The sequence below is a fragment of the Humulus lupulus genome, chromosome 2 (assembly GCF_963169125.1).
Source record: "Humulus lupulus chromosome 2, drHumLupu1.1, whole genome shotgun sequence".
Lineage (NCBI taxonomy): Eukaryota > Viridiplantae > Streptophyta > Magnoliopsida > Rosales > Cannabaceae > Humulus > Humulus lupulus.
Window position 1 is genome coordinate 166188092 of NC_084794.1, and position 72089 is coordinate 166260180.

At 39.8% G+C, this 72089-nt stretch overlaps 3 protein-coding genes and 1 pseudogene across 3 annotated transcripts; 2 read left to right on the forward strand and 2 right to left on the reverse strand.

Annotated features, from left to right (window-relative positions):
- Positions 1-1211: 1211 nt before the first annotated feature.
- LOC133814900 (uncharacterized) lies at positions 1212-2435 on the forward strand. Its single transcript, XM_062247805.1, has 2 exons — positions 1212-2106; positions 2401-2435. The coding sequence occupies exons 1-2, from the start codon at positions 1212-1214 to the stop codon at positions 2433-2435; spliced, it is 930 nt and encodes a 309-aa protein (XP_062103789.1).
- A 6138-nt stretch (positions 2436-8573) lies between these two features.
- Positions 8574-15208, reverse strand: LOC133818683 (uncharacterized). The gene is made up of 3 exons (XM_062251707.1): positions 14767-15208; positions 12624-12861; positions 8574-8928 (listed from the first exon to the last, which is right to left on the reverse strand). Exons 1-3 carry the CDS (start codon positions 15037-15039, stop codon positions 8774-8776), a joined length of 666 nt encoding a protein of 221 aa, XP_062107691.1. The 5' UTR covers positions 15040-15208; the 3' UTR covers positions 8574-8773.
- A 23521-nt stretch (positions 15209-38729) lies between these two features.
- Positions 38730-41459, reverse strand: LOC133814901 (homogentisate phytyltransferase 1, chloroplastic-like; annotated as a pseudogene).
- Positions 41419-44700, forward strand: LOC133814902 (B3 domain-containing protein REM6-like). Its single transcript, XM_062247806.1, has 8 exons — positions 41419-42466; positions 42552-42746; positions 42843-43131; positions 43218-43375; positions 43522-43801; positions 43883-44035; positions 44121-44290; positions 44410-44700. The coding sequence occupies exons 1-8, from the start codon at positions 41936-41938 to the stop codon at positions 44662-44664; spliced, it is 2031 nt and encodes a 676-aa protein (XP_062103790.1). The 5' UTR covers positions 41419-41935; the 3' UTR covers positions 44665-44700.
- Positions 44701-72089: the final 27389 nt, after the last annotated feature.

Below are 72089 nucleotides of genomic sequence, written 5' to 3' on the forward strand. Positions count from 1 at the left end.
CTTAGAAAACTAGATAGATTGTTTTCCTTAAAAGTCAACATTTTGATATATTAGTGGCTCAATTAGTGATCTCGATCATCAAGAGTTAAATTGCATAGCTGATTTTGTTTCTAATATGTCATTTTATGCTAGAACATGATAGAATAGAAAAATCAATGTACAATTGGTGACTTTAGTCACCATTTTCACTTGTTTACCCATAACAGTCAACGTTCAAAACTTTAGTAGTGTGATTAGTGATATTGATCATCAAGAGCTTAAACATATGGTTGATTTTGTATTTAATATGTCTATTTTATGCAGGAACATTTTAGAATAGCAAATTAGTGGTTGAGTGGTGACTAAAGTTAGTAATCTGACTCAACGACCCTCAAAAGTCTGTCTTAACATATTATTTGTGTTATTAGTCATTTCGATTATCAAAAGCATCTATAATTTGTCCATTTTAAGTAGGACCAAGATAGAATAACAAATCGATGTTTGATTGTTGACTAGAGTCACAAATCTCACCCCTTTTTCCTTAAAAGTCAATGCTTTGAACTATAGTGGTAAGTGTTCAATCGTACGGTTGATATTTTCTCTAATATGTCCATTTTATGCAAGCTCATGGTATCTTAGAATTAGTTGTATATTTTGTTAGCTTAAGTTGATTAGTTAGACCAAATGGTTAATTAGTTAGATTCTTAACTAACTTTATCTATATATATATAGCTTTGTATTGTATTAAACTGTACAGTTTTTCCATTATTCAAGAATAAAGCATTCTCTCTGGTATTGATTCTACTCATATGGTATCAGAAGTTAATCGCTCCACCATTGCTTCCATGGCGAGACCTTCCACTCGTTCATAAGATGGTATTCATCCCACTGAGAACTCCCACTCTGAGCCGATCTTCGATGATCCTTCTGCTGCAAATTCTCATCCACCTCCATCGACGGCTCCACGGAGAACTCACAATACAAGATCGCCCAATCGCCCAAATATTGGATCTGAAATTCCCAATCCAATAGGCTCTCCTGGCGATCTTCCTCCTGGTGCTTCCACTCCACCGCCGATTCATCTTCGACGTTCACAATCCTCAGTTGATCGACCCGCACAGGAAGACTTATCCAGTCCCTTCTTCCTCAGCACCGGAGATCACCCTAGGTTGATTTTGGTTTCTTCAGTTCTGACCGGAACAAATTATCAATCATGGAAGCGAGCAATCACTATGGCCCTAGCTGCGAAAAACAAATCCGGGTTTATTGATGGCTCAATACCCCACCCAGATTCTGGTAATCCTCTTCTCAATTCTTGGATTCGTTGCAATAACATGGTGATGTCTTGGTTATTACACTCTGTTTCCCCTGAAATATCACAGAGCATAATGTTCTTTGATTTGGCCTCTGATATGTGGCATGATCTTGCTGAAAGATTCAATGAGGGGAATGGACCCCGAATTTTCCAATTACAAAATCAACTCACAAGTCTGCAACAAGGTGATCAATCCGTCACCTCCTACTTTACCAGACTGAAATCTTTATGGGATGAACTCAAAGAGTTCCAACCCAACACTACTTGCACCTGTGGTGCAATGAAAACTCTTCTTGATTACTACAATCAAAACCAGGTCCTCCAGTTCTTGACAGGTCTGAATGAATCATATTCCTCTGTACGAGCTCAGATACTTCTCAATAAACCAATTCCGACCCTATCCAGAGTGTTTGCCATGAATGTTCAAGAAGAGCGCCAAAGAACTCTTGGTTCTTATAATCTTTCTTCAATGGCATCTTCCATTCGTCCTCCTTCTTCGAACAATCTATCCCGAGCAAAGAAGCCTCGACCCTCTTGCTCCAACTGTGACAAACCAGGTCATTTGGTAGATAAATGCTTCTTCATTCACGGCTTTCCCCCTGGTTATGGAGACAAGAAGAAACAAGACAAAGGCAAAGCTACTACTAATCAAGCCTCCACTAGCACCTTTCCTGATGAAACTCCAGGCAAACAAGGCAGTACTGACCTTTCCACTCAATGCCAACAGCTCATTTCTCTCCTCAGCCAGCAACTAACCCAAGCAGCCCCTAGGCCTGAACTTGTTGTTCCCCCCGCTGCTTCAAACATGGCTGGTAATAAATTCTCTTCTCTTTCATGGATAATTGACAATGGTGCCACACACCATATCTGTTACAGTGAATCTTGCTTTTTTTTTTTCTAACATTTCATTTCCAAAGTATGTTATTTTACCTAATGGCACCAACATACCAGTTCATAAAATTGGTTCTGTCCAAATCAATTCATCCATCATTTTACACAATGTGTTTTATGTCCCTGATTTCAAGATCAACCTATTCTCTATCAACGAATATATCAATAATACATCTAACTTGATCTTGTTTCAATTTGCAATATGTCTCATTCAGGATCCTTCGAAGAATGTGGTGATTGGGACAGCTAAAAAACAAGGGAGACTTTATGTTTTGCATCAAGAGATTTCTCCCCTTGTTCATTCCAGTCAATCTTCTTTTCCTTTTAATCATAACAATGTAGACCATTGGCATAAACGCCTTGGTCACCCATCTATGTACATTTCTAATACATTCAATAAAAATATTGATTCTTCTTTTCAACCTAATCACCATTGTTCTGTATGTCACTTAGCAAAACAAAAGAAACTACCTTTTGTTTCTAACAACAATTTTACTGAAGTAGTTTTTTATTTGATTCACCTAGATATATGGGGACCTTTTCACATAATTAGCATAGAGGGATATAAATATTTCCTCACAATAGTTGATGACAAATCACGGTTTACTTGGACATATATGCTCAAAACAAAATTTGAAGCACAAATTGTCCTACCTTTCTTTTTTAATATGGTTTGCACTCAATTTTCAACTCCAATAAAAGTTGTCCGTTCAGACAATGCTAAGGAGTTGAACATGCAATCTTTTTTTGCCTCAAAAGGCATCATTCATTACCACTCTTGTGTGGAAAGACCACAACAGAATTCAGTGGTAGAAAGGAAACATCAGCACATTCTAAATGTTGTCAGGGCTCTCTGTTTCCAATCTCATCTACCTCTAGTTTATTGGTCATATATCATTCAGACCAGTACATACTTAATCAACCGAATTCCATCTGCCCTGTTGAAAGGATTCAATTCATATGAAATTATTTACAAAAAACCTCCTGTCTATGATCATTTAAGATGTTTTGGGTGCTTAGCTTATGGCTCCACTCTAGATTCTCATAGACATAAATTTTCACCAAGAAGTCGTGCCTCTATCTTTATTGGATACCCTCCTGGCATGAAGGCATACACTCTACTCGATCTTCAAACTAACCAGATTTATCATTCAAGAGATGTAATTTTTCATGAGACCATTTTTCCTTTTTTGTCTCAATCATCTCAGGTTGAAATTGATCATTGTTTCAATCCTTCCATCCTACCAGTTAACATTAACATACCAGCTGCCACACCAACTATTATACCAGCTGCTATACCTATTAACAACTCCAAACTAGCTGCAACATCAGTTAACAAACTAGCTGCAACATCAGTTTCCAAACCAGCTGCAACATCAGTTAACAAACCAGCTGCCAACTCCTCAAACTTATACACTAAAATAGGGCGCATCTCAAAGAAACCATCCCACTTAAATGACTACTTATGTCACACTTCTTCCACCCAACACCCCATATCAAATTACCTCTCATATAACAAATTAACACCCTCCTTCAGAGCTGCCATACTAGTTGTATACTCGGAAGTTGAACCACAAACCTATACTGAAGCTTCCAAAATCCTCCATTGGCAAAAAGCCATGGACACCGAAATTGATACATTAGAACAGAACAAAACTTGGATTGTCACCATTCTCCCTCCTGGTCATAAGGTCATCAGGTGCAAATGGGTATACAGAATAAAGTACAAAAACAATGGTGAAGTAGAACGCTACAAAGCACGCTTAGTAGCCAAAGGCTACAATCAAAAGCAAGGTGTTGATTACATCCAAACTTTTGCACCAGTAGCAAAGTTCAATACTTTAAAAATTCTACTTGCCCTTGCTGCGATGAACAATTGGAACATCCACCAATTAGACATAAATAATGCTTTCCTACATGGAGACTTACATGAGGAAGTATACATGAAATTACCCCCGGGTTACAATGCTCCACCCAACTCAGTTTGCAAACTAACCAAGAGCATCTATGGCCTCAAACAGGCCTCTAGACAATGGTATGAAAAATTACGTTCCACACTAATTAATGATGGTTTTTATCAATCCGCTTCAGACCATTCTCTTTTCATCAAGAGAACAAACTGTTTGTTTTTGGCTGTACTCGTATATGTAGACGACATCATTGTTGCTAGCAACAATAACTCTGCCATTACTCTCTTCAAACAAGCCTTAAACTCCAAATTCAAACTTAAAGACATTGGTTCTCTTTGTTTTTTTCTTGGCCTTGAAATCGGCAGAACCAAACAAGGAATTTTAGTTTCCCAACGACCCTTTACTCTTCAGCTACTAAAAGAAATAGGGTACCTAGGAGCAAAACCAGCTTCAACTCCCATGGAACCCAATCTAAAACTTAGCAAAGATAAAGGAGCTCCAATCCCAGACCCTACAATTTACAGAAGCTTGATTGGGAAACTCATTTACCTTACAATAACAAGACCAGACATATCATATGCTGTTAATCATCTCAGCCAATTTTTGACTTGTCCTCGAGTACCTCACCTACAAGCTACACAGCGCATTCTGCAATATCTTAAAAGTACTCCTGGTCAGGGCCTTTTTTTCCCATCAGATACATCTCCCAAACTTTCAGCATATGTTGAAACAAGTTTGTCTACAACCAATGTTCAAGTCTCTTTCTTTGCAGATGCTGATTGGGGAAGTTGTCAAGACACTAGACGCTCCATTTTCGGGTATTGTGTCTTCCTAGGCTCTTCTCTTGTCTCATGGAAATAAAAAAAACAACAAACAGTTTCCCGTTCTTTAGCAGAGGCTGAGTACCGAGCCATGGCAAATGCAACATCTGAAGTCACTTGGGTCCTTGCTCTCTTAAAGGATTTTGGCATCTCTCACGATCATCCAGCTTACCTTTATTGTGATAACACAGCAGCAATCCACATCAGTGAGAACCCTGTCTATCATGAACGCACCAAACATGTTGAAATAGACTGCCACTTCATCCGAGAGAAGGTTCAACAAGGATCCTTAAAACTCATCCATGTTTCGTCTCAAAACAATTTAGCTGATATATTTACTAAAGCAACATCTGAAGTCACTTGGGTCCTTGCTCTCTTAAAGGATTTTGGCATCTCTCACGATCATCCAGCTTACCTTTATTGTGATAACACAGCAGCAATCCACATCAGTGAGAACCCTGTCTATCATGAACGCACCAAACATGTTGAAATAGACTGCCACTTCATCCGAGAGAAGGTTCAACAAGGATCCTTAAAACTCATCCATGTTTCGTCTCAAAACAATTTAGCTGATATATTTACTAAAGCAACATCTGAAGTCACTTGGGTCCTTGCTCTCTTAAAGGATTTTGGCATCTCTCACGATCATCCAGCTTACCTTTATTGTGATAACACAACAGCAATCCACATCAGTGAGAACCCTGTCTATCATGAACGCACCAAACATGTTGAAATAGACTGCCACTTCATCCGAGAGAAGGTTCAACAAGGATCCTTAAAACTCATCCATGTTTCGTCTCAAAACAATTTAGCTGATATATTTACTAAAGCAACATCTGAAGTCACTTGGGTCCTTGCTCTCTTAAAGGATTTTGGCATCTCTCACGATCATCCAGCTTACCTTTATTGTGATAACACAGCAGCAATCCACATCAGTGAGAACCCTGTCTATCATGAACGCACCAAACATGTTGAAATAGACTGCCACTTCATCCGAGAGAAGGTTCAACAAGGATCCTTAAAACTCATCCATGTTTCGTCTCAAAACAATTTAGCTGATATATTTACTAAAGCAACATCTGAAGTCACTTGGGTCCTTGCTCTCTTAAAAGATTTTGGCATCTCTCACGATCATCCAGCTTACCTTTATTGTGATAACACAGCAGCAATCCACATCAGTGAGAACCCTGTCTATCATGAACGCACCAAACATGTTGAAATAGACTGCCACTTCATCCGAGAGAAGGTTCAACAAGGATCCTTAAAACTCATCCATGTTTCGTCTCAAAACAATTTAGCTGATATATTTACTAAAGCTTTGTTTCTTACCCTTTTTTCTACAATTGTATCCAAGATAGGCGCTACTAACTTGAACACTCCATCATGAGGGGGCTCTTAGAATTAGTTGTATACAAGAATAAAGCATTCTCTCTCGTATTGATTCTACTCATATGGTAGAATAGAAAATCATTGTTCCATTGGTGATTAAAGTCACGGATCTCACTTATAAATGGTCAAAAGTCAAATTTTGACCATTTAGTGGTGCGATTAATGATCTCAATCATCAAGAACTTGATTGTATGGTTATTTTTATCAATAATATATCTATTTAAAGGCAGAGTGCTGATAAAATAATATCAAATCAATGTTTGATTTATTACTAAAGTCAATAATCTCATCTATTGACCTTTAAAAGGCAACTATCAACACTTTATTGGTGCGCTTAGTGATCTTGATCATCAAGTGCTTAACGATATAGTTGACTTCAAGTACTAATCATCAAGTGCTTAACGATATGTCCATTTTATACAACATCATGTTAAAATATCAAATCGGGGTTTGATTGGTGATTAAAGTCACTAATCTCACAATTTAACCCTTAAAAGTTAATGTTTCGACACTTCAAGATTTTGATTAGTAATCTCAATCATCAAGAGCTTAATTATATAATTGATTTTTTCTTTAATATGTCAATTTTATGCAGGATCTTGACAAAATAAAAAATTGGTGTTTGATTAGTGACAAAAGTCACTAATCTCACCTGTAGACATTTAATAGTCTACGATCTGTTTTGTTTTCTGGGATTTTTTTTTTCAGATCTGTTTAAGTAACCAGATACCATGTCGTCTAATTATTTTTATTCATATGTGATGTTTTTTTAGATCTAGCTGTAACTAATAACAATAGCGATTAATTTAGATTTGTTTGTTTAATCCTGATTTTTGTTTTCACACATGACTAAGTAACCATATACCATGGTGATTGGTTCATCTTTTTTTTTTTTAGATCTGAATCTATAACCAGTTACGATTATGACTAGTTTAGCTTTTTTGTTTGTGATCCTATTTGTTTCCAGGTCTGGCTAAGTAACCGGTTACCATCACAATTTGTTATTTTTTTCATATATATTTTGTTTTTCAAACTTAGTTGTAACTAGTTACCTTCACGATCAATTTAATTTATTTTTTTCATATCAATTTTTTCCCTCAAATCTTACTAAGTAACTAGTTACAATTCAGTTGATATTTTGATAATGGTACATTACTAAAAAAAAATCAAAATTATTTTTATAGTTGTACTACAAAACCACTTAAAAATAAAACTGATTTTTATTGTTATAACCAATTACCATACATTACTTAAAAAAATTAACAATACCACAAGATTACTATCACAAAAAAAAAATCAAAATTGTTTTGATAGTGGTAACTATTTACTGCGGATAAAATGTTAATTGAAGAAGATAAAAACTTGAAGAAAAGAAGAAGAAATGAGAATAATATGTATGGTGATGAATGTCTCAGATTTTATTTTATCAAAGAATTATGTTAAAAAATATATATTTATAAAATATGAATGATAAAAAATAATACAAATAGATTAAAATTATAAAAATAATCTCAAAACATATCAAAACTAACTACTAAAAATGTATAAAAGATAAAATGTGTTATACAAATAATTTTTTTTATAAATATATGGAAAAAAAAACTCCCATAAAAATGTAAACAAAAAATATGCCATAACAAACTTAGGAAAAAAAAATTGCCATATTTTTCAAATTTAAAAAAAAAAAATTCCCATATATGGTGTAGTTTCCTCTATAATTGAAATGATAAATGTTTCCTTTCTTTGACCTCTTTATTTTACATGGGCTCTACCAAATTTTCTCATTATTTAGTAAACATATGATATAAATGAGAATCATTATTACACAAATTATTTTATCGTCAAGATGTCAAGTTTCCTCATTGTCCGCTTATATGCTCAAATACAAATTTAGTGGGCTCCACTAAATTTTCTCATTATGATTTTAGTAAAAATATGATATAAATGAGAATTATTATTACACAAATGATTTTTGTTTCTTCATCGTACGCTTATATGCTCAAATACAAATTCCTATTTTATTAGAACTAGTAAAAGTTAGCTGACCACTCCCACAATCTCATTGAAAAAAAACTTAACATAGTATATCATATGTGCAATGGCATAAGGAGCCACATATGTAGAATATACACATATTTAAAGTTTATGATTATTTAAAAATATATATTTTTTTAATGGATTTAAAAATAGATTTATGTATTTATATACAAATAATAAATTATGAAAGGTATTATCCACATTGTACATTGCTTCATATGAACAGGCAAGCTAGCAAAACTGTACAAGGTACGCGAGTAAATATGATGCCAGAATATAGGTGATATTGGCAACTATTACTACACGTATTCATAGGTTTCCAACCCACATACAAGCATATATCTAACAGCTTCCATGAAATCCAACAAAAATCAAGCGGCAGATATTGTCAAATCAAGCAACAAACATGGAATTTCGATGGTGCTAACCCTTTAATCTGAAGCCTTGTCTTCCACAGGGAGGTTGCGAGCATGCCTGGCAGATGAGTAAGCCGAAAGTGCAGAACTAGTCACGCTCAGTGAGTGCTTGGCCACTCCAAGGCTCTTCTTTGTTGCCAACCACACAGTACAAAAAAATCCAATCCAACCTAAAATATCAAATAAGAAATGCATTAAGAACCCATGGTAGATACTGAGCACATATGTTTGGAAGAAAACAGCAGTTACAGCCTACTCAAAATGCCATATCTTTAACCAGATGCAGGGCTAGGAGCTTCCGGTCACAATGTTTAGAAAGGCTAGTTTAAGCCTCAAGGCGTTTTGTCTTCGTAAGGCGAGAAAGCAATGTGGAGCCAGAGACAAAACTCTTGGGGGACCAGTATATAGAATACATTTTTTTTAAAAAAATCTTATATAAATTTTATAGGGAAAAAGAAGCGCTAGGGGGCCATGGCCATCCCTAGCTCCGTCAATGCGAGACGGAAGCCTCATGGCGTAACCTCAAATCTTATATTAAAAATCCATTTTCAATTGCAAACTTCTAAACACTAATAAATCATAAAAATAAAGGCAAAATTGTAAAGAGGAAAAAAAAAACTTCAACAGCCCGAGTGTAGTGGTATTTTCTAATTACTGCTAGAATTTATCTACTAATCTAAGCACTAGTTAGGCCCAATACTTAAGAAAGCCACTTTTGTCATTGTTATTGGGCTAGTTTTGTTGGGCACAAGACTTCAAACAGGCCCAAAATAAGTCATTAGCCTCGTGATAAAAATAATGTTGAGGCACCCCTCAGGTCTAGAACCTTCCCGTACTGGTCAAAGAAAGAATCTTAAGGGACAAAGGTAGACCTGGTAACCATACGCATGTGTGCAAAAATAATGTGTATATTGCATCGAGTTGCCAACTAAACCTCAGTTGCTTGGTCCCCTATGTGCGTTAACACAGACAGGTATGAAAGTATCAAATAATATAAAAGTAATTGTTGTAAAACCTGTAGGCCAAAAATTTCAGGAAAGACCACCCTCAAAACACTAGGTTATGGGCAAACTCCATACTCGCAATAATTTCAGCCAGGTTTTATTTAACAGATAGAACTACTAGACACTGGATCTCAAGCAAGGTTCACATAATCCTAAGTTTAATATAGTTAATTTTTTATTTTCTTATTAAATAAGAGTGCTTACTAGTGTTCTCTGAGTTGAGGCTCATATAAGCCATCAATACAGGCACCTTGCTAATCTTGAGGAAGTATAGTGATAGACCTCCAGCTTGCTAGGGGATCTTTTAAGCTGAACGAGAATACATGTCAATAGGAGTTGGAGGATAGGAATAGGTAGAGTAACATTTTAGTTGACTTTGAGATAAGAGGCCTCTCGAATTAACTCACTCAGGGACTCTGGTCTAAGACAAGTTCATTCTTTAGCAATACAGAGGTATTTCATCACTTCTTTGTGTGATGAGATACCTAGTATCCAATCAATTGGTGTCAGAGCATTCTTGGTGTTGTGGTTGCCAAAAAGATGGAGGACAGCATTAATGGAGTTGAACCATAATTGGAGACCATTTACACATGGTTGCAGAAGTTTCAAAAATTGTTGAAGAATAACAAAAGGTTGCAGACTTTAACAGAGATAATAGCAAAGCAGACAGGCTCGGTAGCGAAGCAGATAGAGTGGTTGACATTACTGATGCCACTAATGGATGTGTGACAAACCACAGCTGCAACATAAGCCTGTGAGCTTATCAAGAGTGCACCTGGGTTGGTCGAATGCAATAGAAGGATATGGCCTGGGTATTCATTGCAAGCTGGAGAATCAAGGTAAGGGTTGACTTCTAAGGTTGGAAATGTTGTTCTTTAATTAAGTTGACTCAGATGAGTAGATCTTTAGTGCTTAAGAGTGTTCTTGCTGAGATGGAGAAAACAAAGTCTGTAGGAGTCAGCTTTTGAGGGCAGGGCATTAGCTTGTTTTCAATGGATAAATACAAGAAGAGAAGTAGTGAGTTGGATGGAGCTGATCTTACAAAGGTTTAAGTCATCTCGTGAAGGCTCTCTTTATGGGAAGTTCTTGGCCATCAAATAGAGGGATGGAGGCAGATTTTCACCAAGAATTTGAACTCTAGCTGCTACTTCACAATGTCACAAAAGTTCTTGAAGGGATCTTAATTACACAAGACATTTACTTGAATGTGAGAATGACGGAACCAGTGGGCTTAGTGAGGTTGATGGAGGTGGCACATAAGGTTGAAAACCAAAATATTTTGTGGGGTTTATCTCAGCCTCAGATGAGCTTCAATGGTGGGACAAGAAGCTGGTATTCAGCAACTGTTATTGATCAAAGAATGTGGATGAGAGTGCAATCTAAGGCATCAAAAATGGTGGCCAAAGCTGAAATTTTAGAACCAAAGAAAGAGGTTCCTTTTCAACATCTTACTGCAGCTGAATGGCAAGTTATGAAAGTTAAGGGCATTCAAGTGTTATTAGGAGTACAATGTCAGCCAAAGATGCAAGCATAAACAATCACATGCTTTGGTGGTCAATGATTTGAAAGAGGAAGAAGTTGACTTGATATTGCCAGAACAAGAACAAAGCATGTTAAAATTATTCGACACTTCATAAGTGAGAAGATTGAGAGTAATATGATCGCCTTGAATCATGTTCCTTCTCAGCAGCAAGCAGAGCAGTGTTGTGTGAATGTCCAACTAAGACAACTATTTGAACTAATGTGAAAGTATTAGTCAAATGGCAAGGATATCTGGACTCTGAGACTACATAGGAATCCTTTGATGATATTCTCATTTTCACCTAGAGAAAAAAGTATTAAAGATAGTCTCATGTTAAAACAATATGAGAAACAGAAGAGTCCTAAATATTTACATTACTCTACTTAGCACTGACTACTTTTAAGTTAAAATCTCAATCCTACTCTAAAAGGTCTATCCCTTCCAAATTGCAATATGGTATTAGAGCGGAGTTTTAGAATCCACATTTTTCCATAATTGACCTTTATTTGAAACCTTTAAGCCAATGTGAGTTGATTTGTCGTGTTAGAGACCAATTAGAACAGCATGTATACCCCACATATATTCCATTCTAACATTGTGGAATTTAAATATATACCACAAATTTCTCAATTTGGCTTTGTAAGATTCTTTAAAATATCATGTTCTGTTCGGTTGTTCTAAGATCATTCATTATACCCACACTTTCGCGCCCAAATGTAACAAAGTGTATTACATATACTCTCACATTAGAACAATATTGAGAAACACATGTCTTTCATAGAATTGGGTTACTCTACTTAGCATCAATCGATTGTAAGTTAGAATCCAATCCTTCGTTGAAAGGTTTATCCCATCTACTTTGCAATAAAAGATGGCTCCTTGGGCCATGAGTAGTAATAAACCTCCAATAAGAATTACTTAACTGAGAAGAAGGTTTAAAGATAAGAACATTAGTTAGTTAGCTGGAATGGGTTGCTTAAATCTGTTGGGAGTTTGTTAGGGCTGTTGTAAATTGTTGTAAATAGAAGTTGAAGGGATTGGTTAGAGAACATTTAGTAGTCTTTGGCAGAGGGAAGCCTGTTTGAGTACTCAATGCGCATTTCTGGATTCTGGTCTAAGACCAGTCCATTCTGTTTTATTCTTTATTTATTTACTTACTTACTTAGAGAAGAAACAAAAGATGTTAAAAGATGATGGAAAATCATCTAAGTTACAACCTATTACAGAGATTTTATTACTTTCTTTGTGTGTATCCTATCATATAGATCAGAATTTGTAAGCATACTTAAATAAAGAAACACACAAAATGTGTTGTAAGAGAAAGGGCACATAACTCTACCTGTAGCTATCAGAATTGCTATAATTGTAGAAATTGCTGTTGCAGAAATCACAAAAGCAGCAATGGACAATGCCCCAATGTATATAGCAGTCACACCAGCAAGGAAAAGAGCCAGAAATCCTCCTGCAGCTGCCAACGATATGAGAAGAGAGATAACAATGGCATTGAAAGTTGCAACCAGAAAGAAAACCATAAAGAGGAGCAATCCAGTCAAGGCAAGTAGAGTGATTGTCCCCACCTGCAGCAAAATGAATTAGAGTTAAAAATATAAATAAGAGAATGATCTACACTGAGGATTTTTTAACTCAACCAAGTCTCTCACATGCAGAGCATACAACAATGAAGTCACATAGTTTAAAAACCTATTCATATATTAAAAATTTGTTATGGGAAAAAGCAAGCTTTAGTGCGAAAAAAATCGTATACAAGAATGACTGTGTTTTTTTTTTCCTTCCTCATTTTGAGTCCTTTACTTCCAGATGTCAAATGGATTTTGGAATTTCTTTGTTAAGGTTGTAAATCTTAATTTGCAATAAAGATTTATTGTTTGCGCTCATAAACATCAAACATTACAAAGGAACAATACCAGAAGCATTATGCTCTCCAAAAAATCACCAAATAGCTTCAACATTAAAAGGCTCCACGTAGCCAAGTGCTATAAAGAGCTAAATATAACATATTATGAAGCCCCTGTAAGAATACCTTCCATGAGCAGTCTAATAGAAACACAATCCCCTTATTAGAGGATAGGGGCAAATTAAGCCAGTTAATAACGACCATGAGATGATTCAAAGTAGGATCATTTCATCACAAATTACAATCAAGGAATCAGAAGTGTTACAACAAGTCAACGGGTTTATCACATGTCATCTCATATCTGCCATAATGGATTGAAACTAAACTATATGATACCTGATTCACATGCATTTATCATTCAAAAGTTTTATGCTTGTAACAGGTTCAAACTACTTTGTTACTTACTGTGGCTATAGACATAGCCTAATAGTACTACACTTCCCCAAAAAAAAAATACGTTGTTACAACTCACTAAGCTGGGGAGCGTATGCAATGAAAATTAAATGAGTTCTGAAGCTTTATTATTTTGAAGCTAAGGAACCATAACGCTATTAATGGTTTTTTCCTAGGACTGGAATTGTGCATTTTACTCCCACACCACATGTCCTGGTTTTCAATCCCTCAAAACGCCCTAATAAGGGAATATTTATGAGTTCAGTTTTTAGATTTTACCAAAAAAATGATATCTACCAGTTCAAATTTTAACCTTCATACTTCCTAAAAAATAGTACGATTTTTAAAATAAAAAGGGCTCAATTTCGGAACTTTTTGCTAAATGCATACGAGGAAATAAACTAAAAACATAATTCAAAAGAAGAGAGACCTTGAAATGTTTAATATCTCTCAAGGAAATTGAAAAAAAAAAACGGAGGTTTGGCAAGAAAATTAACAAGGAAAAAGAAAATAATGCAAATTAGGATTACCTAGAATTTTCACAAACAGAGTAAAAATTGGAAAAATGTTTTTAACCTTATTTTCTTATAATTCCCCACAATGTCTTAGTTATCTAAAATATCCATAATTCAAACAAACCTAGGAGTTTAATTGGATTACGCTGGGGAAGTAACGGACAAAACAATTCCTTCAAACAGAAAATAAAACTCAGTTCTGCAACAAATTTCTCAATTAATATTAATAAATTTTTCACATCTGAATCTTCAGCCCTAACTTGCTAATTTTCAATCGTTTGCCCGAAAATCAAAAGCCAATGGTAAACAAAAATAAAAGGAATTTCCGTTTAATTGGGTTGCGGAAATCTTTAGTGGCTAATTTTGAGCGAGGCTGAATTTCCAGCTTCAATTTAGGTCTTAATTCCAAACACTCTTAAATAAATCTTCTCTGTTTTATTTTTAAGCCTCTGGTCCTTCTGAGCTATTGCTATTGATCAACATTTTTAACCGTAGATGAACAAATGGATTCCCAATTAAGCACAACAAACAAATGAAACCATGAAATTGAAAAGAAAAAAAATTACCAATTCATCTAACATAATTTATGTGAGTAACGATAATGAAGTGATTAAACATAATTGATGAATAAAAGTATTAGAAGAAAAGAAAATACTGACTGATATAACGAGAAGAGCACGGAGAGGGCTACCCCTCCGAGTCCAGAGAAGAACATGTCTGGCGGTGTTGCTCGAAGCTTCGGGAAGCAGTGGAGCGTTCTCAGCCAGGGAAGCTTTGATCCGTTGCAGCAGCGGAGTAGCAGAATCGGCGTCAGGAAGGAAGATCAAAGAGATCAGACGGCGGAGAACGGTGCAGAGGGTGTCATCACCACATTCACGTTTGTTGCTGTTGATCTCTACATAGACGCCGCCGCCATTAGACTTCTCTGCCATATTTCTCTAGTTGTCTTCTTCTTCGTCGTCTAGTCAGTTATTAAGCTGTCACTGGTTATAGAGAATCCGATTCAGATATCAGAATCGTCGAAATGGATTAGATTAGGGAGAGGGGCACGTGATGTGACCTCGAATGCACGTGTCCATGCATTTGTTGCGGGAGTAATTTACATCAATTAATTAAAGTTGAAACTTGGCAACATAATACATCACCTCTTCAATTAATTATAATTTAATCCCTATGACTTGCCACTTTGAAAGTAACATTAACGCAATTGAGAAATTGAGATGCTTTTAATTTATTTTTCTAAGAGTTTGGATTGTGTACATAGCCGACTTCATCAACCAATAGAAGAATACATTTATCGCGGTGGAGTTGAAGTTTCGTAAAGAAAAATACTTATAAGTAATAGAGAAAGCAATTTGGCAATAATCTATAGCCTACATCGATCTATTATATATGTCATATATGGTTGTGGAGATTTGTGTGAGTTTTCTTTTTGGTCATGCACTCGAATATTATGTTTTTTTTTTTATGGATGTCGTATATCACAATAAATTTAATTATAATTTTTCTTTCAATACTTCTAATTATTTTAGTATAATAGTAAGCATAGGGCGAACTCAAGAGGATTATCGTTCACTTTATTATTCAATAATTAACACTAAAACTTAAAAGAGAATTTTAATTTTTAACTCAAAATTAAATAACATAAACTAGAAAGCAAATAAAGATTGATATTAAGATATTAAGAAACAGTTAAATGTTAATTTCCACCCTCAACAATCATTCATAATCACTAATAATAAATACTATTTCAATTTCTCAATTAAATTATTAACACCACAAATAATGCTGAAGCAGACAATTATCTTAGTCTCTTTATTACAAATAATTAAGACGAGGCGCCCAATAATTAACTCTTTTATCTAAGCAATAAATCTATGAAGCATACAATCTATTTAACTTACATAAATCATTAAGTTCTATGGAAACAAGTTAATCTATGCAATAACTTAATGAATCATATAATTCATTTAACCTATGTTCTATTTTTCATCACCATCTACAATTCTTTTGACATAACTATCAATTGCAATTTATCACTGTTATCCCCAAAATTTCAGTTCGAAAACGTGGCAATAAGAAGTGACAAGTGGTAATGCATGGTCACTAAATGACACATTAATAGTTAACAAATGTATTGGCTCTTCGAAGTTGTGATATTATTAGTCATGAAAATTATTTATATGGTTTGGGAGTGATTTGACCGACCAAGTAGAATTTTTGTCCGACCGGTAAAGATTTTTGACTGACCAGTCAAATGCTTTGGTCGACCAATCAATTGTTTTGGCCGACCAGTCAATTACTTTGGCCAACCAGTCAAGTGTTTTGCTAGACCAGAGATGTGTCATGCTAGACCAGAGATGTGTCATGTTAGACCAGAGGTGTGCTAGAGGAGTGCTTTTGCCTTTGCCGACTGGTAAGTTGTCTTGTCCAACCAGTCACTTTGGGGATGGATTTGGTCGGTGCACGGATCAGAATCTTAGAAGTTACCGTCTACTTCAATAAAGCCTCAGTAACAACTTCAACCCGAATCATTCTCAACTGCCGCGGGAATCTCTCAGATATCTCGGAATAATAGCTATATTATTGTAATTTAGATTTATTTATATTTTATTAATTAAAGTCTGTTGGAAGAACCAATGACCCGGTCAAAGGGAATATCTGATGTACGATCCATGAGCCTATAAAAAAATGGCTCATGGTATCATTTTGGGGATCTGATCTTTTTAGACTGAGAAAAAATCTCTAGTTTGGAGACTTTGGGACTGTGACTTGGGGCATTCTTGGGGCATTTTCTGAGAGAGTTTAGAGAGAGAAATTATGTATTTTTCTACTTACACTTAAGAAACTCAGTTGACTCAAGTTCATCTGATCTTAAGTGTAGGATATATATCACAACTCCAAGTGGATTAGGCTATTACCAATAAATTGGGGCTCAACCACTATAAAATTATTAATGTCATATTTTTCTCTTGAAAGTTTATTGTAGTTTTGACATCTATTCGTTGTTGGCCAAAATCGTGGTCAATAATCACATACACTTAGAATCCTAAACTATTAGGTGAGTAGTAATTCTAAGATGACAATTGAATAATGTAAAACCTTAATTAGTTGACCACCTAACAAGAAATCACAAAATTCATAGCATTCAATTGGAAAAATAGAAACAATTTAATATTGAGAGAAATTAAAGAATAATATTCATTATCAACAATCAAGAATTCATGTCTTGGGTTTTGAATTAACCCTTAACCTAAAAAGAACCTACTCCATAATAGTAATCATAATCACAAACATAATTATAATTAAGATTAAAGAGATTAAGGGAAGAAAAGAAACTAGATCGATGAACAATAGTGTTGTAGTCTTGTATCACTCTAGATAACCAAGATCGTTACAGTGTGTTTGAAATAGTGTAAGACTTGCTAATCAAGTCATTTAAATCAAAATGTGTATCTAATGACACAAACAGATTAGGTTTAAAAGAATTTTGGTTATAAACGATTAAATTTTATTAAAATACATGTTTGATACATGGGATCCCAAAACAAGGTTTAAATAACGTAAATACAAAATTCTCAATAACAAATAAATAACCAAGCCACTCTAATGGAAAAATATACATTTTTAGGTTCCTGTCCTTGTACAATTCCTCGACCGTGGTGGCCGAGCAGGTGACAATGTACACCTCGCCCCAAGAGCTCTCCAACCCATGGTCAACTTGCCTTACTTGCACCATGTAGCACTCGTGAGCCGAGGCCCATCAAGAAAACATAATATCATAACATAACAGTATTAGCAGCTAAACAGTTCGTAGAGCATAATCCAATAATTACAAGGCATTAATCAGTTACCAGCAAGCCATAAAATACATTCAAGGTAGCACACTGGTCAATAACCAATAATTCAACTCCAGATACTCATCAAGTCATACACAATAATCAACAATAGAACATATGTCAAGCAATAACTAGGGTTAATGGCCGTAGGCCGCACCCTCTATTTAATTCACTATCTTTGGCTCGCTTAGGCCAAGCCCAGTGACATACCACTGACTCCGGCCAGCTTAACCGAGCTCAGTGATTAATAAGTTGTCCTTGGATACCAGTGTCTGAGCTGCGCCATGTGCGCAAGTATTGATTTCAGCATCCTTAGGTCGTTTATCACATGTCCCAGTGGCATAATACCACCCCATGACATTCATACAATTATAGGGAACTCTTAGTCCCAACATATTCACATGGTTTATCACAATCACATAACAACACATACAAATATAGGGAACACTTAGTCCCATCCTATCCACCTACACAAGTGTAGTTTTCTTACCTTAATTCCAAGTGCTTTAATTAGAAAGGACGACCCCCGAGCACGATCTGCTTCCCGAGTCCTAGCTTATCACCTAGTCACAACCAAGGTAATGGATTCCATTAATATTCAAATATAGGTTTTCGGGTACAAAACTAGCTTCCGGGAAATTGCATTCCACCAAACACGGTGGTGAAATCGATCCCGAATACTTTAGGTTAGATTCCCGTGCTTTAAAACCCAAAATGTTCAAGTATACTTCCAAGGGCTGCGACCCTTGAAGCCTACCCACGGCCTTGCCCTAAAACAGAACCTAAGCCCTCCCTGGAAGAAGACACGCGTCGCAGCCCTTTCTTTGGGCGTCGCGGCGCTCACCCCTGGCCGAGCCCTCCTGGCTCATCTTCATCCTAGGGTCGCAGCGCTCTAGAACAGAGGCGCGGCCCTTCCCTTCGAGCCCAGAATTTCCACCATTTCCAACCTCTAAACCTTACCCAAAATCATCCCAAAGCTCCCTATTTCAACATCAATCATTCCCAACACTTTTAAGATAACTTTAACAACATAATTCAACAGAAAACCCAACCTAAAACTCATTAAAATCCATGTTTCAATCTCTGAAACTCAAGAACTTCAAACACCAAAACCAACCATACAAAACTCAAATTTAAGCTTCTAAATCATGAATTAAAGTTTACCTCTTCAGCTGAACCCCTTCTCTAAGAAGAATCCCAGTTAATTCCTAAGTTTATCAGCTTCAATTTAACCTTAAACATCAACAACACAATCATCTTACTACTCAGCCAAAAGCTCAAAGTTTCTAACTTCAAAACACAGTTTAATTCTCACCTTGGCTTTGATTAAAGATTTCTTGGATAATCCTTGAATTGAGCTTCTAAATCCCCACTGAATTCTCAGCAATTCCCAGCTCAATCCACTTGGTTTTCTCTTTTTTTCTTTCCTTGTGGTTTTGCCTAGTTTCCTTGAGAGAGAGAGAGAGAAAAGAGCTGAGATGAAAGAAAAAGGTTGGTTTATTTGTGTTCTACTGTTTTCTTAAGTCTAACCTTATCATTCAGGTCAAACCCGAGGCTCGGGGTGCCGGAACCGTCCCCGAGGGCAAAACGGTAAAATTCTCCAATATTCCCGCTTAGACTTCCTAATCTCAAATATATCTCCATATATTTATTTTCATAACCTGATAGTATAAATAACTACCCGATACCTAAAATACCCCTGACTTATCCAAAGTTAACTGTTAAGCCCCGTTGTGACTTTTCTCGCTATCTAGCCCTAGGATCGCCTCGTGCCGAAAGATACAAACACACATATATACATATATATATATATATCTACCTATCCACATAATAATGTGGTCTCAAAAATTTATCACACACACAATCACATTTATGCCCTAACGGGCCAAAATTACAATTATGCCCTTACCAGCCAAACAAGGCCCACGCTGCTTATCCAATACCCATATTCATGCTTTCTTACCATTAATTCTCTTAACCTCCAATTATGCCCTTCCGGAACACTAATCAAGGCCCTTAAGCCTCCTTAGTAATTTTGGGTCGTTACAAGTCTTCTCCCCCCCCCCCCCCCTTTATGAGTCTTTTTCTCTCCTAAACCGTAATAAAAAAAACCTCATCTAAAATTAACCCTAATAATCTTTTATAGTCTCAATTAAATTCTAATTAAAAAGTAATTAAAATCTGAAAACGACACCGCAAGCTGCAGCTTGGAAAATGTGTACCGCAGCCTAGAACAAAATCTGTGTAGAAATTGGTCACGCAGGCAACGACCTGAAAAAACTGAGCAATGACTTGTCTGAAAAAAAAATTTGAAACGCCAATTCCATTTAAAGTGCCGTGGCCTATCTTTAATTTCTTCAATTCTTGACCTTAGATAGCTTGTACGTTGCCACCACTTCAACATTTAAATCCCGAAAGCCTGGAATACTCCTAAAACTTCATTTTAACTACGCTTGCCATCAAAATGTCTGATTTATCATCATAAAATGCAATGTAGAGAATATATTGTAGAATCACGAAACTAAGTTAAAACTATTAAAAATGCTATCATAACACCATCCAAGCATAGAAAAACTTAACAAATATTAATACAAAAATGACCTTATCATTTTTCTTTCTAGTCACTCTCAAGTTAATTCTATATAAGATATCAAAAAACAATTTGCAAAATCTTTGGTAAAGAAACAAACAATATATGTTTTATCATTTGTTGGGAATTTTACAATATGAAAGGAGATTTACACATCCCAATATCAAATTCAAATAAATAACTCAATATTATAACAATATAGGAAAGAAGATTACAAACTCAAACAAGGAGTAGAAAAAGAAATATAGTATACATGCAAGAAAAGAAAGAAGCAAGCTTGACAAAATATATTTGGCATACAATAAATATTAATTTTTTTATTTATCTTTTTGCACTAATTAATGTATTTTATATTAATTGAAGGATTTTTAACTTTTTTATTTTTTATTTAATAATTTTTTAATATATATTTTTGTTGACGGTACGAACTCGCCAACTAAGTTAGATCGAGAACTTTGTGAGTTATGAAAGAAATAGATTCAAATCAAATGAACTTTAGCAAACTTTCTTATGATTTCCAGAACACAAAAATGTAAATGCTAAAATTTCATAATGAAAAATAGAAAGAATTTGTAGTGTCTATTCCATTAACAAAGTGTGGTTACAAAATTCTATTCCCCTTCTCAAGTGAAGGGAGGTCATATTTATAGTAGAGCACTATTGGCTAATTGTACATGGTGGTCCCTGGGGACATGATCCTGCACATGTAGTCTACAGGTGGTAGTGGTGCCAGAAGTGTGGTGGTCGGTTTTAGTACGTGCAAAGGGTTTGTTGTAGCGCCTCAACTTTAGTACTTGGATGTACCTCCACCACTTGTTTAGTACGAACGTCAGAGGTTGGCTGAGAGTGACCACATCAGGTACCCTATTCGTACGACCACTACTTGTCTGGCGTGGTGTTTAGGGTCAGACACCTGGGGTATTCAGGGTCATACCCCCGTACACACTTCGCCTCCTCTTGGTCTGTAGGTACATTCCGTATTTGTATGAGCTTCTCGAACCATAAGTTTTCACCCTCGCTAGGTACCTTATTCCAAAAAGGCTTCAAGTGTTAAAATCCTTATATGTTATTCCCAGATGTCTGGCGATCAAGGACCTTACAAGATGACCCTATGACAATGAGACTAGAGGGGCCTCTCGACCCTAGGTGCATGTTCTTGGTGTAAGGTATGGCATCGTAGGTGGGCATGTGCCTCGCGACACAGTCAACATGAGATGCGACAATAGGAGTGTAGGATGGCCTTGCGAAACTCTTGCTATGAAGTGTGGCCCCATAGGTGAGGTGCACAAGAAGACGTGGTGCGATACCCCATGGTGCGAGGCCATGCCTTGCGAGATGGAACCTTGCTACGTGCGAGATGCCATGGTGCGCGCGAGATGCCATGGTGCGAGAGGCTGGTGTGCGCGAGATTCCATGGTGCAAGGCACCTACGCTGCGTGCGAGACGCCATGGTGCGAGAGGCTGGTGTGCACGAGGCGCTGGTGTCTCGCGAGGCGATTTGCCGAGGGCCAGGGGCGTGAGGCCGTTGGTGGGCTTGCGAGGCGACGCACACCAGAACGTGGCTCTTCAGACTTTCATCTAGGCGAGGCGAGGTAAGGCAAGGTGTACCAGGGGTCACCCCCTCGCAAGGGCCTCGCCTGGGCCGAGACGGGGCAGTTTCGCGAAGGTCTCGCGTGAGGCATGGGTCCCGCATGGGGTGAGACATGGGGTTATTTGGCATGCCCGAGGTCACTTGGGGAAAGCCTCAAATTTTCTCTCAAGTGTTCACTATGGCCCTCTCAGGATCATCTCCAATTTTTGGCATTCACACTTGCCCCTAGTCTACGAGAGGGTCTTCAGGCTCTCTGGTGGACTTCATGGTGCGATGTTTTGGGGATGCCCGTGAGGTATTAGCTTGCTTCTTCATTGTGGCATTATATAGAAACATACTTTGGAGTTGAGGACTGTTATGAGATGTTGAGAGTGAATGTGAGCCTATCATTGTGCTCCGCAGATCCCAAGTCAAGTGCCAAGCCTCCTTCTTGACCATTGATCAAGCAGTGGATCCAATGGCCAAGATGAGTTTGTGGTTCTTATAAATAGACCTTCATCTCAAGCTTAATATTTACATTTTCTCTTCTTAGCTTGGTGGTGTTAGTGTCTTCATTTCCTCCAAGAGGTAAGGGGTTCAATTCCTCACAAACTCATTTTGGTTGTCTTTGCTCTTTATTATTTAAAGTCCTTTCTTTTATGCAAACGTCCATATAGGTTCTTGGAGACTACAACACCTTTCTCCTTTTTTTTTGCAGATGCATACTTTCGACCCTTTGCAGATCGCGACAGTACTTTTGACCCTTGGCCTTCTTTCGACGTGACAATGGTTTTAACCCTTGGCCTTCTTTTGACCGTGACAGTGCTTTCGACCCTTGGCCTTCTTTCGATGTGACAATGCTTTTAACCCTTGGCCTTCTTTTGACCGTGACAGTGCTTTCGACCCTTGGCCTCCTTTCGACCATGACTGTGCTCGATTTTACTTACTCAAGGTATACTTTCTTTCTTTCCTATGTTCAATGGGTCTAAATTAGCACTACTCAGGGCGGGTTGCCTTGGTCAGAGCTCCTCATGAGATAATCCACACACATGCCCTTGCTTGTACCTCATAGTTGGTCATTTCGAGCGCTTGTGTCTAGAGGTTTTAAGCCTATTCCTTTGTGTTTTGTAGCACCCCCCTTCACCCTACACCTGCACCCTTATTACCTGTGAGACGAGGTGCCATGGCACGTGAGGGATTGTCTGGTGTTCCTTCGGGGGTCAAGTTTGTAGACTTATCATCAGACTCGGGGTCCCCCGAAAACAACCCTTACCAAGACTATGACACTTTGAGGAAGGCCCGTATATGTCATCTTGAGCACATGGCCAAGCTTAGGTGTAAAATTTGGGTGATGGAGAGTGAAATAGATTCAGTTTTGAGGGGTGATGGAGTCCCTTTCCCCTTTGACCTTAGTGACCACATTGAAAACCTTAGAGTGAGCCTTTTTGATCTACAAATGGAGTTGGAGTTCATGGAGGGAAACCTCCCACTTAAACCTCCTGCCCCGTTCTCCCCTTATAGTTTCCATGAGGTCACCCCGGGTTCCCCTCAACCCTTGTCTTCGATCCACCCTTGTTCAGTGCTTCCACACTCAATGCCTTGGTGGAAAACTCTTGCTAGAAAGAAAAAATGGAGGCTAAAGTGCCCTGTTTCGACCTCACCTTTTTCCTTAGGTTTTGCACATATGTCAAAGAGAGTGCGGCGACAGGTGGATCCCAAGGGGCCAGATTCTGGTCCTCTGTTGTCGTCTACTATCGTGTCCAATGTGTCAGAGAACCGGCTGTTGGAGTTATCCGAGAAATACCATATTGGCAAGGAGTACAATCTATATGTTCCTTCCAACAAGTGTCTGGCCGATAATCCCCCCGAAGGGTATGTGGCCATGAGTGAGCACATCCTGAATGCATGTGGGACCATTCCCTTACACCTGTTCTTCTTCATGGTCCTCAACCATTTCAACCTTGCTCCGCTCCAGTTGGCGCCTAACAACTGGTTGACTTTAACCTGCCTATACATGGCGTTTATGGAGCTTAATTGCTGTGCTCCTACAACTCAAGAAGTGCACTTTATGTATAACCTTATGCCCACCCCTAAATCCAAAGGCTTTTATTTCCTGCAGAAAGCCAATTCTCAGGTTTCCCTGATAGAGGGTTCCGTGTCCAACCCAGGGTCCTGGAAGCATGACTTTTTCTTCGTGAAAGGTCCCCTTTTTGTACATGAACATTTTCGCTCATCCCCAAGTAAGTACTTCAAGCTTTTTTTTTCTTTTACTTTGAATTTGCTACTTTGGAACTTATGCTCACATTGATAACTGTGTTGATTGTGCAGAAAGCTTTAGTATCCCCGACATTCTTGAGTCAGAGGCAGCTCCAGTGGACACCTTTCTTGATGTCGACCCTGCCGCAAAAATGGTCGCTCGTCTCTTCACTGTGGCTATCCTTAACCGCTACAGTCTATCAATGGTTTCAGAGCCCCATCTGTTGTGGCACATTTCCAAACGAAAGTAGAAGGAGACTTTAGTCGAGCCTCACTCGGACGGGGGTGACATGGAGTGGGTGCCTGGGGAGGTTTCCCCAGAATCTAGGCACCCAACTCGGTCATCTCCATCCCCCAGGGGATGCCCTCCTTTTGTCCTTATGGACCGCGACATGGCCTCTCACTTCCGTGGTCCACAGGCCATGCTAGGTTGCTTCGTCATGCCCTTCTTTGAGGACTATGATAATCTTTCTCATGCTCCCATCAATCCTGGTCCTTCGGGGCCCCATTTTTCTGATGTTCCTGTGCTTCCTCCTCCTTCGGTGAGTGGGTCATCTGTCCTTGCTCACCTGGGTGCCTCTGATTTGGAGGGGACACCTTGGGTGGGTCGTATGGCGACCTCTTAAGGGAAAAGATATACCCGGGTTGCCAAGGTATTCTTGAGACTGAGTGGAGAGGTCTCGGGAATTTTACCATGGCGGAGCTTGGGGAGACCCTTGTGCGCTCCACAACATGGGTGAGTTCATGCGTCTTACATTGGTCTTTCTCTTTCTCTTTTTTTTTGTTTTTTTTGTTTTGGGTTCTTTGTTTTCTCATCATTTTTTTTCTTTTTGCTTCCTTGCAGGCTTCTTTGGTGGCTCAATGCTTCACCGACTCGATGCAGGACCTCTCTTTGTTGAACGCTAAAAGGGACCGTCTAACGATCAAAGTTCAGGAGCTTGAGAGGGAGCTTACTGACACCAAACTTAAGCTTGAGAAGGCTCTAGCGAAGGCCTCTTCATCCTCAAAAAAGAGGAGGAGAGTGGAAGCTAAGGCTGTGATGTTGCAGGAGAGGGTCGCTCGCCTAGAGGCTGATCTTGGGGGAGTGGAAGCCAAGGTTGAAACATTGCAGGGGAGGGCCACTCTCCTGGAGGCGAATTTGGTTGAGATCGAATACAAATCCATATAGCACACCCTCATGGAATGTGGAGGCAAAATCCTAACTTTGATTTCTCCTCCTTTGGTGAGCATGTCGTCGCCAAGGTGGCCGAGTGGAATGCTCGCGACGGGAGGCCTTGAGATTTTGCTTCTACAGTTTTTATCATTTAATTCGATTTGGTTGTATTCTCATTTGAACCTCATTTTTTTTGGAACTTTTCTAAGTCCTGCTACATTATCGCAGCTTTTTTTTATATATATATGTGATCATTATTTTTTCTTCTCTGTGCTTGAGGTCCTTTTGAGCCCGCAAAAAGGGGTTCGATAGGTCTCTCTTTGGTGCACCTTGATTGTATTTATAAGGATATGTTGACCCTTTGGGTTCTAGCCATCCTTTTATATACTTTTGCACGTGCTTATTATTTCTTGCGAGAAGCGTCTTTCTCGTCATTATGCATAATACTATTTTTGCAAGGGTCTCTTTTAGGACTCTTTTTGGCTAGACGACTTGGTGGCCGCTCTAGGCTTATTGGTGGATGCTCTTCCTGAGGCCTTTCCTTTTGTGGAGGCATCAACCTTTGTTAGAAGGCTCTTTCTGAGGCCTTTCCTCTCGTGGATGTATCAACCTTTATTAGGAGGCTCTTCTTGTAGGACCTTTTGACCCTCTTGATGTTCATAAGGGTAGCTAATCCTTGTGAACTCGAGAGATGCCTTGCAAGGTTTTCTTTCTTATTTTTTTAAGGGTCTCTTTGTTTATAAGGGTCTCTTTTAGGACCCTTTTTGGCTGTATACTCTGCCCCCCAAGTGGTTGGCGAGATTTATCTCATCGGACACTTTGATAATTTTGCTCATTCACCTTGATAATTCTAATTGGTGATAGGCACACAAGATTTAGATACGTGCTCACGTTAATGAGGAGTGTGACATGCCAATAAAAAATATGCTCATTAAAAATAAGGAGAGTACATAGGTATTTGCGGTGATGATGTTCTTACTACATATCAGGGCATCTAAGTTACTCCTCTAATTCATAGTTGTTAGGGGGCTAACTATGGTAACCCTTTTGATTTATCATACTAAAAGTGGAGCTTTACCCGATGTTCCCTCTTAGGCGCGTATGCACAACCATCAATTCTGATCTCTTCAGTAACTTTGGGGTTGAACTCTCTCGGGTTTGTGCTCCCATGCACTACCATTGCCATAAGTTCTGGCGGTCTCATGGCTGTGTGAAGGGACGTGTTATAACATTCCCTTGCTTCTTTCTAATCCCCTTTTATACTCGCTACCCCCCCCCCCCCCCCCCAAGAGTTGGGAATTTTATGGCCAAGTGGTATACCAAGGTTATCGCCTTCAATTCTCTCAGAGAGGGTCTCCCTAATACCGTGTTGAAGGCCAAGGAACAACTTACTTCGAAGAAGTTCCTCATTACAGTGGTCTGTCTGGGCGGCTCTCCCATGGTGAGGGCTAACTCGATTGTGCCCAGGGGCTGTATCGAGTCTCCTGTAAACCCATATAGGGAGGTGTTACATGGCTTTAGGTTCCTGATGCCCAGTCCCATCTTCTCTAAGGCTGGGTGATATAGGATGTCTACGGAGCTTCCATTGTCCACCAGGACCTGATCTAGCCTCAAGTTAGCAAGCTGAATAGCCAACACCAAGGGGTCATTGTGAGGGAAATGCACACCCTGCTCGTCTTCTTCGCTGAAAGTTATTGAGCCATTTTCCCCCTTAAAGTTTTTCGGGGGTCGTTGTTCTAAGCTTAGCACGCATGAGGGTGGACTTCATCTGGCTTCCTTGTCGTATCTTTATCGCCCTTTTCTCAATGCTCCTCCAAGTCCTGGTCCTCCGAAGATCGTCCTCACCTAACCTTGCACTTCTGGGGCTACATGTCACGCTCGTGGAGAGGGTGGTCTATCATCGGGTCTTTCATTTTCTCTTCAGACGTATCTACCCAAGTGCCCCCTGCGTATGAGTTCCTCTATTTCCACCTTTAAATGAGTGCATTCCACAGTGGTGTGGCCAATGTCTTTATGATACTGCCAGTACTTTCTGGGGTCTCTCTTTGACTGATCTCTCTTCATTGGTGGGGGTCTCCTGAAGGGGACCTGATTCTCGTTTACTACAAATATATGCTCCATAGTATGTGTCAGGTCAGTGTAGAAGGTGTGGGATGTTTGCCTAGGATTGCCTCTGTGTTTGTGCTTCCTTGGGTTGCCATCTCTTGGGCCTTCGTACACCCTTTTCTTTTTTTCATCATTCGAACATTCAGGGGCTGAGGGCTTGACAAGTGATGCCTTCAAGGTCTCATAGCCGTCTTCAACACAAATGTACTTTTGTGCCCGCTCGTAGAAATCGTCTAAGTTTGCGACCTCCCTTTCCCAAAGTTTATTGCCTGAGCGCACTCTGACCGTGATCGCCATCTTGAGTTCTCCCCTGGTCAGGCTTCCCACTTTAGTCGCCTCCATGTTGAACCTGTGGATGTAGCTCTTCAAGCTTTCTCCTTCACCTTGCTTTATATTAGTGAGGCTAGTGCCTGGTAGGGTATAATCGTGTATGGCATGATGTTGTTGGAGAAACTCATCAGAAAATTATTTCCATGACCTAATAGACCCTGACCGAAGTCTTTTGAACCATTTGTGCGTAGGTCCTTTTAATGTGACAACGAAGCAGTGGCACCTGGCCCTGCTATTAATTCCTCTCAATTTCATTAGGTCATTGAACGCGTCCAGATGGTATATGGGATCCGTATTTCCCTCATAAGGGGTCATATGAGGTTCTTTAAAGTTAGTCGTGAGCCATTCCAACTGGATTTCTCACGTGAATGGTGACTTGTAATCGAACTCTTCATCGGTAATGTGCCCCCAGACGCTGTGATGATCTTGCTTCGAAGGCTTCTCATCTCAGTTTCTAGCTCTTGTCGCCTCCTATTCAAGGAGTCCCTCAGCTCGGTAGGGTCGACCTTTCTCTTTTCTCTACCCTTTGGAGGAGCCATAGGAGGTGTTGTCCTTACTTCTGACCTCCTTCTATTGAGCTTTTCTCTTAGGTCAAGTGGCACCTCCCTAGAGGTGACTTCAACTTTGTTATGAGGGTTAGCATTGTTCTCCTACTCTGGCCTCTGGGGCTGCTTCGCCTGCCCAGGACGTTCATGCTACTTTGTCCGAGGGGTATTACTAGTGGAGAGCCAAGTCCTCCCATCATCCACAGGGACCATGGTTTCTCCACCCTTGGGCCTTTTTCCTTTCGTCTAGGAAGGGGCACTCTTGATTTTCCTTGTAGTAGTCCGTTCAACACCTCTTGCATATTTTCTAAGATCGTTTCTAGCCTTTGGTTCTTCCGGTGTAACTCGCGTATCTCCTCTTCGTAAAATTGAGACCTAGAGCTCGAGCTTATAGAATGCACTCAGTGACTCTTGTCTGGCCTGTGTGTTGATGGACCCGGATCTTGCCGGCTGGAGTTCGGCACCCATGGTGGCCTTGGAGGCGGAAACTCTCCAACATCTCTTGCAGGAGCAGCCATGGATCTCAGACGGTTCTTATCATGCTGGAAAGCTGGGGATGAAGCCTCCCTTTCATCTCCAGGAACCGTGGGCTCCTTTTGTGCAACCACATTTTTGGGTGGTGAAGGATTCTTCATGGAGGCCTTTAGCCGATCTCCGTTGAGGTGGATGTAGTGCCTCAACTTCAGTACTTGGATGTACCTTCACCACTTGTTTAGTATGAACGTCAGAGGTTGGCTGAGAGGACCACATCAGGTACCCTATTCGTACGACTACTACTTGTTTGGTGTGGTGTTTAGGGTCAGACACCTGGGGCATTCAAGGCCGTATCCTCGTACACACTTCACCTCCTCTTAGTCTGTAGGTACATTCCTTATTTGTATGAGCTCCTCGAGCCATAAGTTTTCACCCTCGCAAGGTACGTTATTCCTAAAGGCTTTAAGTGCTAAAATCTTTATATGTTATTCCCAGATGTCTGGCGATCAAGGACCTTGCGAGATGACCCTATGACAATGAGACGAGAGGGGCCTCTCGAACCTAGGTGCATGTTCTTGGTGCAAGGTATGGCATCGTAGGCGGGCATGTGCCTCACGACACAGTTAGCATGAGATGCGACAATAGGTGTGTAGGATGGCCTTGCGAAACTCTTGCTATGAAGCATGGCCCTACAGGCGAGGTGTGCGAGACGCCGTGGTGCGAGACCCCATGGTGCGAGGCCATGCCTCACAAGACGGAACCTTGATACATGCAAGATGCCATGGTGCGAGGGGCTGGTGCGCGTGAGATGCCATGGTACGAGGCACCTACGCTGTGCGCGAGACGCCATGGTGCGTGGGGCTGGTGCATGCGAGATGCCATGGTGCAAGGCACCTATGCTAGTTAAAGTGCTATGGAGGAATAGTAAGGTCGAGGAGGCGACCTGGGAGCTTGAGACAGCGATCCGGGATCAATATCCCGAGTTGTTCAGGTAAATTTCGAGGAAGAAATTCTCATTAGGAGGGGATAGTTGTAACGACCCAAATTCGCTAATAAGGCTTAAGGGCCTTGATTAGTGTGCCTGGAGGGCATAACGGGAATTATGTGTGACTTTAATGATTAAGATGCATGATTATGATTTAAAGCATGTTAAATGACTATTTGAATATTTGAGATGCATGACTATGTGTATTAGTATGCATGTAGGCCTTGACTAGGTTAGAAGGGCACATCCGTAATTTTGGCCATTATGGGCATATCTGCTTTGATATATGTGATAATTGTCAAGACCACATTATTATGTGGATATATCTGTGATCTGTGACTCGAGACGATCCTAGTGAGCAAAGTAGCGAGAAAGTCATGGCGGGGATTTATACCCGGCTCGGGGTGAGCCTAGGGGTATAAATGGGAATTTAGTGAGTATACAGGAGTCTATTTTGACATTGAGGAGTATTATTGGTGATTAATTAGGTATCTGGAGTTAAGCGGGAAATATTAGAGACACTCGACGAGTTAGCGGGAATTGGGTAAAATGATTAGAATGCCCTTAAGTGGATTAAAGGATTAGAAATAAAGGGGAGGGCATTAAGGTCATTTGGCTTGTAAGGGATAGATATGCTAAGGCTTTATGTTAGTGGAAGTGGTAGAATGTAATAGAAGTCTGAAAGAGAGAAAAGAAGGAAAAGAAAGAAAAGAGAAAAGGAAGGGAAAAACAGAGCTGCTTTCCTTGGAGTCGGTTGGTGATCTCTTCACCATTTCTGGGCGTTTTCTTGGAGTAACTTTCAGAGGGGAGTTAGGTCAACTAAGCCATAAGATTTCTGAGCTAAGCTTGAAGAATTGGCAGAGGTTTAGCAAGAACACACTAACACTTGAGGTAAGACTTTAGAGTTCTTCAGTTTCTGATTATGGTTTTTGAACTATGGTGCTAAGTTGAATTTGATGGGAACTTTAGGGAATTTAGGCCAAAGGCTGACGAAGAGCAAGCTAAGGAGGTGTAGAGGTTATCTTGAAATCGAATTCCATTAAAAGGTATGAAGTTTTGAGCTGTAGACTTTGGTGTTTTGACTGGTTTATGTTGAGTTCTGAGTATAGGGTCAGCTATGGTGAATTTTGGGATTAGGATTGCATGTGCTTGAGTTTTGGGTATTTGGGATGCTTGGGATGAGTAGAGTATGTTCATAAGGTTGTTTTTGAGTTTGGTGAAGGTTTGGAGAAGTTTTGGTTGGGTTTGGTTTGAGGAAATCGTAGGAAGGAAAACTGAGGTGGTGTCTGTCTGTGACTAGCGCTACAGCGCTAGCCTTTGGGTGCTGTAGTGCTAGGCCATGCCTGCTGAGGGGATTTTGCTTCTGTTTGTAGCACTGTAGTGCCCTCCCATGAGCGCTACCTTGTCTTCTGAAGGGGATTTTAGGGTTGTTTGCAAGGGTTTTTGACCAAGGGTTTGAGGTTTGATTCCACCACCTTGTTGGGTGGAACTAGGACTTCCCGGGGGCTCGGGATTGGCCCCGAGGCTAGGTTTTGAACTTGAGGATCGATGATGACTTTGGCCTATGATTGTGTTAGGTGAGCACTAGGGCTCGAGGGGGATCGTGCTCAAGGAGTCGAGTGATCAAAGCTAGCGTATCGAAAGGTAAGAAAACTGCACCCGGTTATATGATTGTGATGGGACTAAGTGCTCCCGATATTAGTATCGTGTCAATGATGGTATTATGCCATGGGACATGTAAAAGCGGCCTAAGGGTGCCGTACATTATATTTGCGCACAGGGCGCGACTCGACCACTGGTAGCCGAGGACAGCTTTATATTCACTGAGCTCGGTTTAAGCAGGCCGAAGTCAGTGGAATAATGGAGGGAGCGGCCTGAGGGCGCTAGCCCTAGTTATTGCTTATGAACTGATATATGATATGAGATGACATGTTAATGTACTGAATACTTGATTATACTGAGTGATTATATGGTTGAGAATCTGTGATGCGATATGAGATATTGATTTGTCTGTTGATTGCTTATGTTCTATTGTTGTGTTTTCTTGCTGGGCCTTGGCTCACGGGTGCTACGTGGTGCAGGTAAAGGCAAAGGCAAGCTGGACCAACCCTGAGATGGAGGGCCGCGGGTTGGAATGTACATAGCCAGCTGTTCGATCGTCATGGTCGAGGAGTGAATCAGGACAGGGATTGCCTAACTGTCTGTTTTGCCTTAATATGGCTTGATATTGTATTTAAACCTTATGTCTTTTGTAAACGGTCTTTAAACTTAATATTTTTTGGGATCCCGTGTAAACAGATAACGTTTCTTAATGAAAATGCGACTTTTGAGACCAAAACATTTTAACCCTAGTTCCTCTATAGTTTCGATAACACACTTTTAATTAAATGACTTGATTAGCAAGTCTAGCACTTTATAAACACACAGTGTAACGGTCTTGGCTATCCAGGGCGTTACATAGTGCGTACGTGAGGCTGGTGTGCACGAGATGCCATGGTGCGAGACACCTACGCTACGCACAAGACGCCATGGTGCAAGAGGCTGGTGCGCACGAGACATCATGGTGCAAGAGGCTGGTGTGCGCGAGGCACGAGACGCTGGTGTCTCGCGAGGCAGTCTGCCGAGGGCCAGGGGTGCGAGGCTGTTGGTGGGCGTGTGAGGTGACGCACGCCAGAACGTGGCTCTTCGAACTTTCATCTAAGCAAGGTGAGGCGGGGTGTACCAGGGGTCACACCCTCGCAAGGGCCTCTCGTGGGGCGAGACGGGGCAGTTTTGCGAAGGTCTCACGTGAGGCATGGGTCCCGCATGGGGTGAGACAAGAGGGTGTTTGGCGTGCCTGAGGTCACTTGGGGCAAGCCTCAACTTTTCTCTCAAGTGTTGATTATGGCCCTCTTAGGATCATGTCCAATTTTTGGCATTCATAATTTTTAATAAAATTTAAATGATTTTGTTAACTTTTTGAATTAATTGGCATCTTATGCATAGAAAATTGGGTTGAATATAGCATTTGCTTATTTTTTGAGAAAAATTTAGTACAAATTTACACCATCTATTGGAGATGGTCTAAGGTGTTTTCTCTCATAAAAATATATTTCATTGATTCTCTCAATAGCTAGCTAAATGCTTTTAAGGGTGTTCAAAAGCATTTAAAATGGATTTGAGAGGTTATAACATAAAGCCACCATTAAAATATTCTTTCAACTCCACATTTGCAACCCAATTATTTTAAGGATTTATACTTCTTTGGATCATGTGTTTTGTCTCATTACCTGTTTGGACCCTGTGTTTTGACAAATTACTTCTAGACCCTATGTTTTGTAAAATGGTTCAAATAGACCCCTAAACTCAATTTTGATAAAGAAAAAAAATTGAATATAACAACATAGTTATTAGACAGAACCATTGTGGTTTTCTTTTCTGAATTATTAGTTTAGTGAATCATTTGTGATTTTAGTTCAAAACTTTTTGACCAAAATTGGGTTTAAGGGGCTTGATAAAGATCAACAAAGTGTTTTGGTGTACGACAAGTACATGACCAATGCCCATTCATGTCACATCTAAAACATATATTTTCTTTATTTTTGATAGCCTTATTTTGAGGACATTTACTTTGTTTTTCCTCATTGTTATTTTGTTTGGAATTAGAAAAATTTTCATTATAATTATCACGATACCAAGTATTACTGCGACCGCGTCCTTGCCCACAGCCACGAGTATTGTGACCATGACCTCGACCACGCCCACACATATTAGATGTGATGGCATTCACTATGGGGAAAGTTTTAGCACCAACATTTTTGCTTCCGTAAATGGTTTAGAGCTAGTGGGGCGTGATTGGTGGTTTTTGTTAGGGTTGGTGCCATGAAAGCATGTAATAAGATATTTTTGTTTGGAATTAAATAAAAGTAGTATATTTTCTTAATAATTGAATGTTTGAATTATTATTGAATAATTATAAATATAAAAAAATTCCATATTAAGTAATGACACTATGATCTTGCATGAGTATGGGAGGATTAAAATCATTGATAATGAATACAATTGTCATCAACACATTAAAGTATGAAATCTTTAGTCAATGGTTGCTAGTACAGTTTACTAAGCATTTTTTGATAATGCATATGATCTAGATCTAGATTGCTGGTGTGGATAGATTGTTGGTATTAAAAGAGCAAATCAAAGATACGCAGCGGGGAATGTGCCCTTTTTAATAATTATTAATACCAACCAAGATCATACACATATATATTTATATATATATATTAAATCATATACAATCAGATTAGAGATTACCTCTTGTAGCCTATCAATTGTCCTCGAATCTTTTTGTATAAAATCAACAATTTTCCTATCCAAGTTTTGAAGACCCACATCTTGATCTTCCAGACCAATCCTCAAATACACAAGGACGTGTGTGGGCACGTAGGATTCAAAATATTGATTTATGACTCTCTAGATGTACTCAACACACGAGATTTAGAGATGTTTGATAGAGAGAAGAGGAATTGAATAGATTTCAAGTTTAGGAAAATTATCGTTTCTGTTTCTGAGAGAGATTCTCTGTTGTTAACAATGGATTCTTTTAGGTTTATAAAGATAATTAACTTATTTAATTAATATTTATTTTATTAAAATAAAACAAATCAGTTATAACCTTATTTAATTATTTAATTTAAATCATATTTAAAAAGAATAATTAAATAAACAAATTATTTTAAAGTCAAAATTCAAATCACAGGGATAGGAAATATCCCTGTGTGGCGTCAGTCACTGTGCAATACAGTGAGTGGCATGAGCGACATTAGGGTTTTTCCTAATTTTATTATTTGTTTATTTAATTAATATTTAAGACAATATATTTATCCCAAAATAAATATCAATTAATTCAAAATTAAATTTATCTTAAAATATTAGTTTTATATAATTAAATAAATATCTTATTCTAAATAAGATAATTATTAATCTCTCTTTGTTGTACCCTAAAAATTTGTACGAGTTTAGTTACTCAGCTAGGGGTGCAGTTGGCAGATGAATATATGGAAAAGTAGTTAAGGAGAACATCAAGCTAATAATGATGTGAGCAACTTGAGTTGGGACTTGGCAATATGACATTCAGGTTATTATCAGGCCGCCTCTTAGGATAACGATCCAGTTCGAGACATATAGTGGCCAGATCCCTCTTTGGATAATCATTGATCACTAGCTCAATGAAGATAGTTAGCTCGTGGAAACCTGGTCAGAACGCATACTGAAGGATCCCGAGAGATTTGGAGGCTCTTTATACGCTCATTAATGCCCAAGTTGTATTGCGTATTTATCATTGATTATCCAAGATAGTAGGAGTTTATTATATTATGTTATGTAATCATATCCCAATGTAAATGGGAATAATCTATATTAAATGTGTACCATATTTATGCACACGGTTACCCAAACTTGTCCAGGAAATTCCATTATAAAACTAGGGATAATGGACAGGGAAGGGGGCTGCCTTTTTGTATTACTGAAACTCTGCAAAAATTGTGAGAGAAAATCAATAATATTATCTCGTGGACAAGGTTGATTTTAACCACTGAATTATGTAAAATTGTGCGTGTACGAAAGGGTTATTATAAGTTTATGACGGTTTACAAATAAGCACTAATATCCTTATTAGATTTCTAAATCTACTATTGGCGAAAAAACTGCGTCAATAGTTTGGTGCTTTCTTTGAGAGGAAATTAGTGCTTTACAAGTTTCATTCGACATTCATCATGGTGGTCACTCGATTGATGCATGACAATGAAATGGAACATCTTGGTGGGCAGGAGGCATATCATACACTTGTTTCCACTGAAAGGGGCCCAAATGTTTAGCAACGTCCTGGGAAGCAACCGATACGACAAGACGACGTTGGGAGTTCAACGTCACTCCCACCAAATCCTAATCCAGAATATTTAACTATCGTCGAGATGGAGAATGCCCAATTAAGGAGCCATCTCCCTAGGGAAAACAGACAAATCGAGGAGCACCTAGCTCGGTTACCCCCTCTTGCAACCAACGCTAATGTCAGAAAGAGGCAAAGTGGGTCTCATAAGTTCCACAGGAATAACCGTTCCAAACCCAGTCGTTCTGTCAGGACGACCACTCCGAGCTCTATACCTTCAGAGCGAAATCACCGAAGTTCTCAGCACACTAGTCATCATAGGAACCATCATCAACATATTAGTCGATCGGTCAGAACTATGACCCCCAGCTCCGTGTCTTCCGCACAGATTCCTAAGAATGCCCACAACAACCCACCAGGGCGGGCTGGGGCAAGTTCACGAAGACAAAAGCCCTAGCAAATCCTCCTGTGTCATGATCAGAACCCCATGCATAGAGAACATGGGACATTGGGGTAGAACTAAGGAAGGTTAATTTGGTTCGTCTTGATGGAACGAGGATAGCCTCACCAATAAGACATCCACCCTCGCTGGTTAGACATCCAACACCACTGCGCCCATAAAGAGATGCTCCAGCTCGTGGAAATAGTAGGAGAATTCCTCCCCCGTCAGTAGAGACTTACGTCCCACGGGCACATGCTGATAACCCAAGTTCTTGATCTTAGCCGCGAGCTATAAGTTTTGCAAATGGAAGTTACTGGACGGGGAGTTAGCATGGAGGTACGTCTGAGAGTGACCCAAGGAATCACCTTAGCTCAGTGCAAAGTCCTCGATATGATCCACAACCCGACCTACATGATCATCTGAATTCACAAAGGAGTTATCCAGCTCACAATGATGATATGAGTTATACTCGACATGAGGGAGGTCCGCCTATTGTACACGAAAATGGGAATGTCCCACCTAACCAAGCTCGAACTTGGAGGGACAACAACCCATCAAACACATACAATAGGATGGGAGCTGGTGAACAGCCCCCCAACTAACCTAGAGACCAAAGACCCAACCCTCGAATGACTGGCTTTGATGGAGGAGGAGATGAAGAAGCTCTTAATTGGAAAAGGGATTGATGATTGTGACTCTGATGAGGAGCTCAAACCTTTCGCTTGAAACATTGCAGCAGCTACGTATCCTATTGGCTTTAGGATGTCGAACATGCCATCATTTGATGGAAACATTGATCCATCCGACCACCTCAGGATGTTCAATACGTTGATGATGGCCCGCAATTTTTGATTTGACCTAAGGTGTTGTTCGCTAAAATTGATACGCAAGTATAAGTAATCGACATGAGTAATACAATGATAAATAAAGATCGTTCACACAGAGATTGATTTACTAAATACCAACAAATTAATTTTCTATTTCTATTTGGTCAACAATAAATTGGTTTAAAAATATTAAAATAATAAAAGTAATAAACATAAAATAACACTATGAAAGAAAGCAAATAATTGTAAAAACTTCAAAAATAAGGAACTAGGGATTTTAATTTCATCAACTATTCACTTTATTATTTTGCTAATCATACTTCACATTTCTTCTTCCTAAACTAATAGCGGATTAACAAAAATGATTCTTACTCTTTTTCAAGAAACAAATAACTCAATTTACATGTGAATTTTCTACATTATTGTGATAAATTCCAACACATAAAAGGCAATGAACACAATAATCCTAAAACTACACAATTCATATAGGTATTTTCATCCAATATGAAAATTGTGATTATTCAATCATAGCATAATCAATTCTCACTTTTTAGAGTTCGAATCAAAATCATAAATCATGCAAATGGTGATTAAGCATTCACAAGCATTAAGAATAGATCAAATAATTTAGAATAGAAGTGAAGAAAGAATCATGAAATCCTCATAGAAAATAACAAAGATCCAAGTGATTACATTAAAAACCCTACAAACAAATTTAGTTCATGATCATCATTCTAAACATAAACAACAATGAAAAATAACATAGAATTCTAAGGTAAAAGAAAAAGAACTCTAGAGAGTGAATGGAGATGTTCCACGATGTATTCCTTGCTCCCAAAAACCGTCCTCCCTCAGTCTCCTCTCGAAATTAGGTTTAAAACCAAAAAAATTTCTTCAGAAGCAATGCGGGCCGCAATCCAACATTTCAAGCGCCGCGACCCATGTCAATTTTGGCTTCACGTGGACGTTAGGCGCACTGCGACCCAACCTCTTCCACTACAAGAAAAAACAGTATTCATAACACTTAAAAACTGCTAACCGGGACTATTGATAACATTTCTGAAAATGCTAACATAGCCCCTGTTATTAAAAGTCCAGTCTTTTCTATAACAGTATTTGAATGTTATGTTCAGTGTTATCTTAAACTATTCAATAACACATTTTTAGTTGCTATAATATTCAAATAATAACATTTAGATAGAGTTTTTGGTTATAAATTTGAAGTTTAATCTTATACTTTTTTCATAACACTTTTCAACTGTTACATTTGATTATTTTGATAACATTTTTAGTTTGTTATATTATATAAACCATAACGATTTTTTACGCTTATAATATGTTTTTAAATCATAACATATAGTAATAAAATTGTTACTTTAGTGTGGATAATATATTTTAAATTATTTTTTGATAAGTATACTTATATGGTTTTTTTTAATTAAAAGATTTTCATTATTGTATTTTGATAAACAAAATCAAAATTAATCATAAAATGTAATTCTCAATAGATTGATAAACAATAAGTATTACATTAAACAATAACTAATTCAAACCATGAATGTGTCTACTTCATGAGATCTTAGTTCTAACTTAAATTTGAAAGCTTAACATAATAAAGTTTTATAATCTTGAACATTTTTTACTTCAAACTATAGTTTGGATGATGCAATTGTTGCTGATGTTGTAGCTGTTCTTCAGCTTGTTGTGCTTGACTGTGAACCCCAGATGGTGTACTAGTCCTTCGAGGGAACTTATTCAAACTCTCTGAAAAATAAACAGAGAAAGATAAGCAGCAAATATAAAACTGCATGCTAACAAGAATGAAACTATTCTCATAAGAAATATAATCCAAGGTCAATAAGTCTTGGAACCCCTTGTAATCTGGTTTTGGTATCAATAAAGATTCATTCTAGTTATTCAACATACTAGTGTGCATCAGCAATACAAAGACCCACGAACAGATTAATGGTGTATTCAAGAGACCACTGACACTCTTTAACCACAAAATATAACTCACCTTCAAGAAAATATTTTACACTACCCACAACTTCATTTATTCATTTTTTTTACCTTTTATTGGGTGCCTAACATCTAGCAGAATTTATCAAAAATTTGAGGCTTTCCAAGTCATCATCCTGTAATGGCATGAAGAATTTAGCCGAAATCAGCATCATTATGAAGTGATAAAGATATTTCTAGACAAGTTTAGAACTATTTTGTTCCTTTGTTTACTTTTTAGTTTTAGGATATACACAAATAAGATTTAACAATAAATATATCTTAAACAAAGAAAGAAAAGAATTTAAATGTTATAAATTCTATAGATATAGGTGCATCTGTAATTAAACAAAGAAAACGTACAATAAAAGTAGTTACAGTTCTTTTGGTGCACAGATCCAGCCTTAAGTCCAAAGTCTTTTCATGGCAAGATATGTCTCTGAGCATGTGACGAGTATAGACATGCTCAATCTAAAAGAATAATTAATTGGAGAAAAACACAAACCTCAGAACTTGATGATGAAAGTTAAATATCATCAACCTGTTTTCTTGTTACAAAATCTACTGTGATCAAGTACAGACTGCTCAACCTCGACTGAACTGAAGCAACAAAATAAAAAATTAATCAAATAACCTATATCAAAAGTTAACATTACAAAACAGTGGTAGATTTCCCTTTTTTTGCTAGAATAAACATCATAGGTATGCAAACACTAAGACTAAATCCCTCTGAAAGACTTCGATTGGCAGAGAGAATTAAATCTGGAAACAACATATTCCATCATAAAAAGATCTATTTAAACTATCGAGAATAGTCACATTCACACAAAACCAATATACATAAACTATGTTCCTCAACTATATAAGCAATTTCAAGTAGTGAAATGCATATCCAAAACACCTGCACAATGTGATTTAGTATGGGAACAAAATAAGGTGTTCAAAAAGTGGTAACAAAATAGGCTAAACATTTAATACTAACCCGCTTGTGACCCAAGCGCATTGTAAAAGATCGGATGCCATAATTCCTATCTCCATCAATATCAGGTATATCCTACACATTATTCAACAACAGAAAAAAAAAATTATTTCAACTATGTCTGAGTTTGGTGTGCCCAACCAAGCAGAAAGGGAAAGCACACAATATAGTTCCATGGAAAAAAAACAAAAGTTGATACCTTAAATAATGCTATAACAACTGAGAAGAAGCTCATAAATGCAGTTGCAAAGATGAGAGGCCTTGAGAAGGTAGCTGGCCTTTTAAAGACATGGGTTTGAAAATCAATGCATATTTCAGTACTTGGAATCATTGAAATCTTTTCAATTTTAAAAAAAAATTATTGAAATCTGAAACGTATTACTATTATAATTGTTGAACAATCACTGCTCGAACTCCGAGAATGCACATTGCTGCAACTAAAGAAAATCTCTTCCATCTCAAAAGGGGCACCTGACATGAAAGGTGTTAAGCTACCAAGTGAGAAACAGATTCTGTAAAGTTTCCACCTTAACCTTTTGTCATTAGGTGACATAAAACTAAGTATATATTTCAAAATATCCGCTGATAAGGCATTGTAAATGAAAAATTATGAGATTAGACAAACTCACATTGATTGAATAAGCAGTTCCCAATGCAAAACTGATGAATAGGGCCCAAAATAATGGCCATGACCCAACAATCCATCCAAGGCCCAAAGTCTGAAAAATAAAGTGATAGGTAGTCAGAATATTATAGCTAAGAGAATGTAAGACAGTAAGAGCTAAGAGCTACCTTGTCTATATCAATATCATAAAACTGATTCAAACCAACAATGTAAATGTTCATTAAGAGGGCAGCTGCAACAGCCTGAATTGAAAAGATCAAATTCATAAGAACAAAATTCATGGTGTGAATTAAAAAAAAGCAGTTCAAAGTATTTTAAACTTCACCTCCAACATCCCATAAAAAAATAATGGTGAAAAGTCTGTAAGCTTCTCGACTGCAAGTAGGGAAACTGAGACTATGCTCAATGCCTGCTTCCAGAAAAAATAGGATGAGTCTCCAAAGATTGATAGGAAACAATATTATCAATAAATTGAAGTTTAAATGAATGAGATTAATATAATGACTATTCTGGGACTGCCCCGCTAAATTTAAATAACCTACCGTGCCTATGACTGTATGTGGTCGAGAAAACCTATAGAAAGCATCCAAGGAATCTTTAACGGAGTTCAAAACATTTTTTGGCCCTGATTTAAGAGGTTGTCCATCAGCAGCATTAAGCAGGAATCTTTTATTTGGTCTCTGGTAGGATATAGATGTTTCAATGCAATGCTTCAATGAACTGGGTTGTAACCCAGCACAGCAATGTTTTTCTCTCACATTTCCGCAAAAAAAAAAGCAAGCATAAAAATGGAAATAAAATTAATTTAGATTTTTTTTTAGAGTTGAAATCAGCAAGTTTTTATATTACTTCAAAAAAAAAAAGTCAACAAACTAACAATCAATCAGATATGGAAATAAGGGGAAACTAACAAATTAACTACTTTCCTATACTTATATTTCAAACAAAAATCAATAACGAGAAAGAACTGTTCAACGGTGGCTACAACTTGTGCTAGCAAGATAGCCAAGGTTCACACAAAGTTTACTACTCCTACTACTCCTCAATTTTTCAAGATTATTCTTGAAGAAACTATTGGGAGCAATAAGTTAGTAAGTATACTTTTCTGTCTCCTTCAACACATTTTCTTCTGTGATTTCAAATTAATTTTCACAAGTAAAGGCTCCATGTCTTGATTGTATGAAGAGGAGCATATGTATAAATATTTATATATGTTGTGGTCTTAGGCTGCATTAATGTAAATATGTCTAAAGTCATAACTTATATTTACTCTTTCATTAACATTTTATTTTGGTCTTCCTTTGTGCAGCAAATTCCCAAGGCATTTTGGGTGAAATATTGTGGCTCCTTGTCGAATCAAGTATACCTTAAGCTTCCATGTGGATCAAGATGGGAGGTAGGGTTGACAAAAACTGATGGAAAGGTATGGATTGAAGAAGGTTGGAATAAATTTGTAGAACATTGCTCTTTAAGTCGTGGAAACCTCTTAGTTTTCCGATTTGAAGGGGACTCTCAGTTCAATGTTATCATATTCGACAAAACAATTGTGGAGATAGATTATCCTTCTAATCATAACAATTTTGGGAAGCATAATGTTGAAACTGATGTTTGTATTGATGTTTTGGGAAGCTATCCTAAAGCCAGGGACAAACCTCCATTACCGTGTTCTCGTCCAAACAAGAAAATGAAAACTAATCCATATGGTAAATCTAAAAGTCTTAACCTTTTTATGAAGAATATAGTTTTGGTTGTTCCAAGTCAGGAACCAAATAATGCATGACAAATAAATTTTCCATGGTAATTATTAACATATTTTGTATGATTTGTGAAATCTGTTGAATGTCTTTTCAGTCATGAAGTGGGATTTTTCTGATAAAGTATGTGGAGATTCTCCCCTACCAAGGTGGATGGAACCTGAATATTTTTTAAGGAAGCAGAAGTTGAATGCAAAAGAAATGGCTGAAGCCCTTAAGAGAGCTAAAGGTTTTAAATCTAAAGATCCCTTTTTCATGATTTGCATGCGACCATCATTTGTTGGAACTAAGATTAATATGGTAATTAATTATATGCTTCCTACAAGTTCAATTGAAATATACTCACATAAAAAATGTTTTTCATATTGACTTTATTCTTTTTAATCTTTTGCCAAGATTATACCATCTGTCTTTGCAAAACATTACCTCCTCAGTACTAGTAAGCATCAAGATGTGATCCTTAAGGTTCAGGATGGAAGGACCTGGTCTGTGAAATACTATTTCAGATCGCATGGCGGGTCTCCAAAAACCAGATTTGAGGGTGGTTGGAAGGCATTTGCTGAAGACAATAATTTGAAATTAGGTGATGTTTGTGCCTTTGTTTTGAGAAAGAGTACGGGGATAATGTTGTTTGAAGTCGTTATTTTTTGTGAAAATGGAGTAGCAAATTCCCCTATGTTACCAGGTAAACATGAGCTCTACTTATTCTATAATAATATTATTGTTGTCCTGATATCATTCCCTAAATAACTTTTCTTTATGAGGCTGTAGAACTTAATGTCATGACAAAAGAAAGCCGATCAAGTAAAGTAGAATCTTGTAGCACCATGAAGGAGCAAGCTCTTGAAAGAGCAAGTTGTTCTCAAACTAAAAGGCCATCCTTCACAGTCACTATGCGTGCAGTGTATACAACTGGCCGTTGTAATTTTGTAAGTTTTCTAGTTTATACATGTTAAATTATCAGTTTCTTTTTACTCATAAACTTGGCATCTATTTCCATAGCATATATTTTCTGTCTTCCTTGATGATCAGATTTGTTTAATATTTTCTGTGTTCTTGTTTTTCATTTGGTCAGTGCTTGCCATACAATTTTGTGGAGAAGTACATTAGTAAGAAAGAATGTGAGGTAAGGCTTTGGGTTTCGGATGGTAGATCTTGGTTTGTCCAATTAAGGGTGAGGCAAAGAAATGTGTTACCCAGAGCTGAATTGTTAAGCCATGGCTGGAAAGCATTCGCACTGGCCAATAGTCTGCGAGCGGGTGATATTTGCACATTTGAATTTACTAACAATGGCAATGAAATTTCATTTAAAGTTTCCATTGTTAAGATAGTTGATGATGCATGTAACAAGCAAGGTGAGAAATGCTCTTAACTAATATAATTGAATGCAATAGTTATGGTTATAGTATTTACTTACTTACAAGTGTTGTTTTCAGTTGCAAATAAGAGAAGAACAACTACACCATCCAAGCGAAAGAGAAATCCTTGTGTGAAAGTTGAATCTTCTTTTAATTATGATAAAGCCAACATGATTCCACAGAACCTGATTGCAAAGATAGAACAAGAGAAAATTAAAGTTGAACCTTCAGGTATGCTATGAGACTATGATTCAAGAATAATGTTCCACATTCTTAAGCAAAGTCAGCTTACATTTTGTTTATAAATTAAATGCAGACAGCTCTATGAAGCTGATATCTGAAGCAAATACTGGTAATCAAGGTACTTGTAAGAGGCCTTCATCTTCTGGACTTAGCAGAGCTTCTGAAGTAGCCAGCCAATTCTTCTCGAAAAATCCTTACTTCCAAGTGATTTTGCGATCAAATCACGTGCTTGGATGTGTACTGGTTTGTCCAAACGTTGCTTCTACTGTTATATATTTCATTGATAAATGCATACTAATTTGTATCAAAATTGTTTTTGAGTACTTGAAATGAAAGTTAAATATCAATGCTTTTTTGTGCAGCATATTCCATGTACTTTTGGAGTGCATTATTTTGAGGAAAAGACACAAACTGTGATGCTTTGGGTTGGTGAGAAATATTGGTATGTGAAGTTATTGGCTTATAAATCAGATTATAAATTTTCTGCTGGGTGGGCTGCATTTGCAAAAGGGAACTCTCTTCAGCCAAGAGATGTATGCATCTTTGAGCTGATTAAGAGAAATCAATCTGAGATGAAAGTTTATATATTTAGACAAAGTGGTTTGGCTCAAGAGTAGTAACTGTTGTAATTATGCAAATCTATGAATGAGTAGTTTCAATTTTATGCCTTCCCTTGTTTCTTAAATATGATCCTTATTAATTTTTACTGCTTTTTGATTCGATCTATCATTTATTTGCTTGTCTTTCCTTTTCCCATAACAAGCTCAAATACATTACTAAATACAGTAAAATTCACATCAGCCAACAATCTGTATTATCAAATACAGCAGCCACAAGGAAGATAATGACATTCTACCAAAAGCAATGTCAAGTTAAGAAATTCAATCAATCTTTTATTCTCCTATAAGAAATACCGTTGAAAAGGGACTGAGAGAGAGACCTAACAGAACCTTGAAAAGGAATGCTTGAAATAGATATGGCTATAGTAATATCAGATATGCCTGAAGCAAATTCAGTCAAGAAAAGACAAAACTCCCACCATCAGAACTCGGGACCAAATTGTTTGAAATATAATCTTCTCAACTAAATCACAACCAAACTAACAATGAAAGAAACAGAGTTACCAATCCTAATAACCCAATACCCAACATCAAATTATGTAGTAAACACTCTGAAATAACTATCCGAGCAAACAGTTTCAAATTTTCAATCTCTCCCAAATATAAATAAAGTCCCAAAGCTTTCATTTTTAGCAATACAACAGAGCCAAATCTAGAAGAAACGAAAACCCAGCAAATCAAATGAAAGTACCTCATGGAAGTTGCAAACAGGAACTTTCTCAGTTGTTCTCTTGCCCGGAGAGCAATCAATATCAGCTGCTGTATTAATAATACATTGCTAAAATACAGTAAAATATGATGAAAAAGAAAGTAATGGTATCGTACCTTAAAAAGACGTAAGCAGAGGAGAATACGAGTCGTGGTAAGTTGAATAACTTCAGATAGTTGGCGTGATGTACAGCCTGCGATACAGCCGTTGTGTGCTCCGGAAGCTCGTACCGACGTCGTGAGGTAGAGATAGATGAGACGAGATGAGAGTGAGAGAGGATAAGTGTGTGAGAGAGTGTGAATGGAGGAGACTACAGAGTGCAGAGAGGCGGCAATGGAGGCTGAGAGAAATTGTTTGGGTATCTTAGGTTTAGGGATTAAATTATGGCTGAGAGAAATTAGACCCAATTTTTTCATTTGGCGCCTGGGTATATTTCATATGGCGCCAAAATATTTGTTCCGTGTTTTTTTTTAATCATCTATCAATAGCATTTTTAAATATATGTTATATTTTAATGTAATATATACTAAAAATTGTTGTAGTGTTCAGTGCTGCGATCTGTGTCAATTTTCTGAAAAACAGGCTTTTTGCCTTGGACCAGGCTGCGACTCAGCATCATAGCGCCGCGACCCTTAACAATTTCTTCAATTTTTGTGCTTTTGGTCCCGAAAATTCACCGAAGCCATAAAATTTCTTGAGGATTCATCTTTTCACGGAATCAACACCAAAAAGCCAATTTTCATCATTTTTCTGTCAATTTGCTCCAATTGTTCTTTTCCTTTATTTATAAGCTAAAACCTGAAAACAAGCAAAAGCAAAGCATAATATTTCACTAAACAACTAAAAAGATTAATAAAAACTACCTAAAACACAACCTAAACACAACATAATAATAGACTCAACAAACTCCCCCAAACTTAGCCATTACTCGCCCTTGAGTAAAGATTCAAACTAAACACCCACACATAGACAACTCAAAAACACAAACTACACAAACTTATGAATTAAGTCAACAACACTGAATTAGCCTCAATTTCAGAAAATCTCACACAAAAGTCCAAAATTCCAATTTCTTAAACGATCTAGAATTTCAGTTAAACCACATCAACAATCCGTTTCGATCCCAAGAGTGCCTATTCAACCACACTCACAAAAATGACTCAACAATTTAATCTATATATGCATGCCAAAACTCTCCATCAAACCATCAAACCAATAATCCATATGCTTGTGCTGTTCACCACCCTCCACTAAAGGAGACAAAATATGCTCAAGAATCATTAGGACTTTAGGCTCATAACAAAAGGCTTAGGCAATGGGTAGATATATATTGTTTACCGAGATTTTTGGAAACTATCTTAATGAATATTAGGTAAGACTAATGATATGGAATTTAGAAGATAAAAATAGGATTTTTACGTGGTTGGGGCGTTAATGAGCTTTAGTCCACGAGTCAGTTGTATTAGAGCTTGGAAAGTCTTTTTCAATGGAGTTTTTCTCTACGTTTTGACAGAACAACTGTATATAAGTCAAAGAGAGATCCCTTCTCCAGTGCTCTGCCACCTGTATTTATAGGCTCACAGGAGCACGGGGCTTGGGCCGGGTATGACCCGGGCCCGTCAAGGATAAATATCCTAGGCTCCTCTAATGGAAGCCCAATACAAAGGATAAAACTACAAAAGATTGAGAGACTGAAGCCCACTGGGGTGGCCCAAAGCCTATGCTCCGCCCGAAAAAATAGGGCTTTTGGTCTGGACATTTCGAGTAACGAGGTAGATTCAGGAGACAAGATCGGTTAGTGCATTGGCGCCGCAGGTCTGAACCAGCGGCGTGCAATCCCGAGGTGGCCTTTTCTGCAGGTGAAAAGTGGGGACAACTCCCATGCATCGTGGGGCGGCTTCAGGGTCATGGATGCCTTTTCCTGCCAACCTAGAGGACATGACTCGGGTTCGTTTACCTCTGTCCCTCTTCGTTTACCACAGGATTGGACCGTTTACCAGGCTCCGGGATCATTTTGCGCATACCTCGACTGTATCCCCAACTAGCCATACGTCTCCTGGGCGACTGTCATGGATCATCTTCCCGGACACCATCCGGGTTCGGAACCACACTTGGGCCATCATCCTTGGTTACTCCCGTACTACGCGGGCCTGGGCTGGGCACATATCCAATCACCCAAACCATGGGCCTGGACCATCGTCTCGGGTCCACGACAGGAAATGGGGATAACATTTACCCCCCAAGCCTTCGCTTGGGTCCGCGAGGTGGAGGCTTGTCTTGTTCCCGGATACTCCACGGTTGCCTTCCAAGTTCCTGCTTGGAATCGTGGGTCCATGGAAAAGGGCAGTGATGCTGGCCGCATGCTGATCCCAGACCATTTACCAGTGTCCGGGTATGTTTACCTAAGTCCTGCTTCGTGGCAGGGATACACGTGTCGCCAGGCGACTGCTGCAAAGATAGCACTTGGCCTCGAAAGGTTACCTAACCACCTCAAGGGTCGCTAGGCCTAGGCTAGTGTGTCAGCATGGATTCTGAAGCATCCCATCCGCACGGGGGTCCTTCATTAATGCTTCTGTGCTGAGGTGGACCGTAGGATGGGGTGACCTTTGACATTCACCTCTCCTTGGCCGTTGGATTGAAATGGCTAGGATCCAGCTCCCGAGAGCTCATAAAAGCCCCTGCACGATTTTCGACCGTCGGATGGGGGAATTTCTATCCGCTGGATCAGAGACTAGGACTTGGGTCTCTATAAATACTCCTCAGACATTCATTTGACACTTTTACACTCTCGAGCCATTTCAAGAACTGAGGAGCTATGGATGTCCGATATCGCCGACGACATCCTTCACCGCCTGCTTATTTTTTGACGTCGTCTATTTCCAATAGTCCCAGTGTCTGCCTCTCCGCCTGAGCGCACGTCCTGGGCTTGCCCTATCGACGAGTTGCTGAGTCGGCTTCACCAGTTCAAGAATGAAGTTCTGCCATCCTTACCATCGGACAACCACCATCCTTTACGGCCAACTACTCATAGTAAGTCTTTCTGACCTTCTTGGTGAATACATGAACGTAGGCTGCTCTTTAGTTCATATGCTTAGGCTGCTAGAATTTGCTTACGCTTAGGAACATTGTTAGGAAGGCCGCCTGGTACGGGTTGCTCCGGGTCCGGATGCTTCCTGGACAGACGGTGGAGCCTACTTAGTAGCCCCTTTTTCGTTCCTGATCTGGGTCTCGCAGTTCCCTGGTGAACCCGAACTCGATCCGGAGGGGACTCCAAGCAGTCCGTAGGAGACCCCCTGTACTTTAACCGAATTTCTTGGGTTTTGGTATTTACTACTTGGTTTCTTTTCTCTGTTCCCAAATCATCAGTCATGGCAATGGGCGTCACCCTTCATTCAAAGGAGGAAGTCAACAAGGCCCCCGTCATCCTCTCCGGTTCCAGGACCCCCACGGGCAACAGATGGGAAATGGACGTGCTGCCAAACCTGTTCCGGAACTACCGGATGATGTATATCCTAGAGAAGCGCCTGGGCATAGAGTCCACTCCCGGACTATTCCACAACCTCCTGGCCAGGATAGAGGAGTGTGCGCATACTTCGGTAGAAGGGTTTGGGGCTTGGAGTGCTGGCCACATCAGTGTGGGAGCCACACTCCCGCTTCACGGCTACTTCGTGCGGTTCCTGACGTACGTGGGGATCGCACCGTTCCAGCTCCTGCCACAAGCCTACCGATTTTTCGAAGAATGGTGAGTATTCTGCATCACGAAGGAGATTGCGGAGCCGACCCCTGCGGAAATCTTCTATTTCTACAAGATGGAGCCGCAGGTCAACGCTAAGGACAAGACCTTGGACGACTTCTACAGACTGAAGCCACGAGGTAGCTACCCCGCTCCAGCCAGCTCTTGGAAGCATCCCCTGGACATCCATCACTACTGGTTCATGACGTCCGGGTTTCTCGTGGAGAAGAGCCCCACGCTGCTACTGGACTTCCAGCGAGTGGGTAAGTGCTTCCCCGATCCTTTTCCTCTTTTTTATTTTTTCTTTCTTTTTCTTTGTTTCTCATCATGTTACTCCGGGTGGCAGGACCTTTTGCCTAGACTCCTCTCACCCAGTTCATCCTGGAACGGAGGAGGTTCTACTCCGGGCTGAGCGTGGAGGACCTGGACGTAGGAGGCTACGTCAACACGGACAACCTCCGACTGGTCGGGATGCTCGCAGCCCACCAGACTATTGTCGTCCCGAACCTTCGGGGAATCTAGTGCGAGAAGAATGTCGCCATCAGGGAACAGTTGGCCCTGGAGCACATCGTGGAAGTGGAGAAAGTGGAGTGAGACGACGCGGCCAAGCGGAAGAGGGATTTGGCCCAAACAGAGGCGGCCGCTTCAGAGGAGCTGGAATCCCTCTTCAAGGATGCCCTACCGAGCACAGGGTGCCCCGGGGCTAGCGTATCGGGGCAAGGTAACTCACCTTTGCTCTTAACTTATGCTCCCCAAGTCGGGGACTTAGCTAGGGATAGGCTAGCACTTCAAGGCCCCGCGTTCAGGGCTGACGGGGAGATGAGACCTTCGTCTCTCGTCCCCGTAGGCTCGAAGGTTATCATGTTCTTGTCCAGGTTCCTTCAGTACAGGAATTTCTTGAACCCGGACGACATGGGTGATCGAGTCCATTCCTTCGCGTTAGATGAGTTGAGGCATGCATGGGGCTTAGATGAGGGTTCGTCCCGGGTCACTCTTAGTTTTGATTTTGATTCTCTTGGTTAATCGTACTAACTCTTTTTTCTGTGTTTTTGCAGGAGACTTCGACATGTCTACCCCCGCAGGCGAACTGAGGCAACTCCTCAAGGACTGGGCGGCCATGAAGGCTGCCAAGAAGACAACAGAAGCGGTAGGCCCAAACCCACCCCTCACAAGGAGGCGCTAGGGGCGGAACCTCGACCCAGTGGGGGTGCACTTGCCGCGGTCCCCATCCAGGGCGTGGACCCTGCTGCAGTCCCCGGCTCTGCCCAATACCCGGTGATCGATCTTGAGATGGGAACCACGACAAGCCGAAGCTCCGGGAAAAGGGGCTTGGACGCGGGCGCTAAGGAGGCCAGCACCGGGAAGAAGAGGCCATAGACGAGGCGGGCTGGCTCGGCCGACGAGTCGCACGGCGAGAGTCGGCTCACCGCAAAGAAGATCCTCGCACTACCGGCCCTCCCCATACGTTCGACATTACTCGAGGAGGGGGAAGCCGTTGTGCGGGAGGAGCAGTCTTGGCTGATTTCTCGGACCTGGGAGAATGGTCAAGGCTGGAGGACGAGACGTACAAGGCCTTGATGATCCGTTGTCAGGTCGAGTTCGCTGAGCGTCCAGCGGAGTTCAGCGCCCCCAGCCGATCGTGGATCAGCCAGCTGCCGAGATAGACTTTCACCCTAAGCTTGGGCAGGACACGGCTCCCTTGGCGGCAGACCTGTTGGACCAGGTGGGGAACACCATGTCTAACCTCCAACTTAAGCGATATGGCACAATAGCCAACCAGGACGTGCTGTTCATCTCCCAGGCTCTCCGCCATCAGGCCACCGCAGTAAGTTTACTTCATGTCTCTTTCTTCCCTCTTCTTATTTGTTTATAAGGATTCCTCTTAACTTTGTTTTGTTCCAGGTTGATTTGCTGTCCCATCGGAGTGTCGTCCTGGTGGCCGAGTTGGCCATGAAGATGGAGATGATCCAGCTGGAGTTGGAGGCAGCCGTGAACCAGAGGGAGGTAGCCAAGGAGGCCCTGGCCAGGGAGACGGCCCATGCTCGGGCGAACCGCGCAGAGTTCGACCGTGTCAAGGCCGGGCTGGAAGAGGCCTTGTCACGGAAAGAAACTGAGGCCAATGAGAGGGCAGCTCTTCTGGAGGCGGCTGCGACTCAGTCTGCCTAGGACAGGGAGGAGATCCAGAACTTGACGGCTCGGGTCCGCGAACTGGATAGCTCTCTTCATGAGGAGAAGACAGCGCATGAGGAGGCCCACCGCGAAAAGGAGGAGGCGGACGACATGCTGGAAGTCACTTTCGAGGAGGCCATTTACATGGCTTGGCGTAAGGACAAAAGCATGAACCTCCTGGTCTTCTCCGACCCGGAATCGAAGAGGGCTGAATTCGAGGCCAAAGAGAAGGAAGACGCGGAGCTTCTAGAGGTTGAAGCCTAGGCCCGAATCTCCGCATTACCTCTTTTAATTTTGTAATAACTTTTACCGGACGCGTATGCGTCCAAGACAATTTGTATTACTTTCTCTGGTTTATCTTATTTTTGTTATTCCTTCTGGAAATTTCCTTTTGTCACCGTGCATAACTAACTCCGAGGGTTTGGTCCCGGTTCCATCGGCCTGGACTAGACCAACTCTGACTAGCTTGTCAAGTTCTCAGTCCTACCCGCCTAATTCTCAGTCCCGGTTCCAACGGCCTGGACCAACGAGGTTTAAATAGTTTATTGTGGAACCTAGTCTCCCCACTCTACCAGTCGTGGGCCACGACTTTTCCCTGGGGCATACCGGATGCTTTTCTCTCCCGGATATCGCTCGTCCGGGGTGGGACCAGCCTTAGGCTCGGTCCTTTTAATTTATACCCCCGAATATCGTTCGTTCGGGGCGGGACCAGCCTTAGGCTCGGTCCTCTTAATTTATACCCCCGAACATCGTTCGTCCGGGGCGAGACCAGCCTTAGGCTCGGTCCTCTTAATTTATATCCCCGAACATTGTTCGTCCGAGGTGGGACCAGCCTTAGGCTTGGTCCTCTTAATTTATACCCATGAACATCGTTTGTCCGGGGTGGGACCAGCCTTAGGCTCGGTCCTCTTAATTTATACCCCCGGACATCGTTCGTCCGGGGTGGGACCAACCTTAGGCTCGGTCCTCTTAATTTATACCCCCGGACATCGTTCGTCCGGGGCAGGACCAGCCTTAGGCTCGGTCCTCTTAATTTATACCCCCGGACATCGTTCGTCCAGGGTGGGACCAGCCTTAGCTTGGTCCCACGGGGTTTGTATCCCCTGGACATCGTTGGTCCGGGCCGGGACTAGCCTGAGCTTATGCCCTGCCGGGTATTTGCTCATACCCGGGATACCCCCCACAAGTGAGCAGAGACTGGTCTGGGGTCACTTGAGTAAGATTTTCATTTGTTTGATAACATTTCTTTATGGCATTTTGCACACGCCACTTTTATTATTCAAGGGGGTCGCCCTGAGGCGTACATTATTTACAACGAAAATACAAAATCGGAACACGCTCTCCTGACTACTGATAGTATTTACAGAGATATTCCGCATTCCAGGCTCATGGGACTTCCGAGCCATCGAGCCGTTTTAAACGGTACGTCCCGGGGCACACTTCATGTTGGACCTCGTATGGTCCTTCCCAATTCGGGCCCAGAACCCCTACTCCCAGATCTTGAGTAGCAGGGAAGACTCTTCACAAGACTAAGTCGCCGGTTCCGAACTTTCAGCTTTTTACTTCTGAGTTGAAATGACGTACGATCTTCCCTTGGTACATCTTCAGCTGTACTTGCGACTCCTCCCGGATCTCTTCGATGAGATCTAGCGATTCCTGGAGTAGGGCATGGTTCTGGGCGAGATCATACATGGCTTTTCGGTGAGACGGGATGGTCGTTTCGATGGGGATGACGACTTCGCATCCATGGACCATGGCGTAAGGAGTGTGGCCGGTTGAGGTCCTCTCGGTCGTCCGGTAAGCCCACAACACACGGGGCAGCTCTTCAGGCCATTTGCTCTTGCAGGCCTAGAGTTTTTTCTTTAACGTCCCCCATAAGATTTTGTTCACGACTTTTGCCTGCCTGTTTGCTTGGGGCCTGGCAACCGCGGAGAAGCTCTTGACGATGCCATGTCTCTCACAAAAGTCTGTGAAGTGAGCACTGTCGAACTGCTTCCCGTTATCAGATACAATTTTGTAGGGGAGGCCGTATTGACACACTATATTATTGATGACAAAATCCAGGGCCTTCTTTGAGGTGATCGTGTTCATGGGTTCCGCCTCAACCCACTTAGTGTAGTAGTCCACAGCCACGATGGTGTATTTCACTCCTCCTTTCCCGGTTGGGAGCGATCCTACTAGATCGATCCCCCACACCGCGAAAGGCCAAGGGCTAGTCATCAAGGTTATCTCCGTTGGTGGGGCCCATGGGACCTTTGAGTATCTTTGGCACTGTTCGCATTTGCGGACGTAATCGATACAATCTTTCTTCATGGTCAGCCAGAAGTATCCTTGGCGCATAATCTTTTTGGATAGACTGGGCCCGACTGTATGATCTCCACAAAAGCCTTCGTGCACTTCATGCATGATGGCGCTTAGCTTTGTCCCGGACACACACCTGAGGTAAGGCATGGACAAACCCCGACGATAGAGTTTTCTATCCATCATGACATATCGGTGGATCTGGTACTGAAGCTTCCTAGCTGTGGCCCTGTCTGCTGACACTTCCCCAGCTGTCAGATAGCGGATAAGTGGTCCCATCCAAGATGTGGAGTGGTCTACGGTGTGGACCGCGGGGGCTCTGATGCTTGGGACGGGGAGATGGTTGACGGGGACTAGCCCGACCAGTTCTGCTTCGACGTCGGTGGCCAGCTTTGCTAGTGTGTCCGCGAAGACATTTTTCTCTCTGGGGATCTGGCGGATGGAGTGCTTTTTGAACGCCTGCATCATCTTTCTTGTCTGGGTCACATAAGTCGCCATTCTCTCTCCTTTAGTTTGATATTCCCCCAAGATTTGCCTGACCACCAGCTGGGAATCGCTGTAGATTTCCAGGTTCGCGACCCCTACTTCTCGGGCCAAACACAACCCGGCTAAGACAGCCTCATCCCCAGCTTCGTTGTTCGATGCCTTGAACTGGAAACACATGGAATTTTGTAACTGGTGTCCCTGTGGCGATACCAAGATGATCCCGGCCTCGATCCTGTTTTCATTTGAGGCCCCGTCCATGAAGACCTTCCATACGGGCGCCGCAGGTGCCTCGAGATCATCCCCCTGGGATATCCCAGAACACTCAACGATGAAGTCGGCTAGGGCTTGCCCCTTGATGGATACTCTAGGGACGTAGGCTATATCGAACTGACTTAGTTCCATGGCCCACTTCAGGAGTCTTCCCGATGACTCGGGCTTCTGTAACACTTGCCGCAGGGGGTGGTTGGTCAGGCCTTTTATGGCGTGGGTCTGGAAGTAAGGTTGGAGCTTCTGGGATGCCATCAGTAGGAAAAAGGTCAGCTTTTCGATTAGTGGATACTGAGATTCAGCGTCCAACAATCGATTACTCAAGTAGTACATCGGGAGCTGGGTCCTTTCCTCCTCCCGTACCAATGCGGCGCTGATCGCATGCTCGATCACTGCCAGATAGAGGTATAGAGGCTCCCCATCCACTGGCTTTGCCAGGATCGGCGCTTGGGCCAGGTGTTCTTTCAATTTTCGAAAGGCTTCTTCGCACTCGACTGACCATTCGAACCGCTAGCTTCCCGGAAGGACGTTAAAAAATGGGATGCACTTGTCCGTGGATTTGGAGACGAAACGGCTTAAGGCGGCTATCCGCCTGATCAGGCTTTGGACGTCCTTATGCTTCCGAGGAAAGGGCATATCAATCAGTGCCTTGATCTTATCTGGATTGGCTTCTATTCCCCGAAAGCTCACTATGAAGCCCAGGAACTTCCCGGAAGCCACGCCGAACGTACATTTCTTGGGATTCAACTTTATCCCGTACCTCCGAATGACTACAAAAGCTTCAGCTAGGTCATCCGAATGCTTCCCAGACGTCTTGGACTTAACCAGCATATCGTCGATATAGACTTCCATGTTTCGCCCCAGCTGGGCCTGGAACATTCGATTGACGAGCCTTTGATAGGTTGCCCCGGCGTTTTTCAGTCCGAAGGGCATGACGATGTAGCAGTATATCCCCTTGTCGGTTGGAAACTGGTGTGTTCTTGATCTGTCACATGCATGGATATCTGATTGTAACCAGAATACGCATCCATGAAGCTTAAGATCTCGTACCCGGACGTTGCATCCACCATTTGGTAGATCCTGGGGAGCGGGAAACAATCCTTCGGACAAGCTTTGTTGAGATTCGTGAAATCGATGCACCACTACACCAAATAACCATTTTCATAACACATGAATATAAGACTAATAAGTGGCAAAGTAAAAAAGAAAAAGGTGGTATAAAATTTTGGGAGCCCGCTAAAATGTAAGGAGGTGGTGTTTTTTTTCTTTCCTTTTTTAATTACTAAGTAAAAATAATTTTATGGGAAGAGATCCTGTGCTCATCTCTCTCAAAATGATATCTCCCTTATCCGGCTCCTAATTACCAGCAGCGGTTCACAAACTCCAATCCCGTTGATAACTTCGACCCTAAGGTCTGGGACTGGGACACGGTTAGACTCCTTGCCAAGCCCCTTGACTCTACGGCCTCCCCCGCCGTCAACACTGCGGACTACGCCAAGACGGAAGAATTCCCTGCAACTCCTTTTAACTTGAAGAAGAAAACCCCCGAGATAACCGATGCCACTCTCCGCCTTAATCTGGGGGGCGGCTTCACTTGTGGGGATGACCCTGGATCCAGACCAAATAAGAGGGTTCTCTCTGGTAATTTTTGCTCTAGATTTCTGTTGTTTATAATGGTGAGGTTCATCATCTTCTTGCTTGCTCCTTGTAGGTTTCATCTCCTTTCCGAGTTTGACGAGGGCAAGCAGAGTTGTAGAAGGAGGCTTGCTGGGCATAATCGGCGTAGGAGGAAAACTCAACCAGACGATGTCGGCTCAAGACTTGTGCTCCCTAGAGATGGAGACAATAAAATTAATGGACACTTGGATATCTTTAACTTGTTGGCTGCTCTGGCTCGCGCTCAAGGTAAACGATCATGCTCTAAGGGTTTTCCGTGTTTTTTGTTCTAAATTCTCATTGATATTGTGTTGAATTCGTATGCTGCGTTTTTTACATAGAGAAAAGGTAGAGTTTTAATAAGTAAAAACTACAAGATTCTTTTCTTCTAGTTCATCAGTATAGCTTCTTGCCATAGTGAGTCTTCTTCACGCAAGTCACCTTGGAACTGACAAACCAAGCTCTGATCAATACAGAATGATTTGAGTCAGAACACAAGAATTAAAACACTGTTATAATGCAACATTATGCATATTATAGAGGTCATGAATCAATCTCAGTAAGAAAATAATGTAAATCTTGTCATTTCTCCATGATATGTTCTAAACATTTTTTATAAAGTAAAAATAAACCCTTTGGCTCTACAACAATTGACAGTGCCATCAATTTTAGTCCAATATGAAGCATAGATGACAGTGTCCACCTCCAAACACAACACACATGTCTCACGTGCCATCAATTTCATCGGGGAAAAACTATTCACTAACAACTGAATCGCTCTTTAGTTCTAAATGTAAGCCAAAAACTCGTAGCAAATGTATGATTTTGTTTAGTCCTCAAATTTGATTCACCTTGCTGCATCAACTTAAAACTTGTTCTAACTAACTAGTTATTTGTCTTGACTTATTACTAAAATTACGTTTGCAAAAGACTTTCTATTAAACATTCGATCAATCAATGACTGAAATGAACAGATTATTTGAACCCTCCAAAAATACCTGCTGATGTCTATCATTATACCTCCTCTGCTCTGGTTCCAGAGATAGGCTTTCTTGCCTTATATCTATTGTCTTTTTCTTCTTTGAAAAAGTTTTGGGTTAGTTTTTGGAATGTTTGTTTGTATTGAGGTTCAAGGTAGTGCAAGGTAACTGTGGTCTATGTTACTCTTGAACTAATGATTAATGCCCCACAAGTGTATGATAAAATGATGCAAAGAAACTGTATATACATTATGAGCTTGGACAGATAGAATATGCTATATGAGCCCTTTGGTTTAATGAAGCATTCAAGATAGTTTTAGAGGGTGAGCTATATATTTCTAGGCTAATAATCTATAAGACAACAATTTCTTGCATGAGATGAGATTTCTTGCTAAGATCCAAACTAGAAAGATGAACAAGAGGCCAAATTGAAGAGTGCAGCTCTTCTATGGCAGTGGAAGATAAACAAATGATTTAATTTGTGGCTGATACTAATTTTATGACAGGTGCCAATTTTTTTTTCTATGCAGAACCCAATGAGTAGAAGCCATATTTAGCTTAGTTATCCAGAGTGAAGGTTTAAAAAGGATCATATACATATAACAAATTGAGTTATAAGCTTTTATAAGACTTGACTTTTATTTGAAATCCACATTCTATTCCAATAAAGACCTCATGAAAACAACAACAAATATTCATATTAGAAAAAACCCAGCCTGGATTTTTTTTATTTCTTGATTTCACTGTAAAGTACATTACATTCTTCTAATCAATATCAATAACCCTTGTAAAAAAAATGAACATATACATTGTAACAGGTTTTGTGTCATTAAACATAAGATTCTACAAGGTTTGTAGTGTACCACATAAACCAAATTTGAGATATTTGTGTCTATGTATGCTTTTTAAGCTGTATTCTATGCTCTCTAGATTATACACATGCTCATATATATGTAAGGAAAAAATCAAGTGGAATTTGTAGGGTATATATTTTTATCTTTCTAGAAGAAATTTGAGTCACCTCAAACCAAAGAAAGTGAAAAACGACACAAAAATAAAAATGTTCATAGTATTTGTTCTAGCTATAGCTCAGTGCTCATGTTGTGTCACTCTCATCACATTTTGCCCTCGTTGTTTAGTCTTATTCAATATCTGTTTTGATAGCCAGATAGGCAAGCCTTGTCTTCACTTGAAGAAGCTCCCAACACTATTTAAGATCAACAAAACAAATAAGAAGCTACAAATTAATAGATATATATATATTTATATATGATCTCATGCAATGTATAGTGAGTTTTATTCATGTTAATTGTGCTATATTTTACTGCACATTATTTTCAACGATCTAACACAACAACCATTAGTTAAGTCATTCGTCAGTTAATCACTACTCAAAATCACATCAAGATGGGTTTGAATTTTAGAGTAAGTGTCATATTCACAATACTAGAGTCTAGACCACAATTTTTAGTTTGCATTTAACACTCTTACCACTTATGTACATATCTAAGCTTTGTCTTTGGAGCCCATTTATTTCCATGTGGCAATAATTGTTACAATTGTGTTTGTTATAAGGTTTGTATGCTTTTTAAGCTGTATTCTATGCTCTCTAGATTATATACCCAAGAAAGTAGCCTTTTAAGTTGTATTCTATGCTCTCTAGATTAATATTAATATTGGTTTTGGCTATATGGAGTGATTGGTAGGGAAATAGAAGTTATTGACTCTAGCAATAAATCAGTATTCCTGACTTTAGATTTTTTTTAATATAATCTGATTCTGATTCTGAAACTTTGCTACCTTCTTGTGAGAGTATACATGGCTCAGAAACATCAGAAGACAGGAAACCAAAGTTAGCTGTATTTAAACCAAAGTTAATGGCAGAATGCTTCACACTATCAAGGCCGAGGTACTATATATTAGGGTTTTTATTTTTTTCTTTTGGCTCTAAAAAAATATACTATGTTGGCTAATTTAAAGTTTATATATTTATACATGATTTGAGAAAATGTTTTGTGTTTGTTATGCAGGTTTGTAGGCGTGATGGTGGTGGTGGTGAGGGTTCATGGTAGTGGCTCAAAGGGAAAAGGGTGGTGTCTTCTTCATATCAATGTCTGGGTTGTTGAGTGATGCCGAGATAAGATTTTATTTTCATTTAAAAATGGGTTTGTAAATTTGATTATTTTACTTTTGAGAATAACTTGTGTGTTTCATATTTGTTTCTGTTTTGAGTTTACTAATTATTTTTAAAGATTTATCTATGGTTGAGTATGTTAAATCTTTTATTTTGAATTTACTGCATATTTTTATACAAATTTATGTGTGTTTTTTTTCATAAACACATGTTTGCATAATAATCTATGAAGTTTTTTCTGATTCTCTTGATGTGATAATGTGTGCATAGAATCTGTTTGATTAAATTCCTGAATGACTTGTATTTTCTTTAACACATTGCTTCATCCTTCCTAGCAGTACACATTGTTGCTCTGTTAAGTCCAGACCTCATCTGATGCACTTGCTGTTTTTTTTAATGTTACATTTGAAGTCTGTTAAAATAGTTAAGATAAAAGTGTGTTGGCTTGGTGTGATGATGTGTAAATTTCCCTGTCAATTTACTTCAGGAACTTTCATATCTTATAAAAATTATCTATACATATGCATACACACTTTAAAATCTTGCAAGCCTACTGGTACACATTATGCATAATTCAAAATCTCAGATATGTATAACTTCCTTGTTGTATAGTATGCAAGTAATGATCAAGAGGACAAGTATTCCTTTGTTATGTTTGTAAATTTGTATCATGTATCATGTATTAGGGTCTTAGTTTTGAAGGATAGTATAGGCTGGTTATTTATTTAGAATATTTGAAAATGTCTAATTTTAAAATCCCTAACCACTTTTTGTGATTTAAATATTCCTTTCAGACTCTGTTTGGGGACTTGTCTTGAGGTATCATTGATTTTCAATTTTTGTTTTCACTTTTCACCCATGTTTGGATCTAATAAAACCTTGTACTTTTTCTTATTCACGTGTTATTTGATTGAACTGAAACTTGGTTGTGCATTTTGTTTTTATTGATGGATTAGCTGACCTATGTTTAAAGCTTTGGCCATCAACATAACATGGTGGTATTTTAGTTTTAAAAAATTGACCCTATGACAGTTACTGCCTTAGGACTATAATTTACTGCATTACTTAAAGCACAACCCAGTTAATAATATGATGCAAGATAGTCCTTGCAGTGTTCATTTGTGTTTTTGCTCATGGAATAATTGAAATATGTGGAAACAATGAAATATGTTTTTGTTCATCAGTGTCCTACTTGTTGGTAAAATTCAATGTGTGTCTTTGTTTTGTTTTGGTAAAAGTTAAATCCAGAACATTGACATATACAACTCAGCATTGTTGAGTTGTGCATTGAAAAAATTATAGAGCAGTTACTGAGTTGTGTATTTTCTTCTCTACAGGTTTCTATTCTGTCGGGAAGTGCATGCATTACATGCTCCTACCTTCAATAAGGATGAATTCATTCCAAAATCTCTGCCTGCGCTTCCCTGCGTGAGACCAGCTAGCTCCATCTAGCCTTCTTCTTCCCTGCGTGAAGGTGAAGAAAGATTCAACCTTTTTCATTTTTTTTTTGTTTAATAATAATACTGTGACAACTTTGGTTTGACCCACTTCCTTTGTTTTTTTTTTTATTATTATGGTTTATTATTTTCTCTTTCTATACATATACAAACAATGTGTTAATTAAATTAATGATTTTTACTGTTGTGCTTCTCTTACATTGATTAATATACAATTTTCTTGACTTTTTCCTACGTATTTGGTATGGTGCTTGCTTTTTTATTTCCTATGTTTGTTTTGTCTTGTGCATTTATAGGGTCTAGTAGATTAGTTTTAGTAGTTTTATTTGTTTTCTTTTTGGTGTGTTTCATTTTCTTGTCTGAGTAATGACCCTTGAGCTTATGTTGTGTTGTATTCTACTTTGTTTTAATGAATTAAGTGTGTGGCCTCTGTCTAGGAAAATACCATTTTAAATTAAAAAAATAATCCAACACAGCTGTTTGAAAAGTGCACTAATCTATCGAGTCCATGTGCCTAAGATGATGCCATTTGCAAGTTTCTTCTCTTTTTCCACTTGCTGCTCCTGTTTTGCATTATGAGTGAAATCTGAAGAAAAATAAAATAAAGGGGTTTATTCAAGCAAAATATGGCAGAGATATCTGATGGGTGCATTGTTTAACTATCAGATTTTTCTTGGTTTTATTTTCTGATGGAATTTACAGTTGCTGATAGATTTTTGGGACCAAGGACTAGTTCTTTCGTTAAGTATGTTTCTTCATTCATGTTTTGTCTAGTGCTTGTTGTTCATTTTAGGCAGTTTATTCATTTTAGGCTTGTTGTTTGGAAACTTTAACCCAAGGATCCTGCACTAGCAATTAAAATCATAGAAGAGAAACCATTCGTTTGAGCAGCTTTTATTTACACTTTAATTGTAAACATGTTTAATTTATTTAGTATGTTTGACAGTGGTTATTGTAATCCTAGTGATGACTAAGTGATTATAATGCATTTATATAGTAAATACAAGAGGTGCACAAGAAAGCAAGGTAATCCTAGTGATGACTAAGCTTTGACTCTACTGTATGAACTTACTTATGTCAATATGATCTTCTGCTTTAGTGGCAGCTATGATTATGGCAGTGAAAACATTTGATAACTACTGAATTAAAATTGGATTTTTTTTGTCGATAATAGATACTTGTGACAGACTTTGAATTCTTTAGTTTGGACTATTAGGAACTGGTGTAGTGCTATGAATGTATGGCCCACCCTTATTGTTGAGACAAGCAATGCTTCTGATCTCCATGGATATACTATCAGGGCTTTATACAGGGCATTCTAACATCATCTGAACAGGTGGGCTTTTTATTTCCCTTGTGCACACTATAAATGATTAATGGAAAGATTGTAGTACTTTTATTACTACAAATTTTATCTATTAAGTGGTAGCTGCTAGATTTGTTATGGTTTTCTATGAATCTGTTAGTCTTAATCTAATTTTTAGCTCATTATAAGTGATGTATTCTCTTCTTCTATTTAACACTTCTATATATTTCAATAAAGTTCAGTTCATTCATTCTCTATCCTCTCTGATTTTCTCATTCACTTTCATTTTTGAATTGAACTGTTTGTTTTGTGGAAAATTCATATGCTTAGATTTTTCTTTCTTAATAGGCTAATATGACCATGTTAGAAGACGAACTACCAACAAAAAGATGACTTTCATCAGCCCTTGTCAAGGTATAAAGAAGAAAGTCTTCTGTTGTGCTTTAGAATTATGCTGCTGAATGTTTCTTTCATTTTCATTAAGTTTTAGGTATTGATAGAGTACTTTGTTTGGCAGTGGATTTTTCTCTTTGTTCATCTCTTAGCTTATTGTTTCTCTTTTGTGTTTTTTGATGGTTTAACACAATTCTATCTTTTGAGCTATTAGCTTTCTGATCTGAATAACACAAAAGAACAATTTCTATAAAATATTGCTTGATGTAAATACTATTCTTTAATTTATCTTTGACTTCTATCATTTTTCTTAGTTTATGATTTGTCTATTTTTCAAAATAAAATAATTTACCAAGTAAAAAATAGACTTTATAGCATGTAATTTGGGCTCCTTCTTCATAATGTTGATATGGGTTTGCCTCTTTTCATTGTTTAAGGTCCTGAAGCTTTACTTATTTTTTTTTTTTACTTTTTCATAAGAATAATTATTTTTATTAGGGTATTGAACAACTACTACCATTCTATATGAGGTGGATAATAGTACTTTTTTATTTTTATTTTGAAACATGGTTTGTTATTGTTTTCTATTCTATATATTGAGTTTTGTTTGCAAGAAAACTATTTTAAGTGGGAAATTTTGCTTTTATTACTGAGCTTTAATTGTTTATGCCTCTTAGTTGGATTTTTTTTATTCTTAGCTACACTGGATTGTTTAACTTTATTTGGATCTAGGGAAAATGCTTGTAAATATACAGTAGCATATGTAGACAAGCTTTTAGATTTAGTTCTTTTCATTGCCTCATTTTGTTGGAACTTTTTAAGTCTTGGTCAACACTATCATAACATCTATAAGTGTAAATAGACTTCTTAACAAAACATTCTATAGCCATTAAGCTTTTGGTTTGAGCAAGGGTTGATGGGCTCTACTTGAAGCATATATAATAACTACACTATGTTTGACATGGTAGTGGTTTGTATTTTTCAGCATATATTGGCTGCATTTAATTCAATTTTTTATAGTTTGTATATGTGTATTTCTGCTTTGATTTTCTAGTTGGGAATTGAGATCTCTTACTTTCATTATTTATGGAAATCCCATGCTTTTTGTATAGAGAAGCAATGCTAATATATATGTTTTTGCCTTGCTTTTTAACCTGTTTATGCTTTAGCCAGCCATGGGTAATGTTTCATGAGCAATTTTTTCTTCAAATAATGCTTGTGTCATGTTGTTTATGGTATATCTTAGTTTCTTGTTAATTATTTAATTATTTAGGTTTCTTCCTCCAGTAATGGTGATAGGAACAACCTTGAATTACTTTTTAGACAATAGAATTAATAGAGCTGAGATCCTTTTCCCTGGTCTGGCTGCTTCTTGGTTGCAGTTTGCCTTGCTTCTACTGTCCACTCATCTAATGCAGCTGATAATAAAGAAAAGCTTGAAGGTTTTTAATCTAAAGAGGGGTATGTTTCATTCATTAAATGTTAAGGTTATCAAAGAATTATCTTGTTTCCAGGTGACATTCTTCTTTCTTTTTATTAGAAAGTGTTCTTTTTTCTAACTTTATTTTTTGTTTTATTGCAGAAATTGGGGGAAACCTTATATTAAAGATGCTAAAGAAGTTTCCAGGTGCATTTTTATTTTATTATTTTTCTTTATGATTTTGTTGTATAAGAAGTCAAAGTGTGATTCTGTTTTTATTCTTTAATTTTTTTGGGGATATATTGACAGAATTTAGTGTTCTGGAATCAATTCTTCCTCACATACTTTTTGATCATTGAGAATGATATATTTGTTATCTTGATACATTTCACAAGCCTTGTTTTAAGTTGCATGTTTTGTTGTTTCAGTCGTTGTTTTGCATGGTAGTACATCTTGCTATACCCTGCTGTTTCGTCAAGTTTTAGAGTTATTACAAATTTAATTTAAACTTTATATGCTTACAGGTGGAAACTAGCTTAAGTCTTATGTTCTTAATAATAAAATGACTTTTTTTTACAATGTGCAGGTATATTGAGATGATTTCTTTGGAGCAATTCTTGACAACATTTGTAGTTGAGGCCTTTAGAATGGAAGAATGTATTTCACTAATTTTTGTATACATTTCTTGTTTTGTATTTAGTGATAAAGGAATCTGAATTGGGCATAAATTATGTTGTAATATGATTTCTTAAGCCTAGACTAGTAGACTAAATATTGTAATTACATTTGAGTAATTAATAAAAATCTATTTATGATACCTTATTTGGCTTCAACTTTCATATTTGTTTTCCTAGTTTTGTGTAAGTAAAAAAAGATTATGTTTCTCTAAGCTAATATAACACATGTGTTATACTAAAGTGTAGTATAACACAAATAATGTGTTATACTAAAGTGTAGTATAACACAAATTTATAAGTATTGAAATGTGTTATATAATCGACTATAAATAACATAATTAAAAACTTATCTATTTATTAAAATAACACAGAAATTGTGTTATCGTTGACAGTATAATAACACATCTGTATAACAATGATAAAGTGTTATGTAAAGTACCTTGACCTACGATAACATAGTCGGTCTTAACACATCAAAAAGTGTTATGGTATGTTTTGATAACACATTTTCGGTGTTATTAAAAGCATTTTTTTCTTGTAGTGCATGTTCTCCATGTTCCGTTCGGTTTCGGCATCAGAATGGGGTTGGCCAGCCACACGGGGTATACAGCCTCGCGTATGAAGTTGATTGATGATAGCTTCTCTTTTTACAGCTTGAGGGCCTTGACCCTCTCCGTTCCTAAAGGCCTGCGCTTTTGGCGAACCGGGGTCGCGTTCGGGTCGATACTCAATGCGTGGAAGATGATGTTGCGGTCGATCCCCATCATATCTGAGTGAGACCAGGCCAGAATATCCTGGTTCTCCTTAACTTGGGCGATGATGGTGGCCCAGACATCTGCCGACAGATTTTTCCCGACTTGGATGACCCTGGCTGGATCGGTGTCGCTGATGCACACCTCATCAATCTCGTCCATTGGCTCCAGGACATGGTCGTCCCCTATCCTTGGGTCCAGGTCATCTTCTTCTCGGATCACTCTCTCAGCAGGTGGGGGAGGAATCGGGTCGATGAGGTCCTCAAAGGGCTCGTCTCGGACCATGTATATTGGCCGGGCGGACATGTGGTAGCATTTCTGGGCGCTCTTCTGATCTCCCCGGACAGTCCCCACCCCTCCGCTGTCGCAAGGGAACTTCATGCAAAGATGACGGATAGAGGTGATGGCCCCGAACTCAACTAATGCGGGCAGGCCAAAAATGACGTTGTAAGCGGTGGGGCAGTCCACCACTACGATGGTGCAAAACTTGAACGAGTGCTGCAACTCACTTCCCAATGTCACGGGCAACTGGATCTTCCCCATGGGGAGTAGTGCGTCTCCATTGAAGCCGTAAATTTGGGTCGGGCATGATGCTAGATCTGCTTCAGTCAAGCCAATGGCGGTGAAGGCGGGCTTGAACAAGAGGTTGACGGAACTCCCGTCATCTACCAACACATGGGATACCAACTTGTTGGCGATCTGCGCATCTATGACCAGCGGGTCATGGTGCGGGAAATGGATGTTGCGGGCATCATCCTCCGTGAAGGTGATGAGGAGGTTCATCAATTTTGGGCGCTGAGCCGGGGCCTGGACAAGGGCGCACACCTCTTGATCATGGTCGAGCTCGCTTAGGTAGCACTTTTGATCGTTCCTGGATGGCCCTCACAGGTGAGGTCCGCCCGAGATTGTGGCTACATGTCCGTCAACGCGAGGGGGTGCCATCTCGGATGGATAAGGCATTCCAGGGCCGGGTGCTTGCGCGATAGGGGCCCCCTGAGGGGTCTGCACTGTCGGTCCCTGTGCATACCCTCCCTGAGGCGGGTATGCCCTGGGTAATCCCGGGACCGTGGGTTGTCCGAGACCTGCTGACTGGCCCGGGACTCCCACGGGCATCCTGACCCACTGATGGAGATGCCCCAGCTTGATGAGATTCTCGATCTCATCCTTGAGTTGTTGGCGTTCTTCAGTCGTGTGTCCCACGTCCTTATGGTAGGCACACCGTTTGTTGGCATCCCTCGGATTTCTCCCCCCTTTGAACATGGGGCTAGGCTTTCGGTAGTGGACTACCCTTTCTGTGGCCAGAAAGATGTTCTCCATGGTGTCCACTAGATTGGTGTATTCTGAATATTGGGGATCGTAGCCCCTTTTTCCTTTCTTAGCTGGTTTAGACTGATTTTGACCTTTGCCGGATCTCTTCCCTCGGGAGGTGTTTACGCTTGTCTCTGTTACTCCCGCCTGCGACTGCTGGGCCCCGACGGTGGCAACGCTGTGACCTGCCGGCGCGGCTTCGTACTCGAAAAAGTGGGTGGATTGGACCGGGGCATATCTTGAAGAGGCAGGACCGTACACCGTAGGGGTGTAGGTGATTCCAGGCATAACGGCCGGTCCCGGGGCGATCGAGGGCGTGACGTAGGACTACGCCGGGAACTCCACCCCGTACCCCGGGAACGCTTGGGCATTTGGCTGTGGTGTTGGACGCCATCCGAAAGCCTAGATCTGAGCCTCTTCCCAATTGATAAATCCTTGGGCCCTCCTGATGAACTCTTCCAGGGTAGCCACCTTGCTACGCTGCATGTCATCCCAAAGAGGGGACCCGACCTAGATTCCGGACTGCAATGCCACCAGGTGCTGTCCGTCGTCCACCTTCGTCTTGGAGGCTTCTTCAGTGAAGCGTTGGATGTAGGGCCTCAGTGTCTCCCCGGGGAGCTGTTTAATATTTGCGAGGGAGCTGATTTGCATGTCCATCCTCATGGCGACCACGAACTGCTTGCAAAATGCTGACTGCAGCCCTAACCAGGATTGGATGGATCCCGGCTTAAGTCTTTTGCACCACTCCTCGGCGGGACCACCTAAAGTGATCGAGAAAAAGAGGCACTTGCCGTCGTCACTGACGTGGGTCACTGTCATAGGCCAGTTGTATCAGGATAGATGGTCCCTGGGGTCGGTGTTTCCGGTATAGGCAGTGAGGCTTGGCACCTTGAACCCCTTGGGGAGGACAACGTCCAGGATGTGCCTCGCATAGGGCTCTTTGTCCTCCTCATCGGAGTCGGTATCTGCTCCTTCCTGCTTGTGGACCAAACGGTCCGTGACCTTTTTCAAAGCAGCCAGCTGCTCCATGAGCTGCTTTGCCGTGCCATCCTCCAGGGGGATTATTTCGTTCCTCCTGTCGTTGATGTTGTTCATAAGGTCGCCACCTCGGGGGAGGATCTTTTCCTTACGGGCCTGCTCTTTCCGAGCGTTCAGTCCATTACGTAGGTCTACTCGGGACGTGTCGTCCCCTGAACTAAGGGCATGACGCTCCTCACTGCGTGGTCGTTCTCGACGGTATTTGTTTACCGAGGTGCTTAGGTGCAAAGAACTTTCCCATTCGTCTCGCCCTGGGGCGTACTGGGGCCGTGCGTTCTGTGGCCGCGTCCCCTGCGGATTGATTGGGTGGCCCCGTCCTGGGACAGGGCACACCTTCTCTTTCCTAGGGAGCGACCGGGAATGGGTCCTGGCTTTCGTGATGGGGGTGCTATTTTCTCGGGTCTTTCCACCAGCCTTCTTTTTCTCCCTGTCTGGGTTTCTTGGGGCTGGCTCAGGAAACTCCTCCGGGAGAGGGGCCGGCCTCGCTTCTTCGGGGACCCCAGCTCGGGCTTGCGGAGCGGGCTGTTGCGCTCCCGGAAGTGGGCCAGCTGGGGGATTGGTCGCCGGACCCTGCGCGGCTATGAATGCCTATAGGGCTTGAAGAGATTCTTGCATCCGTCGATGCATTTCTGCCTGCTCAGCAATCTTGGCCTCCTGGTCCAGGACTTGCTGCCTCAATCTAGTCACCTCCAGGTCCTGCTGGTGGGGCTCTCCTTCAGGGATCTTGGGATCCGCAGCTTCGTCGTGGTACTCCTCATTTTCCTCCTCTTCATTATACTCCTCCTTGTTCTCTGTTCCACCCTCATAGTCATGCGATTCGTCAAGGTGAGACGTTTGAGGAGGAGCGTTCTCAGGCGGATTTTGAGGAAGATGCTGGGAAGGCAACGGATCTCCATTGCCCTGCTCTGGATTACTAGGGTCGAAAGTGGTGTGTCTTGTATTCACCATTGTAGTAGAGGTTTGGTGTTAGCACTAGCTTTCTCAGGCTCTCAATGAAAGCACCAAAATGTTTGCCGAGATTTTCGGAAACTATCTTAATGAATATTAGGTAAGACTATTGATATGGAATTTAGAAGATAAAAATAGGATTTTTACATGGTTGAGGCATTAATGAGCCTTAGTCCACGAGTTAGTTGTATTAGAGCTTGGAAAGTCTTTTTCAATGGAGTTTTTCTCTATGTTTTGACAGAATAACTGTATATAAGTCGAAGAGAGATCCCTTCTCCAGTGCTCTGCTACCTGTATTTATAGGCTCACAGGAGCACAGGGCTTGGGCCAGGTATGACCCGGGCCCGTCAAGGATAAATATCCTATGCTCCTCTAATGGAAGCCCAATACAAAGGATAAAACTACAAAAGATTGAGAGACTGAAGCCCACTGGGGCGACCCAAAGCCTATGCTCCGCCCGACAAAATAGGCCTTTTGGTCTGGACATTCCAAGTTACGAGGCAGATTCAGGAGACAAGATCGGTCAGTGCTATGGCGCCGCAGGTCTGAACCAGCGGCGTGCAATCCCGAGGTGGCCTTTTCCGTAGGTGAAAAGTGGGGACAGCTCCCACCCGTCATGGGGCGGTTCTGTGTCATGGATGCCTTTTCTTGCCAACCTGGAGGACATGACCCGGGTTCATTTACCTCTGTCCCTCTTCGTTTACCACAGGCCCGGACCGTTTACCAGGCTCTGGGATCGTTTTGCACATACCTCAACCGTATCCCCAACTGGCCATACGTCTCCCGAGCGACTGTCATGGATCATCTTCCATGACACCATCAGGGTCTGGAACCACACTTGGGCCATCGTCCTTGGTTACTCCCGTACTACGCGGGCCTGGGCTGGGCTCATATCCAATTGCCCAGACCATGGGCCTGGACCATCGTCCCGGGCCCACGACAGGAAATGGGGATAACATATGTCATTTAGGCTCCAAATTACCATAAGAATATGAACTTACAAACCAACAATTCACCCAAAGAAAACCCTATATGAACCCAAGTAAAGGTTGGGGACTCAATGATATATATGGATGAGAACATAGTTTAACATATATGAAATCTATACCTTCTTATATATTGAATAATGGATTCCTATTGGGTTGACTTTTGGAACTGAAAAGGTTATGAGCACTCAAGTCGCAAACTTGTTGTGACACAACCTTCACTAATAAAGTTAGTGGTACTCTAGGAACAAGATATAGTTAAAAGGGTAAAGCGGTAATTTTATTATCTTTTAATTATGAACCATTAATAGAGGATTAACATTGTATGTAATGATTATATCAATGGACACTTTCTTCTTTAATAAAGTACTTTGTAAATATATGTCTATAATTATCAAGAGTTCAATATCATATTTATAGTGGAGTAATCATGAGATTAATAAATATAATTATTTAATCAAAGAGCTTTGATTAATAATCTAATATTTATTGAAGCTTGATATTATAGGTCCATAGGTCCCCATGGTGGCTCTATCAACACCATATCAAGGTAAGAGTTGATACAAGAGTAAAACTGTAATTTGGAAATTTGAGAAGAATTTTATTTTCGGGTCAAGTATACAATTATATGATAATTGAGATTGAATAATTAATTTGGAATTAATTATTAAAATTTTGAAAATATGTTTATTAATTTAAATATATAAATTTGAAATATATATATAAATAAATAAATAATTTTTTGAAATTAATTATTTTATTTGAGTGGGAGAAAATAAAATTGGTAAGTCAAAAATAATTTTTGATTTATTGACTTTCAAAAGATGATGATAATGATGATCATCAATTTGAATTTTGAATTTAAAATTCAAATTTTGAAATATAGTTGTAATCTTTTCCTTAAAAAGATAATGTCATATTTTGTGGAAGGATTGATTTTAGTTAAATAAATAAATAAAAGAAAAATGCAATATCCCTGAAAAGGGAATACTGCTATTCACTCATGTCACAATTCAAAGACTGTATCATGCGTGTAGCAGTACACTGGTAATGTATTAGTGTTGTTTTTATTTTATTTATTTAATTAATTAATAATTTGAAACTACATATTTTTAAATTTGATAAGTTAGATATTTAACTAAATCAATTTCTATCATCATTATGATATTATTAATATATTACTATTATTATTATGAATAAAAAGGTAATATACATAATCTTTATATATATGTTATAAAATAACAAGAAGAAAAAAAATACAAGTCATTGAGAATTCAGAATATTTTCAGAATTTTGTCAGATAAGAAATTGTCAACTTTTTCTTCTTTTATTCTAACCCTTTTCAAGCTATAATCAAAGTTCTCATGTGTTGAGATATAACTGTGATTCCTAAATTACAAAATGTTCTCTATGTGCCCACACACATCTTGAGGTGTAGAGAACACTCCGGAAGATCGTGGTTTGAGCACTCAAAGCGTTGGATAGAAAGATCGATATATATACGAAAATGCTCAATGACACTTGATAGACTTCAAGAGGTAAATACTTTTGTTCTTGAATATTTATGTATATGTGTATATGATATATATAAATATGTGTATATTTATATATATGTTGCATGTATAATAATATTGTATATTAATATTTCTGTCTAGATGCTTTTCTTGAACATATAAACTGTTTATGTGAGAGATCGAAATTTTTTTGTGTTATATACACTAGGCCCACCACGCCCATTTCGCTGCGCATTCTCATTGTTTTTCCAAAAATTGGTACCAAAGTAGGTCATTAATCTCTGCATATTATTAATTGTTGTGTGGGACTATGTGTATTTTTATAATATATGCAATATATGTTTGAATGGATGGATGTTTGTATTCATGATGATAGATTCTTAAGGGTTGTGTTATAATGGTGCTTTTGGGTTTAGGAATTTTTCTTAAAATTTCTAGATGAAATATGTAAGCCAATTTTGGGGCATAGGATTTTTAAAATTTTTTTCTTTTAAAATTCTAAATGAAATTCCAAGAGATGGCCAACCCCCAGCCATGCCTCTGCACCTGCGCACGCTTGCCTGCCCAGGTCTGCGCCCCTGGTGCGCCCAACTCTTCCTAGGCCTTTGCTCCGGCCACGCCCAACTCTTCCTAGGCCTACGCACCTGCCTTCCTAGTCGCGTCTGACGTTCTGTGACATGACACACCTCCAGGGGGACATTTTGTATGTATGAGCATACCTTGTTGCTTGATCATTAGTCAAGTCTTGCACCAAGTAACCTCAATGGTAGGGGATGTCACTTTTGTGAATATGTATATGTTTCCCAAGAGAAAATCATATATGTTCCTGGGAAGATTTTATTTCCTTAGAATGCTCCTTAGGGGGAGGTGACCTGGTGACTTAGGCAAGCACCATGGCCACCAGTAGATAGGGGCTTAAGCTGTGTACTCCCATGCCCTATCAAGGCCATATATGAATAAAATGATGTTTATCAATGTCCCTTTGTGTATGCTTTCTTTATGGTCTATGTGTTGCTTGTTTTTTGTAGCTTTGTTGGGCCATCGCGTGCCACCTGCCTATGTTGTATGCTCTAGTTGTTGTGTGGGATGTTGCCTTTGGATGGCTTGCTTTGTGCATTCTCATGCTTCATCATTGCCCTTACATGTGCGAGACTTGTATCGTGGCTAACTGTTGGGTTTGTTTGCCAC

What these genes read in the sequence shown, in the direction of transcription:
- LOC133814900 (XM_062247805.1), top strand. Translation starts at nt 1,212, where the DNA reads ATGGCCCTAGCTGCGAAAAACAAATCCGGGTTTATTGATGGCTCAATA. An exon ending in CGCTGCTTCAAACATGGCTG is followed by an intron (nt 2,107 to 2,400) that starts GTAATAAATTCT and finishes TGTCTCATTCAG; the next exon opens with GATCCTTCGAAGAATGTGGT.
- LOC133818683 (XM_062251707.1), bottom strand. Translation starts at nt 15,039, where the DNA reads ATGGCAGAGAAGTCTAATGGCGGCGGCGTCTATGTAGAGATCAACAGC. An exon ending in GTGCTCTTCTCGTTATATCA is followed by an intron (nt 12,862 to 14,766) that starts GTCAGTATTTTC and finishes ATTTTGCTGCAG; the next exon opens with GTGGGGACAATCACTCTACT. An exon ending in AGCAATTCTGATAGCTACAG is followed by an intron (nt 8,929 to 12,623) that starts GTAGAGTTATGT and finishes TTGATATTTTAG; the next exon opens with GTTGGATTGGATTTTTTTGT.
- LOC133814902 (XM_062247806.1), top strand. Translation starts at nt 41,936, where the DNA reads ATGTCTAAAGTCATAACTTATATTTACTCTTTCATTAACATTTTATTT. An exon ending in CAACTGGCCGTTGTAATTTT is followed by an intron (nt 43,376 to 43,521) that starts GTAAGTTTTCTA and finishes TCATTTGGTCAG; the next exon opens with TGCTTGCCATACAATTTTGT. An exon ending in ACGTGCTTGGATGTGTACTG is followed by an intron (nt 44,291 to 44,409) that starts GTTTGTCCAAAC and finishes TTTTTTGTGCAG; the next exon opens with CATATTCCATGTACTTTTGG.